At 45.6% G+C, this 71,822-nt stretch overlaps 3 protein-coding genes, 2 long non-coding RNA genes and 1 pseudogene across 21 annotated transcripts; 2 read left to right on the top strand and 4 right to left on the bottom strand.

The window, feature by feature from the left end:
- Positions 1-34,846: 34,846 nt before the first annotated feature.
- On the top strand, positions 34,847-37,683 carry LOC125543070 (UDP-glycosyltransferase 73D1-like). Its single transcript, XM_048706320.1, has 2 exons — positions 34,847-35,630; positions 35,784-37,683. Exons 1-2 carry the CDS (start codon positions 35,152-35,154, stop codon positions 36,778-36,780), a joined length of 1,476 nt encoding a protein of 491 aa, XP_048562277.1. The 5' UTR covers positions 34,847-35,151; the 3' UTR covers positions 36,781-37,683.
- Positions 35,495-40,289, bottom strand: LOC125543067 (putative pentatricopeptide repeat-containing protein At3g15930). 2 transcript variants are annotated; one of them, XM_048706317.1, is made up of 3 exons: positions 37,977-40,289; positions 37,678-37,750; positions 35,495-35,622 (listed from the first exon to the last, which is right to left on the bottom strand). In XM_048706317.1, exon 1 carries the CDS (start codon positions 40,148-40,150, stop codon positions 38,261-38,263), a length of 1,890 nt encoding a protein of 629 aa, XP_048562274.1. In that variant the 5' UTR covers positions 40,151-40,289; the 3' UTR covers positions 35,495-35,622; positions 37,678-37,750; positions 37,977-38,260. The 2 variants fall into 2 exon arrangements, with proteins under 2 accessions (XP_048562274.1, XP_048562273.1); XM_048706316.1 differs by having other exon boundaries at positions 35,579-35,622; positions 37,678-37,771.
- Positions 40,290-44,223: 3,934 nt separating this feature from the next.
- LOC125543069 (UDP-glycosyltransferase 73D1-like) lies at positions 44,224-47,020 on the top strand. Its single transcript, XM_048706318.1, has 2 exons — positions 44,224-44,977; positions 45,138-47,020. The coding sequence occupies exons 1-2, from the start codon at positions 44,496-44,498 to the stop codon at positions 46,132-46,134; spliced, it is 1,479 nt and encodes a 492-aa protein (XP_048562275.1). The 5' UTR covers positions 44,224-44,495; the 3' UTR covers positions 46,135-47,020.
- A 3-nt stretch (positions 47,021-47,023) lies between these two features.
- On the bottom strand, positions 47,024-49,967 carry LOC125543068 (annotated as a pseudogene).
- Positions 49,968-51,122: 1,155 nt separating this feature from the next.
- On the bottom strand, positions 51,123-56,935 carry LOC125543066. 16 transcript variants are annotated; one of them, XR_007298268.1, is made up of 9 exons: positions 56,889-56,935; positions 56,217-56,326; positions 54,689-54,809; positions 54,386-54,595; positions 53,651-53,862; positions 53,105-53,548; positions 52,131-52,198; positions 51,309-51,626; positions 51,123-51,217 (listed from the first exon to the last, which is right to left on the bottom strand). It is a non-coding gene; the product is annotated as an uncharacterized LOC125543066 (long non-coding RNA). The 16 variants fall into 16 exon arrangements; XR_007298272.1 differs by lacking the exons at positions 56,217-56,326; positions 56,889-56,935 and adding an exon at positions 52,386-52,493 and having other exon boundaries at positions 54,689-55,047; XR_007298271.1 differs by lacking the exons at positions 56,217-56,326; positions 56,889-56,935 and adding an exon at positions 52,386-52,405 and having other exon boundaries at positions 54,689-55,047.
- A 135-nt stretch (positions 56,936-57,070) lies between these two features.
- Positions 57,071-58,576, bottom strand: LOC125548057. The gene is made up of 3 exons (XR_007300885.1): positions 58,430-58,576; positions 57,993-58,061; positions 57,071-57,122 (listed from the first exon to the last, which is right to left on the bottom strand). It is a non-coding gene; the product is annotated as an uncharacterized LOC125548057 (long non-coding RNA).
- Between the last annotated feature and the right edge of the window lie 13,246 nt (positions 58,577-71,822).

Raw genomic sequence — 71,822 nt, 5'->3', positions numbered from 1 at the left:
GTGTTCTTGCGGTGTTCATCACTTGTTCATACTCATGTACTAGCTCCTGGATGCACCTGTGAACCCTAGCTTTGTGTAGAGGTAACTTTCAGTATCCGCCGCTATTTTCCTGCCCAAAACCATAGATCTCACATATACTTCTACCCATTGATTCAATACTGTTCTGCTTTGATCTTTGACTATTTTTTCTTATTTTTTGAACTTGCTTCAGATCCAACGTCGTAACTGAAACCTGTTTCTGCATACTTAACCATCCGCAATCTCAATTGCTTCAATGTTTAGATCAGGCGGTTTAACCTTATAGAAAATTTTCCAAACCGGTATATGCCATTAGTCCCCTTGTTGAACCGCCAGACGTTGGTTGCTTCATGAAAACTCCGGTTTAGATGAAGCTGTCTCCGGTTTAACATTGTACATACCAGTGCACTTTAATCAATGTAATTTTGAACCGGGATCTTTTACCTTGTAGATTCCATCATGGCCAAGCAAGTATATGAGTGCAATTGGGTTCCTTCTCGCGTCACCGAGGCTGAACTGGACGATTTAGTCCTGATTGGTGCTTTAGGCAGCAAAGATATCATCCATTGGAGGGCTCCTGGCAAAGAATGCCCTCCCACACCTCGAGAAGGAGAGGTTGTTGTTTTCGTAGATCACTTAGTCTAGGGATTTAAACTGCACGGTTCTAAATTTTATCGGGACGTTTTAGCCGATTTCCAGCTCCATCCACAAGATACTGGCCCCAACTCTGTTACAAATATGTGTCACTTCCAAGTGCTCTGTGAAGCGTTCTTTCAAGAGGAGCCCACAGTGGAACTGTTCAGAGACCTATTCCATCTAAACCGTCGTACTGAATTTACTGACGGCTCCAATACGGAGTTGGGTGGCGTGGCGATTCAGAAAAGGAAAGAGGTCACATACCCTCACGCCAAACTGCATAGCCACCCCAAAGAATGGAATCAAACATGGTTCTACTGCAAAGACACCTCCCCTGCTGGTGAGAATCCCTTGCCTGGCTTTCGACCGGAGCGGCTCAGCAATACACACCCTTCTCCACAAAGATTGACTGCACAGGAGAGAAGTAAATATGCTCCTCAGCTATCAAAGCTCGGAGCTTTTATGGCCAATGGTTTAACAGGGGTTGACCTTGCTCGCTGTTGGATATCATGGAGCATACTGCCTCTTAGTCAGCGCTCCGGTTTGATGTGCGAGTATACTGGCCGTGTTGATGACCCACTGCGACACTCAAAACTCCAGCTCTCCGGTGAAGAAATCACAGAGGCTGTGCACAATATACTGAATGAACCGGAGCACGTCTGCGCTAGAACCGGCCTGCTTCCCTTCTGTGCTACCAACAAACCGCCAACTGTAAGACTTTTCATTTTTCTCTTTCCTGAATCTGTTATTGATATGTCTGGTCATTGCTTTTTAACATCAGTGTCTGCATAATCAGGGCAATGATCCATTTTGGAGCAAAAAACTGCCGCAGGAGAAACCAGAAAAACCAGACAAACCGGAACGAGCAACCCGGCAAAAGATTAAAGCTGTAAAGAAGACTGTCCATAGGAAAAGAACCACTGCATCTTCTAATCCGGCCCCTGACAATGAGGTGGATAATCCGGACTTTGAGGTAGATCTTGACTCACTTGGTTTATTTTTCATGCGTCTTATTGATGATGATATTTGTCAGGATGATGCCGAAGCCAGCCACGGGGATGTCGCAGAGGTAATTATTCTCTCTTCCGATTCAGAAACTTTGCCTTCACAAAAAATCCATCAGGCAAACCGGAAAGTTAAATTTTCTCATCCTCTTGCTTATTTGGATCCTAAACTTCTTATGAAGACCCAACAACATGAAGCTCGCCGCACCACCCAGCACAGCGGCCAGGTAGTTACCTCCGCCGGTTTACCGAATAGTCCGGTTCGGAAACGCCATTCCGAGGTCTCTAATTTGCTTGTCAGTGCTTGTCCTAAAGTGGGCTGCTTTCGTCAACCTCTTAATCCGTCTGACTCCGATTATCAGGTTACTTCCCACTCATCTTCTGGCGAGTCATCGGCTACTCAGCTCCCACCGCTCAAAACGGTGCTTGGGTAAGCTATACTTATTGTGATGTTTGCAGTACATTGCCTTAGAACATATTCTGTATTTGATTTTGTTATTCTTCTCAGGGCCAAACCTAGGCCAAGCAAGAAGGCCTGCCTGGACAAAGCGGCCGAAGAAGATGTCGTTCTTGAAGCGGACAAGACACCCAATGCTGAAGCGGCTATTCCTGAGGATATTCCCAACGATCCACCGCAGCAAGATGATGATCTTATTGCAGAAGAGAGACCTACTGACACCTCAGGTCCTACTGACAAGCCAACAGCTCCAGTGCAAACCGGCGGTACCAAAGATGATGAGGTTGTCATTACTGGTACTGGCCATACTGAGCCAAACAATCCTGTCGCTTTATCTAAACATTCTGCCAAGGAAGAACTTGCTGCCTTTGGTAAAGGCAAGTGGAACGCTGATCTGACGACTTACGCTGCTCTGAACGCCCAAGATATCCATTCCGGCTATCTGAACCGGCTGTATACCAGCCGTGACTATGAAGCCGGTCTGGTTAATATGATGAAAGACAAATATGAGGTAATTTCCATATGCTCCTTCCTACTTGTATGCTTCCATTCCTGACTCTCCTAGCCCCCAAGGGCCGGTTTGGAATATTCTTTCAAACCAGGACTTAAATAATATAAATCTTGTTGCTTTGAAATTTGCTGATGTAGCCCCCAAGGGTCGGTTCAACTTTAGCGTAGTTAAACCGGTACTTTAAGTAATTGAAACTGCTAAGCGCATAACTTGTATTGATCAAATAGCCATTAGCCCCCAAGTGCCAACTTGAATACTTGTATTGATCTTGGGACTTTGTAAACAATTGAAAGATGAAGATCAAATATGCATTAGCCCCCAAGTGTTAAGCGCATAACTTGTTATGTGGTTGGTACTTGAATCCTTCTACCGATTTGTTGAAACATATATCTGTATGCATGCAGGCGGAGCTGAAGACGAAAGAAAACCAAGTCATCGATCTTCAAGAAAACCTGAAAACCCAACAGGCTAAAACCTCCAAAGCAAAAGAGGAATTGGCCAGTGCTTTAAGCGCCATGGAACAACTTAAGGAGAACTTCAAGAAGAAACGGGCGGACTGGGCCACTGAAAAATCCGCTTTGATCAAACGAGCAGAGGATGCTGAGGCTGCACTAAAACCAGTGGCAGATGAACTGACCAGCATAAAGCGGCACGTGCATGCCATGACTGTTGCTATCTTTGGTAAGCCGGTTTGCCTTCTGAATTGGCTCTGCCTTCTGACAGAGCCGTCGGTTTATTAACCCTTTATGGTATTTCAGGGACACGCATTGGTCACTTGGGGTCAGATGTGCGGAAGAAACTAAAAGCCGCCTATACATTGGTTGAACAATTGTATACTGGTGCCCAACGGATCATCTGTACCACATCTCATAACAAACCGGCGCCCACTTTGATTCAAGATACTCTGATGAAACTGTCGGTGCTTCCTGCCCGGGTTGAGGAGCTGAAGAAATCTGCTGCTCGAACCGGCGCAATCAATGCTTTAATCCGAGCGAAAGCCTGGGTGCCGGATTTTGATCCTATTGAAGCGGCTCAGGGCTATCCCAGCTTGAAGGAAGACGGATCAGAATTCGGTGAAGCAGATCTGTGAGCGATAAACCGGGAGGTGCGTCCACTAGCTTGTCAGTTGGCTGAGGAAGCAGACTTGTCTTGTTATCAAGCGCAATATGACAGTCAGAACAAGCGAATAGCTGCGCCAATCCGTGAATTGGAAAATCTAATTCCTCCAATCCGTAAGCATACTTACGCTCCCGATATTGACCCGCCCTTGCTGATCCACGATGAAGCTGTTTTTCAAGCATTAATGGGAATCGACTGGACAACTGTGGATTTCCAGCCACTGGGTAGGGACACGGAGGCTGAAGCGGCGCAGGATGACCCGCAACCATCAGGCCAGGCTGGTGACCAAGCTTGAACCGGAAGCCGATTTTAAAACTGCCTCTTCTTCGCGAAAAACAATTATATTATTTATGGGCACCATGTTGCCTTGTAATAGGCTAGCTGATACCTTTGATGTTGATATGCCTTCGTGCATAATTTGCTCTTCCTGTGGTCATGAACTTTCCAAAATACTTTCTGAAATGAAAAATTCGTCAAGTGCCACCACGGTTGTACCGTCAGGCGGAATATGATGTCTGCATATATGAAATCAAAACAAAATTTTAAGTATATGACCAAATTTTTGAGATACATAATACCTGCCGTCATTGAGCGTGAAGTTGGCTTAGCCAATCTTGAAGCGGAGTTTTGCAAACCCACACTGTTTGGAGGAGATGACAGCTCCTGTATATATATATATATATATATATATATATATATATATATATATATATATATATATATATATATGACGCCGATTTACCATTGTAAACCGTGCCGGGTTATAATAAACACCGTGTTACTCCATAAGAGGATGTTAACAACATGGATCAAACCGGTCAAATAGTCTCCGGATTGACGTGAACTGTGTTCCGTCAATTGAAAAAAAATTGTCGGTTTAAGAAACACAATGAAAAGCAAAAAAACCCCTTCAAAGAAAAGTGTGAAGCAAAAGAAAAGTTTTATTTAAGTTGATCAAATGGCGTTACCATGGCTAAACACGACCAAGTTCCCGTTAGGTGTAACTATGGTTCTAGTCAGCCAGGTCCCCAGATGAAACCGTGGCATTTATGTCGACCAAATGGCGTGGTCATGGTTCGGGTTCGACCAAGCCCCCAAGTGATTCTGTGGCCTTAGGCCGACCAAGAGGCATGACTGGTTCAGACATGACCAAGTCCCCAAGTGATCTGGTGGCTCTCGCCTATCAAGAGGCATGGTATTGGTTCGGACACGACCAATCCTCCAAGTGATATAACACGATGCTTTTAGCAAAGCGAACTCAAGGGGTAAACCGGAGGCCGCTTTAGAGCAACTCCGTGTAACCTCACATGATGTAAAAGAACAGATACCCCGCTTTAGCTGAGGTTCCGTTTTATTATATTTAATCATAATATATACATTGTCGTAATATGTACATAAGTATAGCCAATGGCTCAGGTGTAGTAAGGCCGAAGATGAGCTATATTCCACGGCCTGTTAGTGTCCTCCTCTGATGTACGTGAGTCCTTATGCTCTTGAATATCGATCAGATAGTACGACCCGTTGTGCAGATTCTTGCTGACCATGAAAGGCCCCTCCCAAGGTGGGGATAGCTTATGCATATTAGTCTGATCTTGGATGAGCCGAAGCACCAAATCTCCTTCCTGAAAGGTTCTGGTTCTGACCCGGCGACTATGATAACGACGAAGATCCTGCTGGTAAATCGCTGATCGGGCGGCTGCGATGTCACGCTCTTCATCCAACAGGTCCAAAGCATCTTGCCGTGTTGTCTCATTGTCCGCTTCAATATAAGCCGTGACACGAGGTGAATCATGGCGGATATCACTGGGAAGAACCGCCTCCGCTCCATAAACCATGAAGAACGGTGTGTATCCTGTTGATCTGTTGGGTGTTGTATTGATGCTCCATAGCACAGAAGGTAATTCTTCTACCCAACAACCCGGCGTTCTCTGCAAAGGAACCATGAGCCGGGGCTTGATGCCTCTCAAGATCTCTTGATTAGCTCTTTCTGCTTGACCGTTGGACTGTGGATGTGCCACTGATGAGACGTCGAGCCGGATGTGCTCCCGTTCGCAGAGCTCCTTCATAGCACCTTTGGATAAATTGGTACCATTATCTGTGATAATACTATGCGGAAAACCAAACCGGAAAATCACCTTTTTGATGAACTGAACCGTCGTGGCCGCATCACACTTGCTAACAGGTTCTGCCTCCACCCACTTTGTAAACTTGTCAACCGCCACCAGGAGGTGGGTCTTCTTATCTTTGGACCTTTTGAAATGCCCAACCATATCCAGCCCCCAAGTCACAAACGGCCAAGTAATTGGAATCATTCTCAATTCTTGGGCCGGTACATGAGCACGCCTTGAAAACCTTTGGCAACCATCACATCGTCTGCATCAGCATGAGCAGTTAACCAATAAAACCCATGGCGAAACGCTTTAGCCACCAGAGACTTTGAACCGGCGTGGTGGCCACAATCTCCTTCGTGGATCTCACGCAAGATTTCACGGCCTTCTTCAGGAGACACGCAGCGTTGAAAAGCTCCTGATATACTGCAATGATGCAACTCGCCGTTGATGATAGCCATGGACTTGGATCGCCGGATTATCTGCCGGGCTAGAATTTCATCCTCTGGCAACTCACCCCGGTTCTTGTACGCCAGGTAAGGAAGCGTCCAATCCGGAATAATATGAAGAGTCGCCACCAATCGAGCCTCTGGATCAGGAATAGCCAAATCCTCTTCACCAGGGATCTTGACCGACGGGTTGTGCAGCACATCCAGAAAAACATTGGGTGGGACCGGTTTGCGCTGAGAGCCCAGTCGGCTTAAAGCGTCTGCTGCTTCATTTTTCCGCCGGTCCACGTGATCCACCTGATAGCCTTTGAAATAACCTGCGACAGTGTCCACCTCACGACGATATGCTGCCATGAGTGGGTCCTTGGAGTCCCAAGTGCCAGACACTTGCTGGGCCACAAGGTCCGAGTCACCGAAGCACTTAACTCGACTTAGATTCATCTCCTTAGCCATCCGGAGACCATGGAGCAAGGCTTCATACTCAGCTGCATTGTTAGTACAAGGGAACATTAAACGGAGAACATAACAAAACTTATCACCTCGTGGGGAAGTTAATATGACTCCAGCCCCCGAGCCTTCCAACTGCCTGGATCCGTCAAAATGGATGGTCCAATACGTATGATCCGGTTTTTCTTCAGGTTCTTGCATTTCCGTCCAATCATTGATGAAATCAACAAGTGCTTGAGACTTAACCGCTGTCCAAGGCACATACTTCAAACCGTACGGCCCCAGCTCTATGGCCCACTTTGCAATCCGGCCAGTTGCTTCCCGGTTCTGGATCATATCTCCCAAAGGAGCAGAACTGACCACCGTAATTGAGTGCCCGTGGAAATATTGTTTAAGCTTCCGGCTTGCCATAAAAACTCCATACGCCAGCTTCTGCCAATGCGGATACCTTTGCTTGGACTCAATGAGCACCTCGTTGATGTAATAGACTGGACGTTGAACCGGATGCTCCTTACCTGCCTCCTTTCGCTCCACCACAATAGCTACACTGACCGCCCGAACATTAGCAGCAACATATAGCAGTAACGGCTCCTTGTCAACGGGAGCGGCGAGCACAGGCGGATTGGCCAATTGCCGCTTTAAGTCCTCAAATGCTTCATCAGCAGCAGAACTCCAGACAAACTGATCCATCTTTTTCAACATCTGATACAAAGGGATTGCCTTCTCACCCAGGCGACTGATAAACTAGCTTAGCGCAGCAATCCTGCCTGCCAGGCGTTGAACATCGTTGATACACTTCGGTTTAGCCAGGGAGGTGATAGCCGTGATCTTCTCCGGATTAGCCTCAATTCCCCTGTTGGACACTAGAAAACCCAATAGCTTGCCCGCCGGTACACCAAAGACACACTTGTCCGGATTAAGCATCATCTTATATGTTCTCAGATTATCAAAGGTTTCTTTCAAATCATCAATCAGAGTCTCCTTCTCCCTGGATTTAACCACGATATCATCCACGTAAGCATGTACATTACGGCCAATCTGCTTGTGAAGACAATTTTGTACACACCGTTGGTAAGTTGCCTGGGCACTCTTGAGCCCGAAGGGCATAGACACATAGCAGAAGGCTCCAAAGGGAGTTATAAATGTTGTCTTCTCCTGGTCCTTAACTGCCATTTTGATCTGATGATAGCCAGAATACGCATCCAAAAAACTTAAACGCTCACAACCCGCCGTAGCATCAATAATTTGATCAATACGGGGGAGGGCAAAAGGATCTGCTGGACAAGCCTTATTAAGATTTGTGTAATCCACACACATGCGCCAGGTGCCGTTTTTCTTGAGGACCAGCACCGGATTGGCAAGCCACTCAGGGTGAAAAACTTCAATAATAAAGCCAGCTGCTAAGAGCCTGGCTACCTCTTCTCCAATTGCCTTGCGCCTTTCTTCGTTAAACCGGCGGAGGAACTGTTTCACCGGTTTATATTTAGGATCCACATTAAGTGTGTGCTCAGCGAGTTGCCTCGGTACACCTGGCATGTCAGAGGGTTTCCATGCGAAAATGTCCCGATTCTCATGGATGAACTCGATGAGCGTGCTTTCCTATTTCGGATCCAAGTTGGCATTGATGCTGAACTGCTTGGACGAATCGCCAGGTATGAAGTCAACAAGCTTAGTCTCTGCTGCCGATTTGAACTTCAGGGCCGGATCATGCTCCGTAGTTGGCTTCTTCAACGGAGTCATGTCCGCCGGATCAACATTGTCTTTATAGTATTTCAACTCCTCGGTGGCACAAACCGACTCTGCATAAGCCGCATCTCCTTCCTCGCATTCCAAAGCGATTTTGCGGCTTCCGTGAACCGTTATTGTCCCCTTATGACCCGGCATCTTGAGCTGCAAGTACACATAACAGGGCCAGGCCATAAACTTGGCGTATGCCGGTCGCCCAAACAGGGCATGATATGGACTTTGGATTTTCACCACCTCAAACGTCAATGTCTCTGACCTGGAATCATGATCATCCCCAAAGGCCACTTCCAGAGCTATCTTACCAACGGGATATGCTGATCTGCCAGGCACTACACCGTGGAATACTGTATTAGACGGTTTGAGATTCTTATCTGTTAGTCCCATACGACGGAAGGTCTCATAGTACAGGATGTTAATACTGCTCCCTCCATCCATGAGCACCTTGGTGAACTTATAACCTCCCACCTGAGGCGCCACCACTAGAGCCAACTGACCCGGATTATCGACCTGGGGCGGGTGATCCTCTCTGCTCCATATGATCGGCTGTTCAGACCAACGTAGATAACGAGGTATGGCCGGTTCAACTGAGTTGACCGCCCGCCTCTGAACCTTCCGGTCTCGCTTGTCCAAGCTAGTGGTAAAGACATGGTACTGCCCACTACTCAACTGCTTTGGGTTGCTCTGGTAACCTGACTGTTGCTGCTGTTGGTTGTAACCACTCTGGTTGTTCCGATTATTTTGACCATTATTTCCGCCTGGATTACCATTAAATCCTGAACCAGAACTTCCTCCACCGTAACCCGGCCCGGACCCTGAGCCATCGCCAGATTCGTGATCATACCGGAAATTATTAGAATTCTTGAACTCCTGCATAATAAAGCAATCCTTCCAAAGGTGGTTTGCTGGTTCCTCCTTCGTCCCATGCCTTGGACAGGGCTGGCTTAGCAGATAGTTTAGGCGGTTTGGGTTAGGGTTGGGTGCCCCGCTACGATTTTTTGGCCTACCCTTGCGTCGTTGGCCATTGTTCTGTGCGTTGGTATTAGCCACAAAGTCCATGTTACCATCCGCTTTACGCTTGCCTCCTCCACCATTGCCTACCCAGTGATGCTGCTGACCTTTGGAGCTGCTGTTCTTCTTTCCTTTCCCTGTCTTGTCCTCATCAGATTCGGGATCATTGGTACTATCAGAATCAGCATATTTCACCAAAGCGGCCATGAGAGTCCCCATGTCAGTGCAATGACGCTTCATCCGTCCCAACTTCAGCTTCAGGGGTCCAAACCGAAAGTTGCCCTCTAGGGTTAATACTACGGTGTCAGCGTTGATGCGGTCTGAGGAGTGCAACACTTGTGAAACCCGGCGCACCCAATGAGTCGTTGATTCTCCTTCCTCCTGGACGCATGCAGCTAAGTCCACTATCGACATAGGCTGTTTACAGGTATCTTTGAAATTGCTGATAAACCGGGCGCGTAATTGGGCCCATGAGCTGATAGAATTAGCCGGCAAGCTTTTTAACCAAGTACGGGTCATTCCTTCGAGCATCATGGTGAAGTATTTTGCACATGCCGCGTCATCCACATCAAGCATCTCCATGGCCATCTCATAGCTCTCCACCCATGTCTCTGGAGGTTGATCCGCCGTGTAATTTGGTACCTTGCGCGGGCCTTTGAAATCCTTGGGCAGGCGCACGTTGCATAAAGCGGGGATAAGGCAAGGCACCCCCAACGAACTGGAAGTAACACCAGGTTCAGTCAAGGTGGTTGGACGAACCGGCGTGAGCTGCCGAGCCTGGTGCTGTGCGGCTAACTCAGCCTCCCTGCGCGCGCGGGCCCGGTCCACCACTCCCTGAGCGTCATCAGCGCCACCCGCCGGGTTGTTGTCTCAGGGTGCCCCACGTCGATCGTTACTCGACACTGCCGGTTCATCCATATGTCTGCTATAACTCCGGCTTGGACGAGGGGTCGAGTGGATCCGGTCGCGGCTGTACGAGTACGCTTCCTGTTGGGCCAAAGCTGTCCTCAGAAGTTCCTTGACCCGCCGTGTCTCTACTGCCTGCGGCGAGTCACCTTCAATTGGAATGGCCTCCAGCCGTGCAGCAGCGGCAACAAGATTGTCCATTGGGTTGGAGTAGTGACCCGGGGGTGTTAAAGCAGCCTAAGGTACAACGGTGTTTTGACGAGGCGGGTCGATCTGATGAGGCTGAACCGGTGCACCGGTCCCAGGGGCTTCTGCCCGGTTCCCCTCCAGCGGATTGCCGGCTCTTGGCCCTGGAGTGTTGAAAAGATCTCTGGCCTCGAAAACTGGAGGTAAGCGGGATCGGTGCTTCCTCCTCATGACTTCATGCGATGCGCTCTGGTCTAACATAAGCCTGTAGGCCTGTGCGTCTAAAGCAGCCCGCTCTGCGGCCATCCTGGTGTCCTCAGCCGCCAGATCCGCCTTAGCCTGGGTGATCTGTTCCTTTACCTTTGCAATCTCCATATTGTGAACGTCCTGATCTGGCGGATTAACTTCCGCCATAAGCACAGCCAACGCATCAAATAGTTCTGATAGAACCTGAGCCGGCGGGCGCACAGGGCCTCCTGCCCCGGCAGCCGTCGCTGCTGCTGACCCGGAAATCGTTGCCGCAGCTGTTGAAGAATGAAGCGTTGCTTGTGTTCCGGCCATGAATATTCCAACCCGGTTGGGCAGATCAGAGGGGTCCGGAATACTATCGCCATCGGAACAGCTCCCAATCCGGCCATCTTGTAGCTGATAAAGAGATTCGGTTTCTCCGGTCGAAGATTCGTCACCGGAGCAAATGACAGTCGCCCCGTGAAATCCCGATCTGTCCTCATAACTTCCTCCATGGATGACTCCCACGAAGGCACGCTTCATGGCCGGTTTAACCCGGGTGGATTGCGCACGCTGAGCCGTCTCGACGAGGTCGGTGCAGATGTCCGGCTCAGGGCCCAGTTCACCGATCTTGCCAATGAAGATATGAATGCTACCAAAGGGGACCCGGTACCCGTACTCAATTGAGCCGGCCTCGGGGCCCCAGCCTGCGTCGTCGATGTAGAGCCTGCCGCGACGACTCTTAGTCATCCGGCCTACAGCATAGCCCTCGAGTCCTTCAAAGCGGCCCTCTAAGAACCGGAAACCATTGTGCGATAGCCCCACGGTGGGCGCCAACTGTCGTGGTTTTGACACGGCAGATGTCCTAGAGAAAGGACTTAGTCGTGGAGCCATCGCAACGGATTAGCTTGAAGGGGTTAAAGCGGACACAAGGACGCAAGAGAGTTTATACTAGTTCGGCCCCTTCGAGGAAGGTAAAAGCCTACGTCTAGTTGTGATGGAATTTATGGGGTTTCGATGACTAGGGAGCAAGCAAGCTTCGCCTATGTCTCGAGTTGTTGTCTGTCTCCCTGAACCGCCGCCGGGTCGTCCCCTTATATACACGGGTGACGCCTGCCGGTTCAGAGAGTCCCAACACCAGTTCATACTTGTATCCGGGTTGGTCTCTCCTTGTTCCTAACTTATAGTACAAGTATATGCACAAAGTCGGTGTGCGGCTACAGGTTGTAAACCGACTACGGGCCCTGGGCCTTTATCTGCCTCTTTGGGCTTTAACACCTTTGAACTACTGATGAATTTAATCCGGCCCAGGTAGGCCGGTTTATGCCCAGTAGTAATATCCCCAACAGGCGTCCCATTCGAAAATATCAAACGCATGTCTTGCTAAAATCAATGAGCAAAATTTGACAAGGTTGTCCCATTCCAAAATATCAAATGCCTACGATTGTGGAATGGGCAGGGTTTGCCATCAGTTCGGACATTGACATGGCACCTCGTGCTAAATAAACCAGTTGTTCTTTTTGTGCAGTTCCACCAAAATCAACCAAATTCGCGCGTAGCTTGTATGATTTCGCCCTTATATGTTGCAACGCCTTGAACTTATCGGCACCTCCTTTCTTGTGGTGGAAATGAATGATTCGATGTATTCATGAACATTTTGTGCAGTTCCCATTGAAATCAAGCTGAGCACCCCTGTTTGCACAAATACAAAAAAGTGATTAGTATAGAGCAAACTGTACTATGAATTGATAGTTTCAACAGGCACATACATGGTCCATGTACAGCACACTTTTAGAAAAATGGAACTCACCAGAAAGAATCCTAGAACAACATTGTACTCGCGCATCACAGCAAAAAATGGAGATTTTGTCAGTCCTTCTGAGCTGAAGTTAGTTTGGTCTTGTGGGGAGTAATGTAACCATCCTTCAACTGCTCCTTCTGATGATAAGATAGACAGGGCTTCTTCATCCTGGCATAATCGGAACTAGTCACTTCACGTACTCCATATTCTTCTTCAGAGGAAGATGATCTTGTTATGCAAAGACAAGAGGACTACTAAATGCTAGCATCACTGTTTGCTCGAAAAAAAGGAAAGGAAATATTTAAAACAGCACAGATGAGGCACTTGTCAAGGACAATACCACTTTTTCATGACAGTATCTAAACAGTAGGACAACACCAATAGAGATGACAAAGCTCAATCATATGGATGAAATCAGTGGGCGAGTACCAACCTTTGTCAGGAGGATTATTGTGTAGAGCATACAGATGAAGCAATTCTCCGGAATCATCTGTTGCAATCTACGATGGTGGCCATGCTTACTATATACTCCTCGATTAGTTTAATGTTTCCAACATCTTCTTGTGCAGTTCCACTAAAATATATGGTATCTTCAAAGAAGATCCCTGCTTGCACAAGTAGAGATAATTACATATTACATTAAGAGTGGCATCAAATTAGTGGCAAAACAATTGCTCGTTCCAGCCATAACAATAAATTAAGATGCAAAACTATATCATTACTTGTGTCATCACAGTTCCAGTGCTTCATTACAGCACCGAGAGTTGATTTTTGTTTTTCTTCCCCTTGTTCTTCCCCTTCATCACTTGGTTCAATAACAAACAAGCTTCGCCTTCAATGTAAGATTTGGCATGTCAATTAGGGAGCACAAGTATAGTACTAAACTTAATTTTCTGATGAAAGTGGCAAAATACAGGCCAGCAATTGTGAAATATCCTTATCTTACCTCAATGGGATATTACGGTGCACATACAGATTGGAAGTCTTGTCTCCATTTGTGCAGTTCACTAAAATCAAGCAACATTATCGTACAAGTAGCACAACATATGAATGCACACTGCAGAATCATGTGAAAGAAGGCTAGTACTGACCTCTCATGATGCGGAATTCAAACAACTCACAAGAAGAAGATCTGAACCAAATTCGCCTTAACGGATAGGAAGTAAGATCTCCTCTTGTGCAATTCCACTAAGATCAAGCAATCAAGCAACGTTGTCGGTGTGACATTTTGGTTGAACTGCACAAAACACTCTTAAAACAAAAGTGTTTTGTGCAGTGCAACAAAAGGTCACAATGGCAACGAGGTGAAGCAGATAACCCTGTTTACACAGAGGTGCAAAGGAAACAATTAGTGGTCAATAACGGTGGATGACATAGAAGCCAACAAAAAGAAGCATCTACCTTATCTAAATGGGAAAGAAAGCAAGACAGTGGCATTTCTCAAACGGTGGCATTGATTAATATTAACATAGAGATTATATTAACAATAAAATTCGTTAAACATGTAATTTGCTTTTAACTGTGGCATTGCATCAATTTTCTAGCGGCATTATTAGAGGGTGTTTGTTTACAGGGACATTTTGGTGTAGGGACTAAAAAAACTGCGTGTCAGTCCCATCTAAACCAAAGAGGAGGGACTTTTAGGGACTAAAAGTGGGCATTTGGGACTAAAGAAATAAGGCCCCGAGGGAGTCTTTTTGGGACTTTTTCCAACAGTTGCCCCTGCCACGCATCGCACCTTGTCTCTATTAGTTCATTACTAGGGGTAACATGGTCTTTTAGCATGTCATTTAATAACCTCTAGTCCATGTTTAGTCCCTGGAACCCAGCAGGTAGGGACTAGGGAGTTTTTAACCAAACAGGGCCTTAGATTAACAACGGCTAATGAGTTGCACGGGACGGTGGACGCACCAGCACCATGTGCATCTACAGATGTACTGTGGTCATGCACAGTCTGTTGCAACAAAGAACAAGCAACCAAGGAGCATATTTATGTTGGTCCCAGTTTTGTTATCTTTAGACGCCTTTCCCTATGTGAGCGTAGCAAATCTAGTCCTGCTCAAACTCTACAGCCTTGTCCCTTCCTTTCCTTTTTGAACTAGTACTTTCGCCCCTTCCTTTCCTCTTTGAACCACGTCCTAGATTTATGCGATACAACTTTCCCCACTACTTTCCCCCATTCCTTTCCTCTTTCAACCACGTCCTAGATTAATGCTATACAACTTTCCCCCTTCATTTCCTCTTTGAACCACGTCCTAGATTCATGCTATATACAACTTTTCCCACTACTTTCCCCCACTCCTTTCCTCTTTGAACCACGTCCTAGATTCATGCTATATACAACTTTTCCCACTACTTTCCCCCACTCCTTTCCTCTTTGAACCACGTCCTAGATTCATGGTATACATGCAGCTAGAGCAATGCATGTGGAGTAAGTAAATTATACCTTAAGGTTCTTGGGGCGTGGTTCGGTGGGCGACGGGACGGCGGCGAAGAAGAAGGGGTCGGAGGCCCTCCCGCGCCGCCGCTGGGTGGAAAGTGAACAGCTGCGCCGATAGTCCCTCGCCGACGGCGGCAGCGTTAAGCCTCCTTCCCTTCCCGGCGGACGGATCCTGCCGGCTCTTTGAGCAGCAGTGAGGGGAGAGAGAGGCCAATGAAGTCTTGTTTAGATCTGGAGAGGGCGAGAGAGTGTGAAGAGAGCAACTACAAGCGATGAGGCTCCAGCGGGAGAGGGCGAGAGAGTGAGCGAACAGGCTAACCAGCTACACAACCCTCCCATTATGTTCAACGAGAGGGAAATAACCTTTTATACATTCTTGCATTCGTGTGACAAGCATGCCGTGTTTTTTGTGTGTGTGTGTGGGAGTCATTGGGATTTCAATCATAATCGTGTCATGTGGCTTTGGTGGTAAGACTATCCACAGTGGTGTAGAAATAATGCAGCCTTAGTCACCTTACCTCTCTCCACGTAGTACGTTGGGTCCCACCAGTCAGAGGGTGAAACAAACAAATTAATAAGAAAAATTAAAAGCACCGGCGGTGTATCTTACCTCACACATCTCGCTACTGCTTGGGAACACTGTCCAATTGATCCCTTTGTTCGCTCACGTACTATTTTAAGTGAATCCTTATTATAACATGCACACAAATTTTGGCCACTTGTGTTCGACTTAAGTCAGTGTGCCACCGTATCTCGTATACTTACTACTCCCTCCGTCTAGGTGTAATAAGTCACGTTAGAAGGTGCAACGGGACCAAGGTGCGTGCGTGTGCGTGTGTGTGTGTGTGTCTTTAACACCATGTGTGTGTTAGAGAGAGCGACAGATCGACCTACTCCTACAGAGAGATGTTGTGTAGTGTACGATTTTAGCCGCGAGAGTCGGTGCATCCTCTCGTTTCCGGGCGTGTCCGGTAGGGACATGCGGACAGCTGCCACGCCCGCTCCTAACCAGCCTGGCCCACCCAAAGCCCCTCCATCGCCCACGCACGCTTCCCGCCCGAAACGGTCAGCGCCACTCCAAAGAATCGGTGCCGCATTCATGCCCGGGCAGAGCGAACGCGACCTATCACTGGCGCAAGAGTGATGGTTGCTTCGTCCGTCCAACTTACTGCTGGGTCTATGTGATTTGACGGCTCATTGGTCTTTATTACTGAGGTGGTAGGACTGCTGGATGTCCCATGCTTTCGGCGAAAGGAGGTATACTACTACTACTAGATTACAATTTTCTCCATTCTTACAGCGGAGGCGTGCAAGAGCAGTGAAAACACGCAGGCTCAGTGATTACATGGCCCACCTCACACTACTATCACCGTGCGACACCTAACTCTTTACATAGTACTCCCTTCGTTCCTAAATATTACTAGATGAGTCCCCGTGTGTTGGCGTGGAACAGCGGTATATCTCTCTGCGCAAAATTATCGATTTCATAGAACAAAAAAAAACTCTATAACCGCATGACAAATGTGGTAGCCAAACTAAATAAACTCCCATCATCATTTAGATCATCCCACGTAAGGAAAAAAGATTAGCCAACTCCTGAACTCCTACTGCATAATGGGATTATATTTTTCTTTTTGACATGTTAATGGGACTTAAAAGCTCACTTACATGCATGCTACCGGTGCATGCTTGCATGCAGACATGTTGATGTGATTTAAAACCAACTCACATGCATGTGGCACGGTATTTCTGCATGCTTGCATGTGGCTTTGTGTGGAGCCTCTCAACGTCAAGATCAGACGGCTATTATGGACTGATTTACTTCATCTAACGGCTACATCAATTTTGATGGCGTGGCTCAAGGAGAGGATAGAGAATTCCTAGTAGTGGGGGCTAGCTATTACTAGTAGATATAAGTATTTGTAGAGATTCCACTACATACGGAACAAAATGAATGAATCTACACTTAAAATGCATCTATATACATCCGCATGTGGTTCATGGTGAAATCTCTACAAAGACTTATATTTAGGAACGGATGAAGTACTAGTATAGTATGTACTGTAATTTATCAGCGAGATAAATTTGTACAATGCTATGAAGCTTACAGCTTCTGTTACATGTATCTTGCGTCCAAGGTTGCCTGTTGCAACATTTCATCAAATACAAAGGAGACTAACATGCATGCTATTGCATCTCAATGATTGACAGATCATAGCAAATATGTACTCCCTCCGTTCCAAAATAAGTTTCTCAACTTTGTGCAAACTTTAGTACAAAGTTGTACTACTACTAAAGTTGACACATATTTTGGAACAGAGGCGGCTAAAGAAAAAAACGATCCATGCAGTCCCTAGCCCTTGAACCGTGAACCTTGACCAGGCTTCAATTTGCTGGCAACGTTTGAGCTTCCTAATAAATGAAGTTTGCAACCTTTTGACCATCGGATCATTTTGTGCAGTTTCACCAAAATCGAGATGAGCATCCCTGTGGCAAAGAAATTGAACAAGCGTGATTAGAATAAGATTACTGGGACTAGTTGATGAGACATAAACCCATCACAAATACACTACGTAGAAGCCAGTAGACGTATGTGCGGGGCAAAGAAGTAGAGAAATATCCACAGGGAGTGATGTGGGCAGCTGGAGCAGTGGTGCAAGCTGGCTGTAAAGGGAGTTGTACCTGAGGGACGTAGCTCAACCTTGAGGAGGGCGGCGGGAGGTGGCAACTGCCCACGTCGCGGCAGTGAGCAAGGGACGAAGGCAACCTCACCGGCTTTGTGAGAGAGAACGGCAGGGACCCCTGATCGGGACGTGCCGACAGTGGGTTTTCGCCGTCGGCGACGGCCACCGCATCTACACTAAGCATCCACCCCTTCCCCAAGCGGACGTGATCCGCCGGGATGTTAGAGATGTGGCCACAGTCGTTTTGTGCGTGAGAGTGTGAAGAGAGCAACCCCAGCAAGCAACCGTGTAGGCTGGCCCGTCCTGACTATGTACTCCTTTTCTCTCCATATGAACCTATCATATTGTGTACGTGCCACTGAAGAAAAAAAACTTTATTTATAAATGACGCGGCACCTACTACTCGTTCTCCTATAACCTTGCGCTTGGCATCTCCAAAATATTGACCTTGCGATTGGCTCTTCGCCTCTTCGGGAAGTCGAGCAATAATGGTAGTGCAGTATATATCGTTCTGGCTATATGAGACCGAATGAATTGCTGCACGTCCACCACGTGGGCGAGGGTCGAGGGGCGAGGGAGAGTGCTACATATGGAGCAAAATGAGTGAATCTACACTCTAAAATACGTCTATATACATCAGTGTTTGGAGTATGTACTAGTAGTTCATATTGAAATCTACTAAAGGACATATATATTCCAAACAATATGATATAATCTCTATAACCAAGGTAGTAGGGACGAGGAGTAAACGGAGGGAGTAGGAAATTTTTCTCCTCGTCCTGCGAGCCACCGCGCGCATGGGCGAGGGAGCGGGCGTAAGGCGTAGTAAGCAAGCTTCACCTCATCCTGCGAGCCACCGCGCCCGTGTGCGGGGGAGACGGCGTACTAAGCAAGCTTCTCCTCGTTCTGCGAGTTGACGGGACACATCAAAAGTACTCTAGTGTATAGAGCCTTGCCTCTAAGGTAGGCCCCACATGGTTTGCCTCTTTTTTTAACATAACACGTCAAGTCGCAATTTGTTTGTTCACCCGTGGTAGACGATCCTCCCTCCACCAAGTCGACAACCAGTACACGTGCCAAATTACCATGTGGGTTGCCTTTTTCATACAGAAATGAGCTCCACCGTGTACCCGCACGGGTGTGGTTGGGAAAGAGACGGGAGTACGTGCGCCGTGCATGCACCTCTTCTCTTCGTGCATGTTCCCCACCTACGTGGGTGTGTGTGAGAGATACAAACCGCGTTCGTGAGTGTTTTTTGTTTTTGGGTGGGGGTGGGGTGGGGGTTGATTTCGTGAATTATTGGTGGGAATATGTGTCCATGACATCTCAAACAAAATTTTGCATGCAATGTGTGTGAAATGGAGGCCTATCCATATCATACATAGAAGGTCGGGCAATCCACGAGAAGAGAGGGAGGGGTCATAGCTATCGATAGAGTCGAAGAGAGGATCAAGTGGGTGGGTGTGAGATCGATGAAGAGAGCCATCGAAATTGTGTGTGTGTACAAGTCAAAGATATAGGGCGACTGGCCTACCGGAACGTTAGAGGGCACACGTCAAGTTTGTGTGTGGCAGGGAGACATGACTAGAGCGCTCGATGTATCGGGGGGGGGGGGGGGGGGGGGGGGGGGGGGGTAGGCAGAGGCCTAACTATAGAGGTAGAACGACTCGTATATGTATTGAGAAGGAGAGACCCAGCTATGTCTTGAGGGAGATCGGTCGACATCCATACATAACTAAAGGACGGGAAATATGATGGGAGAGAGATAGAGGAGAGAGAGAGGGGGGAGAGGGAGGGCGAGGGGTAGAGTGTTGGATGGGTGATGGAGTTGCTTCTCGAAGATGGTGGGAGAGGCCTACTAGACAAACTGAGGGTGGAACTGCAATGTTATCAATAAGAGTGGGGATGTGTTTCTGTGTGTGCCTGTGCGTGATAGATCTGTCGGGACGCATCCATGGATGATGAAGGGGAACCATGTGTTTGGTAAGCAAACCTAACTAGATCGGTAGATCAATTGTTGTTTGTCGGAGGAAGGGAGAGACACAACTAATGAGGTAGATTGATTGACGTGTGGGTAAAAACGAGTTATAAGGACCTAGCTAGCTATATGCATAGCGAGAGATCGGTCGGTGTACGTCCATTTGTTAGAGGCTAATAAGGCCTAGCGAGACGGATAGACAAAGAGAATGGAGCTAGGAGGTGGTGCGAGAGGCCCAACTACTAGCTAGATAGGGGGAGGAGTGTGCGGTTGTGAGAGAGCGATGAAAAGAGGGGCGAGAGTTTACACGTGTGTCTGACCGTATGAGAGACACGAGGCAAGGACGCATAAAGGAGGAGATTGAAGGTGTGTTTGTATGTTGTAGGCAGGCATCGCTGGAGAGGTTTATCGATCGGTGTGTGTCGGAAAGGAGTTGTGGAGACTCTGGGAGAACGACCTAAAGAAAAAAAATGAATGTGTTTCCGGTGGATAGAATGCTGAGGGAGGGGGAGGGGGAGGGCGAGGAGGGCGTGTGCATGCACGAGAGAAAGTTAGTGGTAGCTACAAAGGTTAGAGGATTGTGTGGGTGTAAGAGACTAACAGAGATCATAATTTGATATGAAAGCGGATTCATATATTTGAATAGGAGATCATAGTGTTTTAAACATTGCATGCATGAATATAGCGGTGATACACGTGTTGTGCACATGTTATACCATAATGTGATAATGCATGGTGTTTGCAACTCACAGCTAAATGCCGAACAATCTAAACCATACTATACATCAAACAATCTCACATTTTATTTGAATTTGTGATAATGTGTGGCGTTTGCAGCTTACAACTAAATATAGAACAATCTAAACAATACTATATATCGAACATTCTCACATTTTATTTGAATTTGTGGTAATGTGTGGTGTTTGCAACTCACATCTAAATACTTGTAGGCGTAGGGGGTGGGGCACCATACATAATGTGATAAACACATTATACATATGAGACATGGTTTAGATTATGAAGATCTAGCTAGAGCTAGAAATGTAATGTGATTTGAAATCAAAATAAAGTGGATTCAAAAAATCTAGTTCGAGTTCATATAGTACACATAGTTCATATGTAACTCGAGACTAATCATGTGGTGTGCTGTGAAGATAATACACAAACGATGGTTTAACTTGACAATAATGATGATTGTAGATCTTATTAAAACAGAGAAACGAATTCAAATGCTTTGACTTCACAACAATCATTACTGTAGATCTTATTCAAATAGAGAAACGAATTCAAATTTAGTTCATATTGAAGCGGTAGTATATACGTTTGGAATGCACTAAAACGTTCATTTGAGTAGTAGGTTGCATGCATTATACACATAGCAAAATATTTTAATTGAACATAACATGAATTCAAAGTTTTGAATGACATTTGTAGGGCGCATTGATTTGGTACAGTACACGTTAGGCTTCTCCGGAAATTTCAACCCGCGCCTTGTTAGCCCGAAATATTTAAGATATATCTTTGTCTCGTTGTGCTCCGACAACTCCTCCATCTCAACCCGCGCTTTGCTATTCTGAAATTACAACGCGCGCGAAAACTCCCACCTCCTATGAAAGCCCAACACGCGAAATGCCCGTGGTACCCCTGAACCGAAAGAACCGCCTCAAATCGGTGGGGGTACTTTCATAACTTACCCCACATTTCAGACAAGCGCGTCTCTAAGACATGGTTCCCCACTGCCATCCCATCCGCCCACCCATTCGTACACCGAGGCCGCGAAAACCCGTGACGAAACCCCACACCCTGCTCCGTCCGCCACCCACCCGGAGCCTCTTCCCCGACGACGACGTCCACAGCAACACCTCGACGTCCCTCATCCACCGTACTGGATGAGGATCCGTCATCGATCTCATTGTCCCGCCGGTTCAGCCACCCCGTCCTCCACCTCCAAGGAGCTGCCCCGACGTTCCCCTCGTCTTTTGCGCCAGCTCCATTCCCACACCGCCATCTTCACCTGCACCACTGGAAGAGCATCATCATCACCATTTCCTCGGATGAAGCTGCGGCTTAATCGGCGCCACCAAAGAGGTTGTACACTAATCGCCGCATTTTCTTCTTGATTCAATCTCACGGTGCTGCCGGCGCTCGGTCCCGAGCCGACACGGCACGGCTCCATCCACGGTGGCGTCGCCGGCCACTTCCTCCATGACGTCGCCCCCTCAGCAGCGACGTCCACATCAGTAGGACCTGCTGCTGCTTTAGCTCTCGCTCGCGCTGCTGCTCTACTCTTGCTCTCGGTCCCCTGCCTGGTCTGCTCTTGCTATTGCTCTTGCTCGCGCTGCTGCTCTCGCTCTTGCTCTTGCTTGCGATGCTGCTCCGATTTAGCTACACTTCACTCCGATGCCGCCGGGGTGAAGGAAGAACCAGCCGCAGTGGGGAGGGGGCTCGCTGGAGAGGTACCCCACTATCTATCTTAGGGTTCAGGATGGGGGCGGTGGTCGCCAGCAATGGCGGGGCATTGGCCGGGCGGTGGCGTGGGGATCGCCAGAGAAAAAGCTCGGCACAGGGGGCCTAGAGGGATGGCCGGGGCGGCGGCGGCCGGGGGGGGGGGAGTGTTTTCGGGGCGGGGTGGTGCACCACAGGGGGCGGGGGGCTGTTGTTTGGCCGGCTCAAGGGGGTGGAGGTTGAAGATGAACCGCGGGCCCTTGATTTCGTATCCAACGGCTGCTAAATCGACTGACCAGAGATGAAAAAGTCAGTCGACCGACGTGTAGCCTCACCTTTCTAGTGCGTCCAGTTTCGACAGCAAAATTCAGTTTCGGCAGCAAAATTCAGTTTCGATAGTTAAGTTCAGTTTCGACAGTTAAGTTCAGTTTCAACGGTTAAATTCAGTTTTGACAGTTAAGTTCAGAGATGAGCGGCTGATGTATTTTACATCTAGCACTTTGTGGTTATGTATTTTACGTCATGTATTGGATATGCTATAAGAATTCCACTCAGGTTAACGTTGTTCGTTGTCTCTCTTGTCCTGCTTCAGCCTCGGCGTCGTACAACTCACCGGAGCTGCTCCAATGACGAAACCCTCCATCACAGCGGAGCAGTACCTCGGGCTCCATCTCCAGACGCCTAAGATCTTCTTCCCCTCCTCCGACAGCCAAGTCAGCCGGAGCATCCTCACCGGCCAACCCAATCACGCTAAGATCGACATGGCTTCGCCAAAGAGGTTGTACACTTGTTGCATCTCTTTTTTACTCTACATGTTATATATATTGTCCACTGAGCACACGGATTTGTTCCTTTAGTGTCTCCTTGAAAGAAAAAACGTAGGAATTTTAATTTTCACTTGTCCTCCTTTTCAAATTCCTATTCATGAAGCACAAGACTAAGAGATAGTAGCATAATAGCATTATAACCGTACATTTTCTTGTGGTTTGACTTAATCTCACCATGCTTCTTTGCATCCTGTGATCTTCCAATTGTTGTGAATCAAACACCCAGATTGGCAGAAATCCTGTGTTTTTAAATTCTCTGTTTTGCACGTGCTTTCCTATCCTATTCCTGTCTATTTCCTATCCCTGCATTGTTGGAATCCTCCAATTCAAACAAGCCCTTACAGAATTATTTCTCTTACAGATAGTTGTCAAAGAAAACCTTGTGTGGTTTGTCCCGCTCCTGCTGCGCCGTCGTCCACCCCAGCTCAGCTGCTCCAACCACAGAAGGGTCCAGCACAGCAGGGATCCGGCCTCCAGACTGTCTTTCGCCGCCTCAGATCTTCTTCCCCGCCGCTGGCAGGCATGAAAACTGCACTACCATCATCAACCGAGCAGATGACCTCGAGGACTACACGGGTCTGCAAGAGAGGTCGCACTCTTTCATGTCTGCTTATGTTATGCATCGCTTAATATTACATGCTACTTTATCATCCTGTTCACCGATTAGACTCTGAGTCAGCTCCAAACTAATGGTCAAACTTGAGTTTTTAAATGGTTGTGGGGTACATATCGGGGCCGCTATCAATAGTATCTATCTACTATCTGGTTAATCTCCGGTGTCTACTATGAGTTTCATGTTGGGTGGGAAACAAACAGTAAAGAAGCCATTATCTGTATTTTTTAATAGAAGCCATTATCTGCCTGCTATTATTGGTTTTGGGTCTATCCACAGGTTGCTACCATCACTCTGGATTTCTGCATGCACTCCTTACATAATCTCACTATGTTTTATTCCTATGCATGACAGTTATTGTAAACAATGGAACTGAACATGTAGAGCAAAAGAGACGAGCCTTGTGTGGCAATAAAATTTCATGCAGACGTCGCTCCATGGTAGGCACAAAGGCAGCCCCCTCCACGCATTTCGGATTGTAATCGAGAGGAAGATATCTGTTCTAAGGGGGATTCAGAAGGAGAAGACAACTCCTATTTACCCCCTGAGGTCTTCGCTCTAACTTGGCATGCTGATGTTGGTTATATCATGCATATGGTGTCTTGCATTGCTTACTTTATACATCAAATATGTCATCTGCTTAGTTTAGACATCCTTTGTGCGAATGCCATCTGTTTAGTTTATTCATCGTTTATGTGAATTATGCAACGCCATCTTGTTTAGCCAGGCATCATATATGTGAATTTTGCAATGCCATCTTGCTTAGCCAGTCATCTTATATGTAAATTATATCAGGCCATCCTTTTTTCGTTACATATTACATTTGTCAACAATGTTATTACATTCAACTGCTCTTCGTGTGCATCAGCCATTTGACACGGTGATGGCAAATTCTAGAGTGAAAACAAGGTCTTCAGAGCAGACTATGCTATCTGACGAAGCGCATATCTCGCTGGTTACGGATAGCTCCTCGGAGGAGAATTCAGAGACAGATGACCAGTCCTATCCCCCCCCCCCCCGAGGTGTATGCTCTAACTTGGCAGGGTTATGTTGCTCATATCATGCGTATGGTGTCTCGCATTGCTATGTCATTTGATTAGTTTAGACATGCTTTGTGTGAATGCCACCTGTTCAGTGTCTAATTACCATATATGTGAATTATGCATTGCCATCTTGTTGCAAGACATTATATATGTGAATTATACAATGCTATCTTGTTGCAAAGGCATTATATATGTGAATTATGCAATGCCATGTTGTTTAGCCAATCATCATGTATGTGAATTATATCATGCTATCATTTTTTTGTATTACGTGTTCCATTTGGCGACAACGTTTGTATATTCAACTACTCTTCCTGTGCATCAGCCATTTGAAGCGGTGATGGAAGTATCTGGAGTGAAAACAAGGTATTCAGAGCAGACAATTCTACCTGCTGAAGCAGACATCTTGCTGGTTACAGAGAGCTCCTCAGAGGAGGATTCAGAGACTGATGACCAGTCCTATTTTCCCCCTGAGGTCTATGCTCAAACTTGGCAGGGTTATATTACCCATGTCATGCATGTTGTCTTGCATTGCTTAGTTTTTACATCATATATGGATTGCCATCTGCTTACTTGCTTACTATATAAATCATATATTTGAATTATATCATGCCATCATGTTTACATAGTACATACACATCATCTATCTGAATTATGGCATGGCAACCCATTTAATAAAGACATCATATAGTTATATCATCTCATCATGTTTAGTGTTTACAGTCATCATATTTTAAATTATGGCATTCTATCCCTGAATGTATGTGAATTATGGCATGCCAACCTATTTAATAAACACATTATATAGTTATGTCATGTCATCCTGTTTACATAGTCTCATATTTTGAACTATGTCTTTCCATCTTTTTTAGTTAGCCATCATAATGTGAAATTGTGTCATGCTATCCTGTTTAGTTAGTCATCATATATGTGAAATTGTGTCATGCTATCCTGTTTGGTTAGACAACATAAATATGAATTATTTCATGCCCTCTTTTATTCCCCACTATCCATTGCACCTGTCTATCATACAATGTCTATACTTTCAATTACTTTTCTTGTTTATCAGCCATTTGAATTGGAGAGCGTGATGGCAGTATCTAAGGGAGTAACAACACGGTCTTCAGAAAAGATAGTGCTACCAGTTGATGCAGATAGAACCACGGTTGTACTTGCCCAAGGACCAGATCCACCACACATAACCCAGACTCTCGCAGATTGTATCCCTACCCAGTTGGACAGAGAACCAGCTACACCCCTTCTAACCCCCAACCTCGGCAGATAGTAACCCAGTTCCAGTTGACACAGCACCGTCTCCACCACAGAGCACCCAAACACGAGCAGTTAGTAAGGGAACTGCAGTGCCCAAAGCACGAGGACCACCATTCTGAATCCCAACTCAACGCTTAAAGGAGAAGAAGAATTGTTCTCAGGTCAGGTTCTGTAGCTATGGTTCATACTCCTTTACTCTTGCATGACTGTATTTACTCATACCAACTATTTTCAAATTTGAAGGATGGAATTGAAACTCCAATGGCGCAACAGGTATGTTTTAAACGTGTTTCTTTAACTGGTTTGCTGTTGTAACCTGCTCTATGTTAATTTCAGTTTCAATTAAATAAACAGTTATGTTCTCATGTCATGCACATTACAAGTGTTGTTATTGCTCTATAGTTACCCACACTTATATTCTGTCTATTCTGCTTTGTCTTGAACAAATATTATTTGAACTGTGTCTCTATCTTGATTTAGCAACAAAAACTAGAATGGTATAGACCATAAAGTGACCATGGTACATAGATATATGTTTGTTTCATGCTGTTATCCTGTCCACTTTACTACTGAACTCATTTACCAAAATGAGTTTCATATACAACATGGTAAACATGTGATGTGTCTACTTGTTTCTCTTTTGGAATGCGAACAAAATATTGGAGAACAGTATCGCGTTATCCAATGGTAAAGGAAGTAATGAAGATAAGGTTCAAGATAGTGAGACATCCCTGTTGGTCTCCAAGAAAGCTGATAAAAACTATCTTGGCGACAGTGAGGGAACCCAAAAGTCCTGTCTTGATGTAGTGTTCGAGTTACTGGCCACTACTGCTGGCACAAGCTCTTCGAACTCCCTGCCTGAATCAGTTCGTCTTCTTGAGTCTCAACTTCAAGTTGAAAGACATCGATCAGATGTGCTGTGATGGGAAGCTGAAGGACTGAGGAAGTCCCTGCAGAATTCAGATGCATATTTTCTGGTGCAACAGCAAGTGCTGGAGGATTTAAGCGCCAAACAAGAGAAAGTTAATAAGCTTGCTAAGCATCTTGCCAGCATTATGGGTACCCAGGATATTGTTTCTTGAGATCTTCTGAAGTGGTTTCAGTTCTGGATTTGTTTTGCTGCGGCGTTTATTTGCGCTGCTCGCCAACTTTGACAACCAGTGTATATGATATGCTGCTTTGTTCCCTATATTTGCACTGGTGGCGAACTTTGATGCCCAATGGATGTAATATGTGTAATAGCCGTGATAGCCTAGCGTTAGTTGCTTGCTTATTTATTTCCTTGTTGTCTTGTTTATTTGTTTGCTTGTAGTCATTGCAGTTCTTTTTCCGCGGTTAGCTAGTGGCTGCAATAACCTATTTTTTAAAACTAGGCCACAATAACCATGGGCTAATATTTACTGTAGTGACACTGGGCCTCCTACTGGCCGTAGAAACAGTGGGCCTTCTACGGGTCGTAGAAACAATGGGCCTTCTACGGGCCGTAGAAACAATGGGCCTTCTGCGGGCCGTATTATCAATGGGCCTTATACGGGCCGTATAATCGATTGGCCAAACATGGGCCAAACAGACCGCATTATGGCCATAAACGGGCTAGAGTTGGAATCGTTCATTCATGGGCCGACCATAACGGGCCATCGTTAATAGGCCGTATTTGATGACGCTATGAAATTGGCCCAACGTATTAGCGGACCACAAACGGGCCGACTGTAACCACGGGCTGAATTTGGCCCACAAGCAGAAAATGACAGTAACGGGCCGTAAGTAAACGAATGCTGGAAATGAGCCCAAGAATAAATGGGCTCTGAGAAGGCCGAAAGATAACATGGGCTGGAAACGGCCCAACGGAATAACGGGCCGTTAACGGGTATAAAGTGATATGCTGTTCATTACGGGCCGGTTTCACCATGGGCCATTAATGGGTGTAAAGTGATACACTGTTCATTACGGTCCAGTTTCACCACGGGCCGTTAGTAGGCCAAGAGTTACATAGGGCCTCATATGGGCCGAAAGACGTCATGGGCCATACATGGGCCAGAAGTGAAAATGGGCTGGAATCATATTGGATGGCCCAGATGACGCTACTGGGCCTAATTCGGATAGGGTGTAACGGGCCTTGGGTTAGCAGGATGTAAATGGGCTATATTCGAACAGGCCGTTAACAGGCTTTCCATGGGCCGGCCCGCCAGCTTTTGACCAAGTCAAACGGGCTGGCCTTTTCACAGGAATGGGCCTCTGTTGGGCCATGCCACATGTCGACGTATCATAGGCGCCTTCCGTCCAATGAGTGGTTGACATCTGTCCCAACGATGAGCCGACACGTGTTTCCTCCAGCCAATGATGATTTTACACGTGGAAAATCCCCATTGGTCGGGGCTGTTAACGGGTTATCGGATCCAAAACCCGACCCGATAGCTTAACGGCGTTCCGTTACGGTGGATGCCACATGTCGGTCACCCTTGACGAAAGCACTTCTGTGACGCGTGATTTATCGTCATGGAAGTGGACACTTCCGTGATGATAATTTTGGTAATGTTATGGAACACTTCTACAACAGCACAGGTATGACTATCTTGATTCTGTCATAAATTTGTCATGGATGTACATGCATGACAAAAAAAGCGACCTACTGTGACAAACACGTATCATCACGGAAGTGTATTTTTTTTGTAGTGTGCTTTGATGTATATTTGAGTGTTCTTGTGTTCCTGAACTAGCTGTGATGTCTCTCTAGTCCAAAAGATCTGAATCCCTCTCCAGTATGTCTCGGGCCTCCTTTTATAGACAAAAAGGGGTCGCCACAGTGGCACACAGGAGGTGGAAAGGTGTACAGGGGTTGAGTCTATCCCCTGGCATCGTCGGACAAACGCATTTAATGCGCTGCCGACGTGCCCCTCTTGCTTTATTGGGGTCGGCAAAGAAGCTCGTCCCAGCTGTCGTTGCCTCGCCTGGCTCCGATGCGCGTCCAAGCTGATGAGGCGTTGTAGCGCCACGTTGGCTGGCTGCTGGGCTAGCGCGGTGGTGGAGCCTTCACGAAGATCTGCATGCCACCACGCAGGTGCTTGCTGAGTTGGTGTGGAGGTCGCGCGCTGCCACGCAGATGCCTGCCCAGCTGGTCGAGCTGGCAGCTGCATGGGAGTGGCGGTGGAGTCTTGGCAGACGCGGGCCTGGCCGCGGCCCCGCAGGCGTCCTCGGCAAGGGTCTCGCTGCGGCACCGCGGTCGTCCCCAGCAAGGATCTTGCCGGGGTCTCGTGGATCTCCTTGGCAAGGATCTCGCCAAGGATCGTCGTCTTCTGGTTCTCATCTGATCTTGTGTATTTATGATCTCTACAAAGATCTGCATGCCACCACGGAGGTGCCTCCCGAGCCTTGGTTCCAACGTGGTTGGTGGCGTCAGAAACCCTTGGGCTCAAGGGTGGTGCGCTCCGCTGGCGTCAGGCAAGTTGCCCCGGCAAGGATCTTGCCGGGGCTGCGGAAGCCACCCCGGCAAGGGTCTTGCCGGGGGAGTCCACCTCGCCCTCTTTCTCTCTTTGAGTCCCTAGTCTTGGCGTTGCTTTGGCTGTCTTGTGCTCCGGCATCCCTCTTCTGCCCTGCTCAGTGTGGCCGTGGGCGCGGCTCTGACTGCCCGTACACAAGTAAAGGGGTGCAAAAGGAGAGCCCCTACTTTTGTACACCAACATTTGTGAGTAGTTACGTTTGTTCCCGAGGACATGGGAGAAGTCTTGTTATAAGTAATCATGTGAATTTGGTATTCGTTCGATATTTTGATGAGATGTATGTTGTCTTTCCTCTAGTGGTGTTATGTGAATGTCGACTACATGACACTTCACCATGATTTGGACCTAGGGGAAGGCATTGGTAAGTAATAAGTAGATGATGGGTTGCTAGAGTGCCAGAAGCTTAAACCCTAGTTTATGCGTTGCTTCGTAAAGGGCTGATTTGGACCCACGTGTCTCATGCTATGGTTAGATTTATTTTAATTCTTCTTTCGTAGTTGCCGATGCTTGTGAGAGGGGTTAATCATAAGTGGGAGGCTTGTCCAAGTAAGGACAACATCCAAGCACCGGTCCACCCACATATCAAATTATCAAAATAACGAACGTGAATCATATGAGCATGATGAAAACTAACTTGACAGTAATTCCCATGTGTCCTCGGGAGCATTTTGCTTTATATAAGAGTTTGTCCAGGCTTGTCCTTTGCTACAAAAAGGATTGGGCCACCTTGCTGCACTTTAGTTACACTTGTTACTTGTTACCCGTTACGAATTATCGTATCACAAAACTATCTGTTACCAATAATTTCAGTGTTTGTAGAAAATACCTTGCTGAAAACCGCTTGTCATTTCCTTCTACTCCTTGTTGGGTTCGACACTCTTACTTATCGAAAGGATTGCGATAGATCCCCTATACTTGTGGATCATCAACTGCACAACCCATAACTAATGGGCAAGAACGCTTCACTCGGAAGTGGTGACCACTGAGGCACTGACCAAGTTGATGACCTTGGTTCTTCTTCCAACACAGATCGTGTCATCTTGTGTGTGTTCAGCTTGATTGAATACGATCCACGATTCCCTGCCGAAGCCATGACCTCAGTATTCAAGTAGTGCATTCAACTAGTATTTATATTTTATATCACCAGCAAAAGAGCCCGTGTGTTGCAATGAAAAAATAATAATACCACATGCCTCTACTCAATAGTTATGGTTGAAGACCACAATAGGTTCATATCCTTCATTTCAACATGAAATCCCATCTGTTTTGCTGCTTATCCTCCTTCTCACCATCGCCGACGGTGTCCTTCGTGCTCACACAATCGCAACGCGTTTGAATATGATTAATCTTAAGGTGTCTCTTGAAGGAAATATGCCCTAGAGGCGATAATAAAGTTGTTATTTATATTTCCTTATATCATGATAAATGTTTATTATTCATACTAGAATTGTATTAACCGGAAACTTAGTACATGTGTGAATACATAGACAAACAGAGTGTCACTAATTTGCCTCTACTTGACTAGCTCGTTGAATCAATGATGGTTATGTTTCCTAACTATAGACATGAGTTGTCATTTTATTAAACAGGATCACATCATTAGAGAATGATGTGATTGGCTTGACCCATCTGTTAGCTTAGCACGATGACCGTTTAGTCTGTTGCTATTGCTTTCTCCATAACTTATACATATTCCTATGACTATGAGATCCTGCAACTCCCGAATACCAGAGGAACACTTTGTGTGCTACCAAACGTCACAACGTAACTAGGTGATTATAAAGGTGCTCTACAGGTGTCTCCGATGGTGTTTGTTGAGTTGGCATAGATCGAGATTAGGATTTATCACTCCGATTGTCGGAGAGGTATCTTTGGGCCCTCTCGGTAATGTACATCACTATAAGCCTTGCAAGCAATGTAAGCTAATGAGTTAGTTACGGGATGTAGCATTATGGAACGAGTAAAGAGACTTGCCGGTAACGAGATTGAACTAGGTATTGAGATACCGACGATCAAATCTCGGGCAAGTAACATACCGATGACAAAGGGAACAACGTATATCGTTATGCGGTTTGACCGATAAAGATCTTCGTAGAATATGTAGGAACCAATATGAGAATCCAGGTTCCGCTATTGGTTATTGACCGGAGATGTGTCTCGGTCATGTCTACATAGTTCTCGAACCCGTAGGGTCCGCACGCTTAACGTTCGGTGACGACCGTATTATGTGTTTATGTGTTTTGATGTACCGAAGGTAGTTCAGAGTCCCGGATATGATCACGGACATGACGAGGAGTCTTGAAATGGTCGAGACATAAAGATCAATATATTGGATGACTATATTTGGACATCGGAATGGTTCCGGGTGAGAACGGGCATTTACCGATGTACCGAGAGGTTACCGGAACCCCCCGGGAGGTATATGGGCCTTATTGGGCCATAGTGGGAGAGAGGAGAAGGGAGCAAAGGAGGCCCCCCAAGCCCAATCTGAATTGGTAGGGGGGCCGCCCCCCCCCCCCCCCCCCTTCCTTCCTCCTTCCTTCCCCTTCCTTCTCTCCTAATCCAACTAGGGAAAGGGGGGAATCCTACTCCCGGTGGGAGTAGGACTCCCCTTGGGGCATGCCTAGGAGGCCGGCCCCCTCCCCCTCCTTCACTCCTTTATATATGGGGGAGGGGGGCACCCCATAGACACACAACTTGATCATTGATCTCTTAGCCATGTGCGGTGCCCCCCTCCACCATAATCCACCTCGGTCATAGCGTAGCGGTGCTTAGGCGAAGCCCTGTTCCGGTAGAATCATCATCACCGTCATTACGCTGTCGTGCTGACGAAGCTCTCCCTCGACACTCTACTAGATTGTGAGTTCGTGGGACGTCACCGAGCCAAACGTGTGCAGATCGCGGAGGTGTCGTACCTTCGGTGCTAGCATCGGTCGATCGTGAAGACGTACGACTACATCAACCGCGTTGTCATAACGCGTTCGCTTACGGTCTACGAGGGTACGTGGACAACACTTTTCCCTCTTGTTTCTATGCATCATCATGATCTTGCGTGTGCGTAGGAAATTTTTTGAAATTACTGCGTTCCCCAACATCTCTTTCGCGGTATTAGATGAGAAATTGGTTTTCTTTTTCCCCTTTGAGATTTTGACGAGGCATGCGTGTGTGGTTCTGTTTTCTTTTTCCCTGTGAGATTTTGATGAGGCATGCATGCGTGATTATAGATGGTTTTTTCCGTCTCCAATCTGTTTTGTTGAGGTGTTTATTTCCACAGTCTGAATCGACGCCGGCACGAAAGGAAGACAGGTTGTGCTAATTAAGTTGCATCATAAATAGTTAGTAGAATTTTTAAAAATGGCTAACGGATAAAAATAACATCTTATTCACATTCTACACATTTTTTGAATCAAAATTCATATATAACATGTTAAATTTGGACTTAAGATTTAAAGATGTGACTTTTTTGGGAAAAAAACACTTGATATGAATTGTGGGTTGATTAACTCAAATGTCAGGGGTGATTTTGCACCAAAAATCAAAAGGTTTTTCTCGATGACTTAAACCCGTACCACCGATTGATTTCTAGTAACCACACAGGTTTCTACAAAAAGCAAAATGTTTTTCTCGATGACTTAAACATGGACCGTGGATTAATTTCAAGAATAGCAGAGGCTTTTCTGAAAAAGAGTGTGACGGAAGCCAAAATACTAATTTCTTTATTAGTAGGTATAGATATAGACTAGAACAAATGCTCGTGCGTGGTAACGGGAGAAACAAACTCTCGCACACCCATACCATCACATCTGTGTTGTTACTTCTCCTCTTCGTCATCATCTTCCGTGATGGTCACTTGCCCACCTATTTCATCCGATGTGATCAGTCCAAAGGCGATGATCTTGGTCATCACACTCATCATGCATATTTCTCGAGTCCCTACCTGCACCAGCTTGTAATTCCTTGTGTGCTGCAACTGCATATACATGTTCATGTGGTTGAACACCAATCATGTCTTAATATACCAGGCGATGCATTTCTTTATTGAGCACTCACAATAATAATTATTAATGCAAAAATAAATTAAGGTGTGTGGTCATCAACTTGTTGACTCAACTTAAACCGCATACACTTCACTATCACCACCGTCCACCTTCTTCATCTCTAACATGAACTTGGGCATGTTTTTGGCAGTGAACCATGTTGTGTTGTTCTGCCATGCCATCGAACCATGCATTTGGATGTTTGTATACAAGCTCCAAACCATGATTTGGTATTTGAGCAGGTCCGATTTAACTATTTGGATTTGTTCTGCCTTAACTCCCAAAAATAAATCGAATATGGCTCAACCCTTGCCAATGCGTGCGTGACCTTCCGCAATATAGAGCACCGGTGCAACGATTTGGGGTGACTTCATTCTTTTGCCTCCACTGCCGCAAAACTTGCAAATAAATTCATAGTTGGGAAGTGACCGGATCACCTATAATAGTAGAAGGTAGATTGACTTTGACATATACCTATTGTCAGCTCTCACGTACATCATATGAGATTCAGCAAAAACAACATCATCAGGAGATTCAAAAGTAACATGGCCACTTTTGACAAGCTCCTCCAGGAGTCTCTTTTCGATGTAATTAGTGTGATCCCATATACTCGTAGGTAGAGTCACAATGGGACTTCTTTTATGCATGCACAGCCGATGATATATATAATCGGTCCACAACGGAATTTATTTTGTTCTGTTAATTTCTTAACAGTGAAATTTTTATTTCTTATTTTAGTTCCTAGCGAATTTCATTTCATCTTTAATTCCTTCCCTTCATGCCTCATGTAATTATACCAAAATTTATTCTGTCTTTTATTCTTTCCTTATGAAATTTCTTTCTTCTTTAATTCCTTTCTTCATGCTTCGTATATGATAGGGAAATTTATTTATTCCTTCTTTCATTCTTTCCTTTAATTCCTTCCTTCCTGCCTTATCATAAAGGATGAAATTTATTTCATCTTTTATTCTTTCCTTTAATTCCTTCCATTTCCGCCTCATCATAAGGATGAAATTTATTCCTTATTTTTTCTTCTTTCCTTCCATGCTCATAACGGCGGAACTTACTCCTCCATTTAATTCATTTCCTTCATTGAATATTTTTTTAACAAAATTCGTTTAACCCGTATAAAAGGATATCTTCTTCTTCATTCTCAAATAACATGATAGGTAGGTTGGCGGGGAGCGTACAGAGAGGGAAAAAACAGGACGATGTGTGGGCGGGCTGGGCACGTACGAAGGAAAAATAAATAAGGCGACGTACAAAACAATTGATTGGACCAAAAAAGGTGGAGAAACAATCCTCCCTTTAATATTAGATTAGAAATTAGAAATTAGAATTAGAATTATAGAATTAGAAATAGAGATGGAGATAGAGATATGAAGTAGTAGGTATAGATATAGATATAGATTGGTGCTATACGAAAGATTGAACATTTATAATAGAAAATACATGATCAGATCATTGGTGATATACGAAAGATCGAGCATTTATAACAGCAAATATACGAAATAACCGAGAAATACAGCCCAAAGCATTTTCCGCCAGGACCAGATGCTATTTATACACCACAGTTACCATCCCATTGCGTTGCTTCCAACAGATCGTGCCATGCATCTTGCCGGACGGTAGCGTTGCTTCCTCCCAGCTTGATTGACTCCACCAACTTCGCTGACAAAGCCAATTTAGCCATGTCCGGCGATGGCCAGAGCGGCTCCGCAAGGGCGCACTTCGTGCTGGTCCCCATGATGGCGCAGGGTCACATCATTCCCATGACCGACATGGCGCGCCTGCTGGCCGAGAACGGCGTGCAGGTCACCTTCATCACCACGCCAGTGAACGCGTCCAGGCTGGCGAGCTTCGCCGCCCACGTGGAGACAGGCCTGGCGGTCCGGCTCGTGGAGCTCCATTTCCCGGCAGCCGAGTTTGGTCTACCGGACATGTGTGAGAACGTCGACATGATCCAATCCAAGGATCTGGTGTTAAACTTCTTGGAGGCATGCGCCGCGCTTCGGGAGCCGCTCAAGGCGCACCTCCGTGAGCAGCAGCAGTCGCCTCCGAGCTGCATCATATCTGACACGATGCATTGGTGGACCGGTGACGTCGCAAGAGAGCTTGGTATCCCGAGGCTCGCCTTTAGTGGCTTCTGTGGCTTCTCGTCCCTTGTCAGGTACAATCATAAAAGGGAAATCCCATGAGTAGTTAATTTTGTACTGGGCAAATTAACTGCTATTACTATCTTTTGTTTTGCAGATCAATTGCAGTTTGTTGACGTTTAAGCCTGCAGTTTTATGTGATTTTAACAACTATTACCACCTTGCAGTTACATCATTTGCCACGACAACTTATTGAAACACGTCACAGATGAGAATGAGCTCATTACGATCTCAGGGTTCCCTACACCACTGGAGTTGGCAAAGGCTAAATGCCCTGGACGCATTCCCATTCCAGGTATGGAGCAAATTCGTGAGAAGATCTATCAAGAGGAGCTGAGATGCGATGGCGTAGTCCTTAACAGCTTCAAAGAGCTGGAGACATTGTATATCGAATCCTTTGAGCAGGTGACAAGGAAGAAAGTATGGACGGTCGGGCCAATGTGCCTCTGCCACCAAAACAGCAACACAATCGCCGCAAGAGGAAACAAGGCGCCAATAGATGAGGCAGAGTGCTTGCAGTGGCTTGATTCAATGAAGCCAGGCTCAGTGATCTTTGTCAGCTTTGGCAGCCTCGCCTGCACTGCACCTCAGCAACTTATTGAGCTCGGCCTGGGACTTGAAGCCACCAAGAAACCATTCATTTGGGTGATCAAAGCAGGAGATAAGTTTCCAGAAGTTGAGGAATGGCTCTCAGATGGCTTCGAGGAACGCGTCAAAGACAGAGGCATGATCATAAGGGGCTGGGCGCCACAGGTGATGATCCTGTGGCACCAAGCCGTTGGAGGATTTATGACGCACTGTGGGTGGAACTCAACAATAGAGGGCATCTGTGCAGGCGTGCCCATGATCACTTGGCCGCACTTTGCCGAGCAGTTTTCAAATGAGAAGCTGGTGGTGGAGGTGCTGAACATTGGGGTGGAGGTTGGAGTGGAAGGAGTTACACGGTGGGGACATGAACACAAAGAGGCTATGGTTACAAGAAATGATGTGGAGAGAGCAGTGTACGCCCTGATGGATGAGGGGAAAGCTGAAGAGCAGTTCCGGGTGAGAGCAAGAGACTGTGCCATTAAGGCAAGGAGGGCTTTCGATGAGGAAGGTTCTTCATATAACAACATAAAGCTACTGATTCAAGAAATGGGAAACAAGACAAATGCATGTGGTTGATGCACATGGTGTAAACTTAATAAAAAGATTTATTTTCCAAATAACCAGTAGCTTGTATCAGGGTCACTGGTGGTGGCCTAATTGTTTAGAGATTAGGCATGGTCCAAATGAGTTGACAGCAATATCGATTATCCATACTGTTATACAGGTTCCATGGCAGTCAACATAATGTTACACACAGTCTGATTTTCCAGATGTTATGTTCTCCCTTCCCTTTGTCTCCCGCTAGCTCATCAGAGTTAATAAGAGTTGGAAAAGGGCAAAATATAAAATAAAATGTATCCACACAATCAAAAACTGACACTGAAAGAACGAGGTAATTCGAGGTGAATAATCGAAAGAAAAGAAGGAATTAGAAGCAGCATAAAGTGCACAAGAAATTAGAAGCTTATGTTTGACTGAGTAGTGTGACGAACATTAAGTTTCAAGGATCTCTTCAATCCTAATCCTAAAAAATGGTTTGAGGAGGGCCAACTCAAGATTAATGAAGAAAACATTTACTTCAGGTGCCACATTCCTGCTAAATATGCACTTTAACCTTCTAAATATATTTTTTTGGATAAAAGTATGTATTTTCTCCCTCCATACCAAAAAATAATACGTTTTTGCACTTCAATTTGAACTACAAAAACGTCTTATATTTTGATATAGAGGTATCTAATAACTGTGGGCACAGAGATGTGTGAATAACTTATACTATGGTATAAATAAATGCATCTAAATAGAGTGGCTATTCCACAAAATGTTTCAAGATTTACTGAGCAACTATGAACAAGCATGGTGAAATATTCTACAATCAAAGCAGGTCAATGTTTTGAGTTCATTACAAATTCAACTACCAACTAGGCAACGGGATTGAACATATGAAAGCTGCAGATTGGTGGAAATAGAACGAACCTGGTTTCACTAAGCACCAAACAGTAAAGCTTCAGCAGACACCCAGATTTGCTACCAAGTGAATGGCAGAACGCTGTTGCACCATGATCATCAGCTTCAGGCCAGAAGTTCATGTATCACATGTTGGTGAAAGAAAATTAAGAAGACCAGACAAATTCCTTTGGACTAATAAATATAAGAATTGCATTGGAACCTCTCTCAAATACAGTCTAAGAACAAATTACCGAGAGGAGCAGAGCAAAACTTACTAGTATCTAACCAGCAAAAGAATACAGATTGCATGGCATGCAATAACTCACCTTTCTTTTAATAGAAGTTGCGCCAAACTGTCAATATAACAATCATCATTCAGCAACAGAGAAGATTAGGCCAAGATGTTTGGGGATGATCCCAAATGATAACTTAACATGTATGGCTTCCATTGGTGTGAGAATATTGTCTTAATTATCACTTCGTCTTCTGAAGTACAGATTTGCAACCAGTGCATCATTTGAAACAAAAAATGCTTGTTAATCACTGAGTGATCACTCAGACTTTAGGACAACTGATATTAACTTGTTTTACATCATCGATGCATGATGAGTTACCAATAGTCCTTACAAGAACAGAGTCCATGTCTAAAATGATGGAAGCGTGTCCTGTCCCTCACAACAATCTCTCTCATATATAACTTGGTGATCAATTTAATTGCATTGTGGCAGTCTAAACACATCCTCAAGTTTTTCACGATCCTTATTGTCACACTGGATTCTGATACGAGTAATGCAAAAGCGACAGCCAACTTTTCGCTGTGCCAATAAAGAACTTTTTGTTTTTCTTCTTCTGTGACTTGAACAAAGACCTCGGTTACATCAGGTACATATCCATCATTCTTCAAATCCGTGAGTACCTTGTCCAATTTAGAATAGATTTCTTCGCTCATAGGATGAGATCTATCGCCAGCTACAAATTCGTGAATTGTGCCATTCATTTCAATAAGGCTGCAACCAGGCTCTTTCTTGATTCCTTTCTCCATCATTACCTGCCTAAGCCACCGGACATCTCCCCATCTATTAGATTTTGCATACAGATTGGACAAAAGGACGTAAGCCATGCTGTTCTCTGGATCCAACTCAAGGAGACGTTCTGCTGCCAATTCACCTATCTCTGAGTTACCATGGACCCTACAAGCTGCCAGCAGGGTCCCCCAGATTGCAGAGCTGGGTTTCATGGGCATTTTACCTATTGTCTCCAATGCTTCTCTTAGTTTCCCAGCTCGCCCAAGGAGGTCGATCATGCATCCATAATGCATCACATTAGGAGCAATCCTGTAGGTCACAGTCATGCTGAGAAAGAAGTCTCGTCCTTTGTCAACCAAGCCAGCATGAGTACAGGCAGTGAGAACGCCAATGAAGGTCACCTCGTCTGGAGCTTCAAACGCCCTAAGCATCCTGTCAAACATATTGATAGCCTCCTCACCATGGCCATTCACTGCAAGACCAAGTATAATAGCGGTCCAAGTAAACTTATCTCTACTGTGCATCTCATTGAACACGTCCATTGCCCTCTCGATGCTCCCACACTTTGAATACATGTCTATGAGCGCATTCCCAACAAAAGTATCCATCTTGATCCCATGTCTGTTCATGTAAATTCTAGCCCACTCCCCTGTCTCTAAAGCACCAAGCTGCGCGCATGCCGTGACTATGCTGACCATGGTGAACTCATCTGCCCTCACCTTGCTAAGTTGCATCTCACGAAACATCTCCAATGCCTCTCGGAACTGGCCAGCTTGTACATAACCATCAATCATCGCAGTCCATGAGACGGTGTCCCTCTCAGGCATACGATCAAAGAGTACCCTGGCTCGATCAACCTGGCCTAGTCTTACACACCCAGAGATTACCGACGTCCAGGACACAATGTTCCTCACCTGCATGACCTCAAACAAATCCCAAGCTGCTTCCATCTCGCCACACTCGGCATACATACCAACAAGCGCATTCTCCACCTTGAGGTCAGGCAACACCCCGCTCTCAATGACGCGCTTGTGCAGCTGCATTCCGAGCAGGACGTCGTTGCCTTTGCCACATGCCGACAGCACTGTGATGTAGGTGACCGGCGTGGGCACAACGCCAGCCCTCACCATATCCAGGAATGAGCAGCATGACAGCCTGAACTGCCTGCTTCTCTTGTGGCCGGACATAAGTGCATTCCACACAACGGGCGTGCCGCCACCTCCGGCAGGCTGCACGTCCAGCAGCGCACGCGCCATCACGCCGTCGCCCCTGGTAGCGTACATGAGCACCAGCGAGCTCGCCACGTGGGCGTTGAGCTCCAGCCCAAACTTAACCACATGCGCGTGGACAGAGTCTCCGACGGACGGCGCCACAGCACCCCGCTCCGCCGCCACCGCCTTGAGCAACGGCGGGAACGTGTATGCGTCAGGCCTGGCTCCGCGTGCCAGCATGCCCACGTACGCCCGCAAGGGCATCCTCGGCCCTGGCAGCCAAACCAGCACCGTGGGCTGGGAATTCCGTCGAACAGGCCGCGGGCGCAGAGCAATGCGGGTGCCAGCCTTCCCCGCGCACCCCTCACCGCACCGTCGTCGCGTTAAACGCGGGTAGATTGATTTACCGCGGCATCGTCGCGTTAACCGCGGGTAGATTGATTTACCGCAGCAGGGAAAGGAAGGATGAGCCGACGAGATGGACTGCACTGGGGGGTGGCGCACCGAGCACGTCTGGTCTACGAACGACAGCGGCAGCAGATTAGAAAACACGGGCGAGCGAGGAGGTCCCGGCGCATCACGACGGCGGGACCTATCGCTGGACGTGCTCACGTGGAGCTGCGCTCCGGCGAGCAGGGTCGGCAACCAACAGCAGCGGTGGCCTTCCGGCCGCGGGATAGCGGTGGCCTTCGAGCGGGGAATGAAGACTTCGCTCGCCTTCCGCTCTGTTTTTCTTTTTCTTTTCTCTCTATATAAGAGGCTGTTTGGAATCGGTGTAAAATTTGTGTGGCCACCAATATTTAGCTCAAACTTTAATTAAATATCAGTGTGCACAAAACAACACATCCACATTTCAAACGGGGTCTCAGGTTTCAATTCTACATATGTGTGTATGATTTTGTAGATCTCCAACCCGCATGGATAGAATATGTGTACTAGGAATCCATCTGATTTTCTTTTACAAAGTAGTATATTTTACAAATGTACTAGATCACTGATTGCGTGCATTGTCGCACCCATCTATTTTCAGAAAAAGATAGTAAAAATATTATAAAAACTGCATGCGCCATAAATTTGTTATTTTTTTCAAAAATTCACTTTATGGTCCCTTGATATAGACAAGCAATATTGCCAAACAAGCTCAAGGTAATCGGAGATTTTAAAAAATCATTAACATCAAATGGCTTTGGTTTTTTCCAATGTTCAAGAAAGCGTTTTTAAGCGCCGCTGAGCGACAGCTAAACGCTTCGCTTTTGGCTTAGGCGCAACTTTTAGCGTTGAGCAGAAAAAGCGTGACTTAGCGATCGGTTAAGCGCTAAGCGCTGGCTGAGCGTTCGCTGCGCGTTCTTAAGCGGCAGAAAAGCGAAGAAGGCATGCCCAAAAGTCAGACCGGAGTTGAAATAGCCCACAGGCGGGAGGGGAAAGGGGGGGGGGGTATAAGGCCTGGCCCAAAAGAGGCCCGTTCGGCTAGGGTTACTGGGTTTACAGGAGGGGAAAGAAGAGAGCATTGTGGCTCCTCTGGCGTTCTTCCTCCTTCTCAGCAGCTACTGGATCTGGACACCGGCATCTCCTCCTCCTCTTCCTGGTCATCCACTACTACCAGTTCAGCTCCTCCTCCTCCTGGCTGCTGCTGCAGCTGCCTGAGCTGCTGCCATTTATCTTATATGCTCATTATAAGACAATATTATGCATTTTTGCTTGCTGCGTGAACCACTGAACCTCAACATTATATTCTATTTCAGATTTGTAGTTACTTATGTGCTATGTTACCTGTTTTCTTCTGCATATTATTGAAAACAACCAAATTCTGGCCTATTTAAAAAAGTGTTTAATCCCGGTTAAGCTATGCTTAAGCGGCCATTGCTCTAAGCTGTGGCCTTCCGCTCCGCTTACGCTTACCGCTTTCTTGAACATTGGTTTTTTCATCCAGAAGTTAATAAGATGGGTACTAAGAAAACAGATTGGCACGTAAACATGTTTAAAGTATATACTGGATATGCCAATTAGAGCATTTCTAGCAAACCCTGTAAAACGCCGATCCACAAAACTCGTTTACAGTTAGCGAAAACCCCAGATTAGCCAATTTGACAGCGATTCCGACGATTGAGTTCAAATTCGAAGAATAAAACATAATTCGCGCGTAAATAAAAGCATAGTTTTCTACGACAAATGCAAAAGGACTTCATGCAAAAGCAACGGCCACATCCATCATCACCTTGGTCGCTTTTCACCCATCGTCATGATCTTCACTCCGCACCACCACCATTGATGCCATCGCCGCTTTCGAGTCCATCACCGGCACTTGTTCCAACTCCGGTACTGAAAGCATCGACATGCACACTGAAAGCATCAACGGCACTGGTTCCAACTCCTGATGGGAAAACATCACCGGCACCAAAACACTCACCGGCCGCCGCTAGCATCCTCCTCTTCAAGATGTCTCTTCTTGCCATATCATGCATTCTTTGGCGATGTCGTCCATGTCACCAAATTATTTATTTTTGGAACTTTTAAAAGTCCCAAATTATTTAAAGTACAAAAAACGAAACAAAAAGAAAAAATAAAAAATAAAAATAAAAACAGGCGGCATGGACATGGGCCAGCCCAAACGGGCGCACTGCATCTTCTCCCAGTGTGCAGGGTGCAGTATATGAGGTTCCTACTTCATGAGCCGGCCCAGGTGGGGGATTCTTCTGTGTGAAACGTCTTTTTATCACTTATAGATGATGTTGGTGGTAATATTTTGCAACATTGAGGGCAATTTTCGTGATGTACCGCAATTTCCTATTTATTATTACTAGCAAACATGCCGGGCATTGCAATGGGAGAAAAAATCACCCCCTTGTACACACAAGAAAAAATGGGGTATAAAACATATGTAAATAGGATCTTCCAAAATACCTCATATAGAGAGGGTATTAATTAAGGTTTCACCATCAACTTAATTCTACAGATGATTAACATGCAAGATAATAGCATATTTGAAATCTACACATTTTTTTGAGGGATTTTCATATATAACATGTTAGTTTTGGAGTTAGGATTTGAAAGATATGAATATTTTAAAAAGCATTTGAATTTGCACCGAAAAGAGAAGTGAAAAAAGAAAAAGAAAGGTCTCCTGGTTTGTTGAGTGAGGTGTTAGCCACTGAGCTAGCTATGTGGATGTGAGAAGTTAGGGATCACACTATATATAACCCAAAGAAAACGGTCTATCCCAAAGAAAACGGTCTATCTAGTGAAATGAATCGTTTCCAGTGGGTAACTATTGGCAACTTTAAGGGTGAATCCGCCAGAAACAATAGCACTTTTAGTATTAGGTATAGACTAGCAAAATGGCCTGTGCGTTATAATGAGAGAAAAAAATTCATAATCTCTACTAACCATGATCAAATTTTGCTGCATCACCGAAATACACTATCACTCTCAATTTCGTGAAATCATGAATACTTTTTCTAAACTCATGAATATATTTGAAATTGTGAATATTTTTCAAATTCATGAACAACTTTACATTTTTTTCAACATTTTCTAACCAAGAACATTTATTGAATTCATGTATATTTTATACTATTTGCAACCACTTCTTAAATTGTGAACATTTAAAAACAATCTTGAAACGGCAAACATTTCTAGAATGGGGGAACATTGTTTTGGAAATTGGTGGAATAATTTTTGAATTTCATGAATATTTTTTTGATTTAACGAACATTTTTTTGAATTAGCAAACATTTTATGATTGAATAAGCTATTTTGTAAGTCACGACAATTTTTGAATTTTTAGGATATTTTTTCATTCATAAACATTTTTTGAATTGACGATTTTTTTTCAATTTCATTAACATTTTTAAATACACAAACTTTTAAAAATCATGAACATTTTTTGATTTCCCAAACATTTGAATAAGCAAATAATTTTTTTATAAAATCGCGAACATTTTCAGGAACTTTTTTTAAGTCTCATTATTTAAAGTAGAAAAAACAATAAATAAATACTAGTAAGCGAAATTCGAAAAACAGGCAGCCCAGACATGGGTCGGCCCAATCGGGCGCGCCGTGTCTTCTCCCAGCATGCAGAGCATAATATAGGAGGTCCCTACTGCATGGGCCGGTCCAAACGGGAGAATTCCCCTATGTGAAACTTTTTTATCACTTAGGTAGCATTAGTGGGTAATATTTTGCAATTTTGGGGTAATTTTCGTGACGCACAGGAAGAAGCGATAGCCCTTTTATAGCCCCTTTATTTATTTATTTATAGAGATAGGTATAGATTAGGTATATAGATACAGTAATAGATATGAATTAGTAGGTGTAGATATAGTTATAGATTGGTGCGATACGAAAGATTGAACATTTATAACAGCAAATATATGATCAAATCATCGGTGTTATACGACAGATTGAGCATTTATAACAGCAAATATACGAAATAACCGAGAAATACAGCCCAAAGCATTTTCCGCCAGTACCAGATGCTATTTATACGCCACGGTTACCATCCCATTGCGTTGCTTCCAACAGATCGTGGCATGCATCTTGCCGGGCGATAGTGTTGCTTCCTCCCAGCTTGACTGACTCCACCAACTTCGCTGACAAAGCCGATTCAGCCATGTCCGGCGATGGCCAGAGCGGCTCCGCAAGGGTGCACTTCGTGCTGGTCCCGATGATGGCGCAGGGTCACATCATCCCCATGACCGACATGGCGAGCCTGCTGGCCGAGCACGGCGCGCAGGTCACCTTCATCACCACGCCAGTGAACGCGTCCAGGTTGGCGAGCTTTGCCGCCCACATGGAGGAGACAGGCCTGGCGGTCCGGCTCGTGGAGCTCCATTTCCCGGCAGCCAAGTTTGGCCTACCGGACGGGTGCGAGAACATAGACATGATCCAATCCAAGGATCTGCTGTCGAACTTCTTGGAGGCATGCGCCGCGCTTCGGGAGCCGCTCAAGGCACACCTCAGTGAGCAGCAGCTGCCGCCTCCGAGCTGCATCATATCTGACACGATGCATTGGTGGACCGGTGATGTCGCAAGAGAGCTTGGTATCCCGAGGCTCACCTTTAGAGGCTTCTGTGGCTTCTCGTCCCTTGTCAGGTACAATCATAACTCATAAGAGGGAAATCCCGCGAATAGTTAATTTTGTACCGGGCAAATTAGCTGCTATTACCATCTTTAGTTTTGCAGATCAATTGCAGTTTGTTGACGTTTAAGCCTGCATTTTTATGCAATTTTAACAACTATTGCCATCTTGCAGTTACATCATTTGCCGCGACAACTTATTGAAACACGTCACAGATGAGAATGAGCTCATTACGATCCCAGGGTTCCCTACACCACTGGAGTTGGCAAAGGCTAAATGCCCTGGAGGCATTCCCATTCCAGGTATGGAGCAAATTCGTGAGAAGATCTATCAAGAGGAGCTGAGATGCGATGGCGTGGTCCTTAACAGCTTCAAAGAGCTGGAGACATTGCATATCGAATCCTTTGAGCAGGTGACAAGGAAGAAAGTATGGACGGTCGGGCCAATGTGCCTCTGCCACCAAAACAGCAGCACAATCGCCGCAAGAGGAAACAAGGCGCCAATAGATGAGGCAGAGTGCTTGCAGTGGCTTGATTCAATGAAGCCAGGCTCAGTGATCTTTGTCAGCTTTGGCAGCCTCACCTGCACTGCACCTCAGCAACTTATTGAGCTCGGCCTGGGACTTGAAGCCACCAAGAAACCATTCATTTGGGTGATCAAAGCGGGAGATAAGTTTCCAGAAGTTGAGGAATGGCTCTCAGATGGCTTCGAGGAACGCGTCAAAGAGAGAGGCATGATCATAAGGGGCTGGGCACCACAGGTGATGATCCTGTGGCACCAAGCCATTGGAGGATTCATGACACACTGTGGGTGGAACTCAACAATAGAGAGCATCTGTGCTGGTGTGCCCATGATCACATGGCCACACTTCGCGGAGCAGTTTTCAAACGAGAAGTTGGTGGTGGATGTGCTGAACATTGGGGTGGAGGTTGGAGTGGAAGGAGTTACACGGTGGGGACATGAACACAAAGAGGCTATGGTTACAAGAAATGATGTGGAGAGAGCAGTGTACGCCCTGATGGATGAGGGGAAAGCTCAAGAGCAGTTCCGGGTGAGAGCAAAAGACTGTGCCATCAAGGCAAGGAGGGCTTTCGATGAGGAAGGTTCTTCATATAACAACATAAAGCTACTGATTCAAGAAATGGGAAACAAGACGAATGCATGTGGTTGATGCACATGGTGTAAACTTAATAAAGAAATTTATTTTCCAAATAACCAGTAGCTTGTATCAGGGTCACTGGTGGTGGCCTAATTGTTTAGAGATTAGGCATGGTCCAAATGAGTTGACAGCAATATCGATTATCCATACTGTTACACAGGTTCCCTGGCAGTCAATATAATGTTACACACAGTCTGATTTTCCAGATGTTATGTTCTCCCTTCCCTTTGTTTCCCACTAGCTCATCAGAGTTAATAAGAGTTGGAAAAGGGCAAAAAATAAAATAAAATGTATGCACACAGTCAAAACTGACACTGAAAACAAGAGGTAATTCAAGGTGAATAATCGAAAGAAAAGAAGGAATTAGAACCAGCATAAAGTGCACAAGAAATTAGAAGCTTATGTTTGACTTAGTGTGGCGAACATTAAGTTTCAAGGATCTCTCCCATCCTAATCCTAAAAAAAGGTTTGGGGAGGGCCAAACTCAAGATTAATGAGGAAAGCAATTACTTCAGGTGCCACATTCCTGCTAAATATGCACTTTAACCTTCTAAATGTTTTTTTCGGATAAAAGTATGTATTTACTCCCTCCGTACCAAAATATAAGACGTTTTTGCACTTCAATGTGAACTGCAAAAACGTCCTATACTTTGATACGGCGGTATCTAACAGCTGTGGGCACAAAGATGTGTGAATAACTTATACTGAGCGTCTAAATAGAGAGGCTGTTCCACAAAATGTTTCAAGATTTACTGAGCAACTATGAACAAGAATGGTGAAATATTCTACAATCAAAGCAGGTCAATGTTTTGAGTTCATTACAAATTCAACTACCAACTAGGCAACGGGATTGAACATATGAAAGCTGCAGATTGGTGGAAATAGAACGAACCTGGTTTCACTAAGCACCAAACAGTAAAGCTTCAGCAAACACCCAGATTTGCTACCAAGTGAATGGCAGAACGCTGTTGCACAATGATCATCAGCTTCAGGCCAGAAGTTAAATAATGTTACTCAAAGAATTTCCCCACTGAAACTTTCTGCAGAGCCAGTGAGTCATGTATAACATGTTGGTGAAAGAAAATTGAGAAGACCAGACAAATTCCTTTGGACTAATAAAATATAAGAATTGAATTGGAACCCCTCTCAAATAACAGTCTAAGAACAACAAATTACTCAGAGGAGCAGAGCAAAACTTACTAGTATCTAACCAACAAAAAGAATACAGATTGCATGACATGCAATAACTCACCTTTCTTTTAATAGAAGTTGTGCCAAACTGTCAATATAACAATCATCATTCAGCAACAGAGAAGATTAGACCAAGATGTTTGGGGATGATCCCAAATGAGAACTTCACATGTATGGCCTCCATTGGTGTGAGAATACTGTCATAATTATCACTTCGTCCTCAGAAGTACAGATTTGCAGCCAGTGCATCATTTGAAATGAAAAATGCTTGTTAATCATTGAGTGACTTTAGGACAACTGATATTGCCTTGTTTTACATCATCGATGCATGATGAGTTACCAATAGTCCTTACAAGAGCAGAGTCCATGTCTAAAATGTTGGAAGCGTGTCCTGTCTCTCACAACAATCTCTCTCATATATAACTTGGTGATCAACTTAATTGCATTGTGGCAATCCAAACACATCCTCAAGTTTTTCACGATCCTTATTGTCACGCTGGATTTTGATACGAGTAATGCAAAAGCGACAGCCAACTTTTCGCTGTGCCAATAAAGAACTTTTTGTTTTTCTTCTTCTGTGACTTGAACAAAGACCTCGGTTACATCAGGTACATACCCATCATTCTTCAAATCCGTGAGTACCTTGTCCAATTTAGAATAGATTTCTTCACTCATAGGATGAGATCTATCGCCAGCTACAAATTCGTGAATTGTGCCGTTCATTTCAACAAGACTGCAACCAGGCTCTTTCTTGATTCCTTTCTCCATCATTAATTGCCTAAGCCACCGAACATCTCCCCATCTATTTGATTTTGCATACAGATTGGACAAAAGGACGTAAGACATGCTGTTCTCAGGATCCAACTCAAGGAGACGTTCTGCTGCCAATTCACCCATCTCTGAGTTACCATGGACCCTACAAGCTGCCAGCAGGGCCCCCCAAATTGCAGAGTTGGGTTTCATGGGCATTTTACCTATTGTCTCCAATGCTTCTCTTGGTTTTCCAGCTCGCCCAAGGAGGTCGATTATGCATCCATAGTGCATCACATTAGGAGCAATCCTGTAGGTCCCAGTCATGCTGAGAAAGAAGTCTCGTCCTTTGTCAATCAAACCAGAATGAGTACACGCAGTGAGAATGCCAATGAAGGTCACCTCGTCTGGAACTTCAAACACCCTAAGCATCCTGTCAAACATATCGATAGCCTCCTCACCATGGCCATTCACTGCAAGACCAAGTATAACAGCGGTCCAAGTAAATTTATCTCTACTGTGCATCTCATTGAACACGTCCATTGCCCTCCCGATGCTCCCACACTTTGAATACATGTCTATGAGCGCATTCCCAACAAAAGTATCCATCTTGATCCCATGTCTGTTCATGTAAAGTCTAGCCCACTCCCCTGTCTCTAAAGCACCAAGCTGCGCGCATGCCGTGACTATGCTGACCATGGTGAACTCATCTGCCCTCACCTTGCTAAGTTGCATCTCACGAAACATCTCCAATGCCTCTCGGAACTGCCAGCTTGTACATAACCATCAATCATTGCAGTCCATGAGACGGTGTCCCTCTCAGGCATACGATCAAACAGTACTCTGGCTCGATCAACCTGGCCTAGTCTTACACACCCAGAGATCACCGATGTCCACGACACAATGTTCCTCACCTGCATGCTGTCAAACAAATCCCAAGCTGCTTCCATCTCTCCACACTCGGCATACATATCAACGAGCGCATTCTCCACCTTGAGGTCAGGCAACACCCCACTCTCAATGACGCGCTTGTGCAGCTGCATTCCGAGCAGGACGTCGTTGCCTTTGCCGCATGCTGACAGCACCGTGATGTAGGTGACCAGCGTGGCCACAACGCCAGCCTTCACCATATCCAGGAAAGAGCAGCATGACAGCCTGAACTGCCTGCTTCTCTTGTGACCGGACATAAGCGCATTCCACATGACGGGCGTGCCGCCACCTCTGGCGGGCTGCACATCCAGCAGTGCGCGCGCCGTCACGCCGTCGCCCCTGGCCGCGTACATGAGGACCAGCGAGCTCGCCACGTGGGCGTTGAGCTGCAGCCCAAACTTAACCACATGCGCGTGGACAGAGTCTCCGGCGGCCGACGCCACGGCGCCCCGCTCTGCCACCACCGCCTTGAGCAACGGCGGAAACGTGTACGCGCCAGGCCTGGCTCCGCGTGCCAGCATGCCCACGTACGCCCGCAAGGGCATCCTCGGCCCTGGCAGCCGAACCAGCACCGCGAGGCGCCCCGGCTGGGAATTCCGTCGAACAAGCCGTGGGCGCAGAGCAATGCGGGTGCCAGCCTTCCCCGGGCGCTCCTCACCGCGGCATCGTCGCGTTAACCGCGGGTAGATTGATTTACCACTGCAGGGAAAGAAAGGATGAGCCGACGAGATGGACTGCACTGGGGGGTGGCGCACCGCGCACGTCTGGTCTACGAACGACAGCGGCAGCGGACTAGAAGACACGGGCGAGCGAGGAGGTCCCGGCGCGTCACGACGGCGGGAGCGGTGGAGGAAGAGTGGAGCCTATCGCTGGACGTGCTCACGTGGAGCTGCGCTCCGGCGAGCAGGGTCGGCAACCGACAGCGGCGGTGGCCTTCGAGCGGGGAATGAAGACTTCGCTCGCCTTCCGCTCTGTTTTTCTTTTTCTTTATATAAGAGGCTGTTTGGAATCGGTGTAAAATTTGTGTGGCCACAGATATTTAGCTCAAGCTTGAATTAAATATCAGTGTGCACAAAACAACACATCCATTCTCAAAAAAAAAAAAAGCACATCCATTTCAAACGGGATCTCAGGATTCAGTGAGATGTCAATTTTACATATGTGTGTGATTTTGGAGATATCCGACCCGCATGAATAGAAACTAGATAGGAAGTGCGGCCTGCCGCACCCACCTGGTTTCATTTTAACTAACCCGGCAGAAAAATTAAAGACAGTATGACGATGCAAAGGAAAACATATACTTCGCAAAATCTGAACTTGATTGAATCATATTCAGCCAGGTAAATCAGAATATATGTTACACATGATACAAAGGTACAAAGTGGATACAACAATTTATATATGCATATGAAGCCATGACATGTACGCACAGCGACTCGACATCATCGATACAACAGTTCATACACCCAAATACATACTGGAATATGTTCTCTGTACACCAGTAAAAGGATAGCACATATAACTTGGTCCACTAATTTTGATTTGTTCTCATTCACTATGCCAGGCGAAAGAGAGTACTCAGCGTACATAAAGTTCCTGTCGCTTTTGACCTAATCAAATACCTGCAAAGAAACACACCTCAGGGCGCAGCTGGTAGCAGGAGGCATCCATTTCCCATGGTCGTACACACTTTCACCAATTTTCCACCCAGGATCCTGTCTTCCTCCTAGGGATACTTCTTCCCGTCTTTGACAAATCCGCACCACAATCAAAGATCTTGTGTTTTATGGCAGCTCACGTTACGACAACTATTAAACATTCAATACAACTTAGTCTTATATGCTAACCACAATATTTGCTTGTCCTTGGACAGTACAACAGAATAAAATAGGAGGTACAAATCCAGAACAATGTATGTTGGGTGACAGGGCATAATAATAACAAATCCATTGAGAACAAAGGACCAACTCAAGCTAGCATATGTTGATATGCCCCTACAGCCGAGCCATCATTTCTTTGCACGGTCATGACCAAAATGATAAGGTCATGCATAGCCAATCCTCAAATGCATGTAAGAGGAATGTATAGCATATGGGTTAACTAACTAACGAATATGAGGATCACACGAAACGCACCAAAAGTATGATTACTTTAAGAGATACCCAGTCTAGAGCCTAGGCTTCATGTTCGGAGGGCAAAGCTTCTTTTCCCGTCAGTGTCTCATCTTGTCCATTTTAAGAGAAAAGCAATGAAATAAGCAGACACGACAAAGATAGACACTGTTATAAACTTATGGGGCAAGCGAAAGTACATACCTTGAAATACAATCGATCTCATCTGCTAAGGTAGAAGAATATCCACCCAGCGTTGTACTCTTCTAGAAGAACAAAGCATAAAAGGCACATTAAATCAGCATTCAAATAATGGTCTTTTCTCAAATGAGATATGCAAAAGACCTCAACATTATTAACCCATGGCGGACTCCACATGGCCCCGTTTTAACTAACCCCGGCAATAGACAATATATCTATATTACTCAATATATCTCATAATGGAAATGTCGAGAGGCGGCAGAGAGATGAAATAATATAACACTTTTTCATAGCTTGCATAATTCCAAGAGCACGTATAGCCTTCTCAAAGAAGAAAACAAAATGGGTAAGAAAACATCCAGCCAATAAGTAGATACAGATGTATAGTAAAAGGAAAAACATTCAGCATCTCAATAGAGGAAACAATAGCACAGGTGCATCAGAAAAGCCACAGTTCAAATAAATATATATGTATAAAAGCAAAATCATGCAAGACGACCCAAGAACTGTTAGCAAACCTACAACTGCAAGAAAATTCAGAAGGGTATGTTAATAATAAAGGGCATAGTTTAGGATCTAAATAGCGACATTAGTGTTGTACCCGACGATAGCTAGTTGTGTGCAAATGAAACAATATCGACAGACGCGGCATTTAACAAAAAAATGTAGGTAGAGCAATACAAAATAAACATTAATACAAATTGACAGGCACAAGCATAATTAGAAAATATCTACCAAGAGCATAACGAATGCATGCCTGTTATTGTTTCATTCACAGGTCCATCCATGACTATTTCAAGTTCTCTATGAGCAACACAAACTCACCAGGAAATGATCATCATCAGGCATCTATGGGCAAACATCACCCTTTTTGCTTTGTGCTCAACTACATTCTGAAATAGAAATATAGAAGTTTCAGCAGCAAGCAGCCAAGTAAAGTGACACATCAGTAAGGCTGCTATTTATATCCCATCATAGCAAATCAATCTAAGATACAATTCCAACTTCCAAATGCAATAGTGAGCCATGGGGAGCAGGATTTAACAACCATGACACCGCATAGGTTATATGAGCGCACACCTTAATCTTGATTCTGAGCTCTGGTTAACCAAAAAGCAAAAGAATTAAAATCAGACATGAGAAGTTGAGAACAGAAAACCCATGTGTCTCAGATCGTGCTGGACCTCTCTGCACATGACGCACGAAATTAAATTGTTAAATTGCATAGCAGAAAAAAATTCAGAACCAAATGACACAGGCTAGGAAGGCAAATTAAAGAGGCTGCACATGATTAATAAGAGGAAGGGTTGATTCTATTTTTTCCATGGTGGAGACAGAAAGAGATCCTTTATTCCAACTGTTCATCCAAGTCTTGGAACGTTTGAGCAAACATGTATCACATCCTATCCTCTTATGAGCATGTCCTGAGACATCTTGTGGGCTACTAAAAGGATCACATATATGAAGTACCAGAGAGCTCTGTTCCTTGATAATCTCTCATTATTATCCCATTAAAACTTTGTGGGCATTAATTAGTCATATATATTAGTAGTGACAAAATAGCTATGCACCTTTATGTCCTCTGCTCCTCTACCTATAGAGTTCACGGTCACCAAACAAAAAACAATGAAATAAAGAATAATAAAGTACACCAGCAGACATTTGATCAATATGTTCAGCTAGCCTTCTACCTCAATCATCACATCAAATCTCTTTATTTGGGTCAAGAGGAGAAAAACTATCAAACAAGGATAATAAAAATGGATTCACCATGAAAGAGTAAAGAAAAGAGTTGGTACCTCCAGTTCATTATTGATCAAGATGAGGGCGGGGATGCATTGGTGAGGGAGATGGAACTGCTCCTGCTCTACCTAGTCCAAGGCCTGGCCTCTCGTGTGTGCTTGTGGGGGAAGAGGCAGACATCGAGCGCGTTGCAGAATCAGAGGCGACTCGCCTCGGCTCGAGCTCCTCCTGCCAAGCGGTTCTCCTCACCTCGAGTTGTCCTCTTCACGGAAGTGCACAAACGCGACGAAGACAGTCCTTCTCCTCCCGTCGATGGCGATGTCTCCAGGCTTTGCATATGCGCCAGCGGCAACCGCCGCTCCTCCCAGTGGTGGACATGAAATGGTGGATAAGGGGGAGGCGAGGGGGAGGGGGATCCTGCCGGTGGGTGCTAACGGAGGTGACCATAGTTGACCGGGGGCGGCGACCACTCCCGTGAGGGCCGTCTCAAGATCCTATCACTTGGCAACAAATAAAGAATTTAGTAAACAACACAACACTCACAGAGTATCAAAATAATGCTAAATTTGTAGAGTAAGGTTATTATTACTTGAAATGAATACCTGATATTCAAGAATAATTCTAGTAAAATCAACATTGATAAATCATTTAACTCTCCACTTGACATTCATATAGTTTCCACATCCATTATTTGCATCACCAGTCATACGTATGGATACTACTTCAGTGATTAAAAGCCCTTGATCTACCATTTATCCATATGAGATCATCCCAACATACGTCAATCCAAGCCTTGCAGCAGATACCTAGAAACCTGGAAGACAAAATATCATACATTACCAACGCAAATATGATTGGTGATGCAGACAAAACCGGTAAATGAACACACGTTTTTTATTTCTCATCAACATTACCAACTTTTAGTCTTGGACCCAAGAAAGAACATGATCCTCTGTTTCTCTCTTTCTTTCAGAACCAAAATATTGACCCTAATCCACTGCACATAATACATATTTGCTTAAGGGGACACCCGACTTTCACATTATAGTCTGCACAACAATCCTATCACTCAAATATTTGCTACAGGGCTACGACACAACTATGAAACAAATAAATAATTCTAATAGGCATGTCGTTGATGATTCTACTCCCAAATCAAACCAGATAAATAAGAGACAAAGGGGCAGCAAGGCTTGACTATAGATTTTCCAAACTCATTATCCCGGGCTCCGTTGACTAATTTTCTTGCTACAAATCCACGTCTGATGGGGGTATATCCTTGATGTAAAAGCATGAACATGTAATGCCAAATAGTAGAAGCTGGAAAATATAAATACCTGCACAGAGCTACAGCCAAAGCAGTAGCAACGACCCAACCTAGAGGAGCAGCAACTACATATAGTGTTTGTTCCAAGTAGAAGAGCGCCACTGGCCATCAATCAGCAACAAAGAACCTAGCTAAAATTAACAAACCCTAACCACATCCCTGATTGCATTGCCTAGGCTTCGTCGTCAAATATTTGAAGGACATCCGGTGGCCCACCATTCTGTAACAATAATCTCCAATTCATTAATGCTGAAACCAAATCATCCTACAGGGAAAACAACTGTTCATGCTTTGTTTGCTTCAGACTACTCACAGCTCTCTCAAACAGCTCCGCCCTTTCCTTAGCTTCCCAAATTCGCTCTCATTGGCGCAATAAGTGCTTGTCGAGGGTTTCCTTCAATGAATCAACCTCCTCAGATAGCTGCTCCACTTTCCTGCCAGGATGTAACATAAAAGAACATTAAACACTTAGAAGATTGGCCCACATAACTCATATTGAGCTCCATTTCAAGTCGAAATTTTGAATGCAACAGGACAATTTTTTCACAAAAGGAAAATGCATACCCTACAACAATTCTCGAGAGTTGCTATAGCAGCCACAAATATCTATACACAATTTCATTTTTACAAAACAGATGAAACTTAGCATCCTCAGCCAATAGGATGAACCAAGCATGAGCGTCTATCTATCTCAGGATGACGCATGTGGTGTCCTATCTTGAGTGTATTTTATCAGTAGGCTTGCAAAGATAAGATGACTTGCATGAGAACATCAATGCCAAAATCGTCTGCAGCTCACAAAAATGACAGGTCATAGCAAAAGTAAAGTGTCCTGGTGCAAAGCTATATACATTCATGCATTTTTTTCTTCTTATAATTATAGGCAGATTATTAACAAAAGTTCATAGAAAGGTGTAGCGGGCAATAGGTAACTTCCGGTGCAGAGTATATGTCCAGGAAAGAAGAGAAAAGGAGGTGCAGCACCACAATACATAATGCTAAAGAGCGCTACAATATCACAATAATTTGAAGGAGCAATTGTATGCCTAATCATGATCTAAACAGATGTGACTTTGGTACATGTATTTCTTTGATCATTTTTCATCTGAATAATCACGATCTTAAAATTATGACGGTCCAATTTGATTATAATCAAATAAATCAACCAGCTACGCAAGCATGATAGTTATTAACATAGAGACACATCACGCCAGTTCTAAATTTCATGACAGGTGCTTACTGTATTTTCAAAGATTGACTGCATCTTATTAGAATCAAGAAATACATGTATACACGAGCAACTAGTGCTCCCAGGGAACTTAATTAAGCTTATGCAGCGCCATGAATATCTAAATATACATTATACTGAATATATACGATGGATTTACTTTGGTTTTTCAGCTGTCGTGGTCAAAAGTTCTAAACCTGACTTATATTCTACAAAAATATTTACCTGGCATGATCCATTGTGTTGTTGCAAATATAAATATATATTTTTAATCAATCATTTGTACATCTCTAACCTCTACGATCTAGCCATGATTACTATGTAATTACAAAGTTCTTAACTTTCTCTTCATTTATAATTAGAACATGACACACTACTTTATAATGCTCTAGTTATCTATGTATAGAAAGCTTATATGCGTGTAGTAAATTTATAATTGTCCACCTCAATCAGTGTTATACAGAAGCATATATGATCCAAGCAGGATAAAGCATCAACAAAAAGAGATGGAATTACCTACATGATTATGCATAGCAATCAAGGTGCATATTTGTATGTAACTAAAAAATGGGCAATCTTGAATAGACTTGAGGGATTAGAAACCAAACTCAACTCATTCTTGCAAGGAAGTAATTAACAAATTTACTGGGCAGATCCACTTGTGGCATCACTCTTGCTAGCTAATAACCATGATAGATAGTACAGGACGATCCTTCCCAATTGCTGCAACAAACCAAGAGGAAAATAGCTCAATTAGCCAATTCGCTCACCAAAAAGAAGAAACAAGAAATAAAAATCCAAGAACTTGAATTTACATTGCAATGGGTGAATGGATAAAAAAACACAAATGTGTAGCCGCACAATATGCCTCTAAAGTACAGAAGGCGGCTCAATGGTGACCTTAATGAACCATTACAAATGCAGGCCCCATAAAAACAGAACCATCTTCTGATAATTAAATGTGTGCCTTGGCGTGTCCGTCAGGCCAGTGGATTGTTGGGACGATAAAAATGCACGTATGAAGAAACAAAAAATACTAAAGACGACAAAACAGGGAAAGACAAAACAGGGAAAGAAACAAAAAATACTGAAGATACCTTAATGAACCATTACAAATGCAGGCCCCATAACAAACCACAAGTTTTAGTTAAATTATGTGCTTGATGAAGTGCATAGAAAGAAATTATACAATCGTTCCTGTATCAAGTGGGGAGAAAAGCGCCACGATGTACAAACACCAACCTAGGGAAAAAGAGGAGTAAGGAGGAGGAGAAGAGTGGTCGACCTGAAGATCCGTTCACGAAGCCGCGACATGGAGATGATATCCAGGCACAGATCGAGCAAGCGATCAACCGGAAGAACGTGAAACAAGAGGCAACAAACAAATCTGCAGCAAATCAAAGGTAAAATCAAATATATGCGGTAGACGGCGGCCTAGAAAGGGAGCAGAATGGATGCATACCTATATATTGGCGAAAACAGCATCAGATCCGACGTAGCAGCTAAACTAACGACAGACCTGCAAACAAACAAGATCCAAATCAAGGAAGAACAGACAAACGTACAGGAAGAAAGAACAGGCGACAAGGCAAATCAGCTTAACCTACTGAGAGAATGAAACTATATAAATCCTAGAGGAGCCTATCTCCTAAAGTTTCATGTAAAGGCAACGTGCAAAAATATCAAGGCATGTATGACGTGTTTATCCATAAGTCATAACAACCTCATGCGCACTTCTTTAAACCATCGAAATTTAATTCAAAACCAACACTCAATTCCATATTGTGCTAATACTAATCATGAACTTATGCATTTCACTTCAGTAGAAGAGCTTTATTATACCGCAGCAACTGTAAATGCCTGAAATAATAGGATATCTAAATGTAAAAATGTGGTTACACCAAAAGTAACTCACAATCCTGCACATTTAACATGGCAAAGAAGAAGAACCTCATTGCCTGCACCAACAGTCTTGATACTAACAGTTTGGATTTCGTTATGTTTTGCCCATAGGATTTTTTCACTGTTGTTGTCCATGCTAGCAACTGGAACTTCACGGCCAATTTTTATCATAATTTTCCCTAAATCATATCCAATCACAATCCTATAAAAATTAAAATATCATATATCACTACCTTAACTTGAAAGGAAAGAACAATAAATAAAAGCATGAACTATGCATTTTTAGTGAAGATTTTTTTGGGAGAAACAGTTTAGCAGATACACAATGTTGTCACAATATAGGAAATTGTGTCATAGAAAAAGAAAATGGATTGTTAGTGCGTGTGGAGCTTCAGTAGCAGATGAGAAGACATATTCGTGTATTGGCCCTTCACATTGACCATATTACCATAGAACTGAAATAGAGGAAGAGCAAAATATTCATTACCTTCTTGACCCCTTCATGTATCCTAAAGCCCAAACTCGCTCAAGACCATAATGAAGAGTGTTCTCAAGCCTGTAAGTGCATCAAGCAAAGTGTTATTCACTTGTTCTACAAGAAAAGAAATAATTAAATGCTTGGGAGAAATGGAAGAATTAAGAATAGACCACATTCTTGCTCATGATTCATGAACAAGGCACTATCTACACTACCAATTTAAAGAAATAAACTGGCATGAGTTGGGAAATAACGAATGTGTATAGTCCAGTGCAGAAGATATTACTATTATTGCAAACAAAAACATGTAGAAGAAAAAAACTTCGGCCAGTAACTGTATTTGCGTGTAACTAAATAGATTTTAGTAAAACAAAGCTGGTTTTCGGAGAGCGCACTGTTAGTATCATCTCCAAGCAATATCATAGTATGAGAGAGAGAGAGAGTACCTGTAGGTTGTAGAGTGCCACAAGCGAACTGTGCCATCCTCTGAGCCAGTAATTATAATAGGTAGTTCTAGATGGAAACAGACAGCAGACACATTGTGTGCATGTCCTTCAAGTGTTTGAACACATCTCTTGGTTTGGTAATCTCAAACCTGATCCAACAAATTGAGTAATAAGTTAGATCAATCCCAATATACCCTCACAATAGCACAATATAGTAGGTTTAACACTAATATAAATAAATAATGAGTTCATTACAGTACCTTGAAGTGGTCTTTTGTTTTCTTTCGCTAACGGAGCTCACGAGATTTTCTACTTTAAGTTTTGTGTTGTGAAGTTTTCAAGTTTTGGGTAAAGATTTGATGGATTATGGAACAAGGAGTGGCAAGAGCCTAAGCTTGGGGATGCCCATGGCACCCCCAAGATAATCTAAGGACACCTAAAGTCCAAAGCTTGGGGATGCTCCGGAAGGCATCCCCTCTTTTCGTCTACTTCTATCGATAACTTTACTTGGAGCTATATTTTTATTCACCACATGATATGTGTTTTGCTTGGAGCGTCTTGTATGATTTGAGTCTTTGCTTTTTAGTTTACCACAATCATCCTTGCTGTACACACCTTTTGAGAGAGCCATACATGATTTGGAATTTGTTAGAATACTCTATGTGCTTTGCTTATATCATTTGAGTTATATAGTTTTGCTCTAGTACTTCACTTATATCTTTTAGAGCATGGTGGTGGATTTTTTTTATAGAAACTATTGATCTCTCATGCTTCACTTAGATTATTTTGAGAGTCTTAAATAGCATGGTAATTTGCTTAAATAATCCTAATATGCTAGGTGTTCAAGATTAATAATTTTTTTTCTTATGAGTGTTTTGAATACTAAGAGAAGCTTTATGATTCACTACTAGGAAAAGGCATGCTAGTGGCGCACCGAATTTGCCTTCTAATGGCGCACTACCGGTGCGCCACTGGCATCACGCCATTAGAATTAAATTCTAATGGCGCACCACCGGTGCGCCATTAGTATCTGGTGTTCTAATGGCGCACCATGTAGTGCGCCATTAGTATAGCCTGCAGTGCGCCATTAGAATGCCTCCCATGGGGCCATATGTACCCATGTGCTTTGGCATTCTAATGGCGCACTAGCAGTTAATGCGCCATTAGTGTGATGATCACAGTGCGCCATTAGTGTCTTGTGTGGTGCGCCATTAGTATGAATATTAGGTTTTATTTTTATTTTTTGCTTTTCTGATTTTTGCACAGGTTATAAAATATATTATTGGACAGAATATAGACAGCAGCACACAGCAACATCAGATTCATCGAATACAATATAAGATTAGTCTCCGAATACAATTCATCATATTAGTCTCCGAATTCAAAAGACCGAACAAAGATAAAACATTACAAGTCTCAAGACCGCGAGTATCGAGTTTGCCTTCACATTACAAGTCGATATCGATCATCTAAACTACCATCACATAGAAAGAGAGCTGTGGTCATCACGATGATCATCATCGCGATCAAACTGGTCTTCATCCGGTTCCTCCAACGCTCCCTCCTCTCTCCCTCTAGATAGCGGGCGTATCTACATTCGGCCTCCGCCCTAGTGGTGTACCCTTTGTAACTGTTACCGCTGAAACGGTGAACCTATCTCCGACACTCCTCCCAGTCGTCGTAGACTCCGGGAACCTTACCCTTGTACACGACATACGACGGCATCTCTATGCACAAGCCAAACAACAGACAATACATAAGCAATATGTAAGTATGCAACAAAAGGATCGGAAGAGAAAAGCAATACATTAATAGCACGATTCATGGTCCTACTAATAAATAGCATCGATTACATCTAAGTTGAACGACTATCCAAACCAAAGAGACATACGAATTCATTAAAGTATAATTACAACATGAGCCAATCAATGTTTCAGAACTACACATCACTACTTTCGACTCGACTCATCGGACAGGAACGTGGATGAAGCCGCCGTCTGTCGTGATGGTCATGAAATCACGGTCGTTGTCACCCTGCATTTGTAGCATTTCATCTATCTCACTGTTGGACGGTTGATATCTGAGGAAGAACTGCCCCAAGGTATGAAGGACATCTTGATGGATGATGTCCGCAAACTCCGACTGGATGCGAAAGAATTCTTGTCTGAGGTCCGCGTCCTGGACTGCCGACAAGCTCGCGGCCCAATCTTTGAGATTATCTGGTAGCAGAAGTTGATGATGGTCCCTTACGATCGCCCGCATGTGATGAAGGGCGTAGTAGGCATCCTTCTGACCGCCAGGCGGCTGCTTGACGCAGCAGAACTTCGTATTGTGTGAGAACATGTGCTTGCCGTACTTACAAACTGCCCTGGTGAAGGTGCCTCCAGATTTGGCGTAGGCGGGGAGAACATCATCAAGAACTTTCTTGACATTTGTGTAGTCTATCTTGGAGTTACGGTTCGGGTCTAAATACGTGGCCATGGAATATTTTAGGCTTAAGAGGATGAGTGTGCAATGTGTGTCACTGCACAGAACACGGAATGCTAGAAAAAAAAGAACGATCGAAATCTAAGAAATCATATGTTACGGGGCGGTTAAGGGATGAATTACTCGGGAAAGTAAGCCACAAGGAAGTTATCCTTATCTGGGTTTGCCAGAATGACGCCTTCGAGGTGTGAACTCGCAACTTGGCGGTCCCCAGCGCTACTCAAGTGCTTGGCACGCATGTAGAAGGGGTCGACTATCACGATGTCCGGGGTCTTGTCTCTAATGATCCGCATCTCCATACTCAGCGAAAATAGCCGAACGAAGGTGTAGTGCAGCGGATGAAGGTTAAACATAGCAAAGATGTCATCAAACCGCAGGACGATCGTACCCCCGATGTCGCCATCCATAAAGCCCTTGCCCTCTGGCACCTTGGCCATGAAAACCGGGTATGCCACATCCTTCTCTTTGAGACGCCGCTTCTCCAAAGAAAGAACACTGTCGTGCAGACTCCGCATAGCACCGGTTGCAGCATTCAGCATATTTGGCGGTAGCATCGCCCTACCCGCCACATGCACCCTCCTCGAGATATCCTTAGGTGAAGGTGGCCCGTCTTGAGCACGGATCGAACTCGGTGCCGGCTGGCTCGCACCGGCGCCCTTGCTAGTCTTTCGTTTCCATCCCTTCTTCTTGATCTCCTGTAATGGGACCGAGTTCTGCTCACAGACCGCCTTCTTGAGCGTGTTGGGGCTGATAATATTTCGCACCTCAGCTATTTGAGGCTCGGTGAAGGCGGGAGCTGGAGGCGTGTCCTGAGAACTGAACGCCAGACGACGCCTGTTGCAATTGGATTTCTCCGCCATACCAGCTAGATCGCGGTCGTCTTGGTTGGGTTCTTGAGAAAGAGGCCCGTAGAACTCGTCAGCGTACCCATGTTCAGCAAAGTACTTATCAACTTTGGTAAATGTACCGTCGTCGTTGTCATCGCCGTCCGGATCCTGTGCCATAGGGCTGTCCAGATCCTGTGCCATAGGGATGTCCGACAGGTCCGGTAGCGTTGCGGTGTTCTTGCCATGGCTTGGCGCCGGCACGACTGGCGGTCTTGTCTGTGGGGTGGTGTCCCCCGCCCCCAAACGAATCTGGCTCTTTGGCCAAAGCAGGGGCCAGTTTACGCAGGTGCTGAGGGTCATCTCATCTTCTTCGTCGGCCCCAGCGGGTTGAATCGGAGGCAACAGCTCGTCGCAGCCTGGCAGCACCCGAACCACTTCAACCCTATACATTGTGGGTGGCATCGGATTACCGTGGAACATGGGGTTGCCCAGTTGAACGATTCCGCCCTTGGCGACATCGACCAACTCGGCGCCCACGAAGTGCAGAAGAGTGCAAGGAACGTCGGCGGTGCCCTGCGAAAACATGTACAGGTCGTCAGGGATGCCCAGTCAAAGGCAAGGAGATGAAGTCATCGACCGAGAGGCTTAGTTACCGTGATGCCGTCGAGCTCGGCTAATGTTGAGGCACCGCCAACGGCGGGCGTGCAACTGACGGAGGGGGCGCTTGCTGGCGAGGTGCCGGCCGGCGTACACCCGGGTGCATTAAGCTCCAATGCCCGTGCCGGCGCCGGAGACACGAATACCGCCTCCGCCGGAGACACCAATGGCGCCGCCGGAGACACCAATGGAGCCGCCTGCGCGCTGTGCGAGTTGCTGGCCGTGAAGCTGGGAACCGGGGGAGGCCCCTGTTGGCCGCCCGCAATCCACGTCGTCAGCCCATGAATCAACGTAGGCACCATGGCATTGAGCGTCGTTCCAAGTTGTTGTTGCACTTGCTCTTGGACAAGCTCCAGAATCCGCGCCACTTGTGCCTTGAGTTCTTCAACCTCGCGCGTCTGGCTTTCCGAGCTGGTCTTTTTCTCCTTCCACACACCAGCGGTATAGTATGACCCCCATTTTGTGGACAAGCCTTTGCCAGCCACACGACCAGCTGACGTCGACTTAGTGAGCTTATCCTTGTTTTTCATTACGTTCAACGCCCTATTTAAAGGGGTGTCGAAAGGGGAGCTCTTAGATGACCCGGCGCTACTGCTTTTAGTGTCCTGCGAAAGGAACGTGAACCATTTAGAAATATTGGGGATTAATTAGAGTGTAACCATATGGAGCTAATTACGCGGGGGTGTATTCCTTACCAGAAGAAGCTCAAGCGCCCTGGTCTTCGGATCCATGGTAAGCTCCTTTGTTATCGGGTCCTCCTTGTACCGGGCCCTAACATAGTTCCTGGTCTGCTTATCACCGCTGTATTTCTCGAAGCGGGGCGGTAGGCCTTGCTCGGCATGCTCCGCGTCCTCCTTGTCCCATATAGGCTCCGCCACTCTGTAACCGCCAGGACCGAGTTTGTGTTCCCCTAAGTTCAACTCCCGCATTTCTTTCCCCCACTGACTTGATTCGGAGGTTGCACTGCTCTCGCACTTGATCTTGAACTCCTTGTACTCATCTTCGCTCATCAAAGGATATTTCGCCTTGATCTTCTCATAACTATCACCTTTATCAATCATTCTCTTCACCGTGCTTTTCCAAGTAGACAGGGCCGTGCTCATCTTCGTGAGGGCGACACTGTTCACTTTATTCCCTGAGAGGCGTGTGTTTTCAAATTCGGCGGGGAACTTGTATCGTTCATGCAGCTTCGTGAAGAGGAGGTTGCGCAAATTCCCTCGGTCCTTATGCCTAAGGTTCTCGGTGTTGATCGAGACGGTGCTCCGGAGAGTGCACCCGAGCTGAACCGAGTACCCCTTGACTATATGTTTGGGCTCCGTTGGATTCCCGTCGGAGTCCACTTGAGTGAATTCCTCCTTGACGGTGCGGAGCGCATTCGGGCGCCGGTCCTTCCTTTGCTTCTTCGGTTGGCTGCCATCTGTGTGTGCACCGCCATCATCAGTGGTGGCATCCTCGGCGGCACCATCAGTGGTGTCATCCCCGACGCCACTAGGGGTTGTGTAATCAGGATCGGTGTCTTCCGCGGCGTCCTCATAGTGGTGAGGTTGTTCCTCCATCTCCTGGGATAGCTCCCAGAATTGCTTGCCGCCCGAACCACTGGCCTCATCGTTGTGGGCCATGTTTCGCTCTAAATAGGAAAAAAGTTTGGTCAAAAAGTTGGTTATTGTCAAGGAACAAGATCATGGTCTTATCATTTAGGGTTTGTCGACACCGAGGCACCCTAAAAGCCTAAGCTTTCATCATTTAGGGTTTGTCGACACCGAGGCACCCTAAAAGCCTAAGCGTACATCATTTAGGTTCTCATCGACACCGAGGCATCCGGGGCAGCCAAGTTAAGTTTTCATCATTTAGGGTTTATCGATGCCGAGGCACCCTAGGTTGGGCCTAATCACTTGGCACTAATCACTTGGCTCTATTACCACCTATGGTTTAATACAGCAAGAATAAAGGGGCAGTTGATCCTACTTAATTAAGTACTAAGATACCCCGGCCCATGCATTAGTAGCAAGTACCTCATATGTCCGATTTTTAGCAAAGTCATGCTAAAATTCACGGAAAATTTCAGCATGACCTTTGCTGAAAATAGGACATATGGAGTACCCGAATTTGCTGGAACGGAAGTTAATCGACATTCCGGCAAACTCAAGGGCCTCTCGGGGTACCTGCAAAATCATCACGACACGAAGGGCCTCTCAAGGGCCTCAAGCAGCAGCGGCGTCTCCCAGGACCCCATTTGTTTGCTAAATTTCTTTGAGCAACAATCAGAGCAGAAAATTCAGCATATTTCTATACAACAGCACTGTAAAGATGAAGAACAGTTCTACAGCAGCCCATCTTTGATCATCATCTTTGCATCTCTTTCTCAATGTGATCACAAGTAATTCAGAGGCATCACAAGTAATTCAGAGCATCACAAGGCATTAGTAGTTCAGTACATGAACAAGTTTTACAAAGCACATCAATATGTTACAGCAAACAAAAGTTCTGAAATTTGTGTGCCTAACTGAATTTTTAGTAACCGAATAAACTGAATTTTCAAAACTGCAAGAAGCAATTTAAAAAAAATCCTCTCATCTCATATGAGGAGTGTTAATCCTAAGACTAATAGTTTGTTGTCCCTGTCCATTTGTCCCTCCCCAACTAGATACTAGAGTAGCACTGTTGATGCCCTGTTCTTGCTGAACTTTATGACAGTATATACAACAACTTATCCTAAATGTGGCTAGAACTGCAGATTTACAAATTAAAGGACACAAACTCAAGCAAGCTTCCTGAACAATACCCTGACAGAAAACATAGGACAATCAATGAATTTATATAACCAGTAAGAACAAGGGGATGATTTTAGCAAGTTAAGTGCAACTCTAGCACCTATGCATGAAATGTATCATGTATCAAACCATCAATTAGCTGCTGAAAAACATAAATGTACCATGTGAACATATAATACCTTCACGAGCGAACTCAATGAGTGTGAACCAACAGAGTGTGGGTCACCACAGATTGTGTAGTCAAAAACCTTCAGGACAGAGTGAAAATAGTTACAATATGCTTGCAAGTAATTTGAGGAGGGAACTACACTACACAAGAACTAAACATTGGTTAACTGAATGCATTAGCTACTAAGATGTCCAGATTAACAAACTACAGTGCACAAATCTCCTGTCATCATCAGTAAGTTCACAAATCTGATTAGGTAATGTTCCACTGTGTAGTTCACAAACTATAGTTCACAAATCTGATTAGGTAATTTGATTAGGCCCCCCACGCTTCTGCAAACCAGCCCAGTGTTCCAACCAGTGAGAGACTTGAGTAATAACTTAGTCAATAATATACTATTCTTAAACATCAACCACAAGATAACTGTAATCTTAAGAGGTACTTTAATAAACCATAATTTTCTAAAATGACATCTAACTTGCAAAGCTTTGATCATCAGGTACATTGATCTAATGGTAAATTCACCACATGTAGTTAAAGTGCACGCGCACTTATCTCTCTCCTCACTTTGAACCACGTCCTCACAGAGATATTGCAACTGCTGCTCAGCCAAATCACCCAACCTCCTCCTAATTTTGACATTATCCCAACAACCCCCAATCACCTCTGCTACAGTAATATTAAAACTGGTGTTAGCATTATACAATCTATGGAACTTACTACACAGTGGAACATTACCTAATCCATCATGGAGATTTGTGCACTGTAGTTTGTGCACAAATCTCCTGTCATCATCAGTAAGTTCACAAATCTGTCATCATCAGTAAGTTCACAGTGGAACATCATCTACAGTGCACAAATCTAAACCTAGGAACCTAGGAACACAGGAGAGGGAGGAAGGAGGAAGGAGGAGAGGTACCTGGGCGGGAGGACGGCGGCAGCGGCTGGAGGACGGCGTCGTCGACGAACTTGAGGGCGGGGGCACCGGATGCTCCTCTCGTTGATGGGGGAGGGGAGGGGCTGGAGGCAAACCCTAGCCGCCAAGCGCACGAGTGCTGCAGCTAGGTGGAGTAACCTCTGCCGGAGATGACGGAGCAGGTGGCCGGCGTCGTGGTTGGTGAGGAGCAGGTGGCCGGCGTCGTGGTTGGTGAGGAGAGCGCGAGGAAGAGCGCCCCGTGCGCGATGAGGAGGCGCGGCGTCGGCGTCATGGGTCGGGAGGCGGTGCACATAGGGGGAGGCGGCGCTCGAGGGGGAGGAAGGGGAGAGGGAGACGGCGGGGGCGCGTGGGCGGCTGCGGCACCGTGGGTCGGGGCAGCGGCGGCGGCGCGGTGGAGGGAGGGACGAGGGAGGGAGCGGCGCGGTGGAGGGATAGGAAGGACGAAGTGTCTGGCGAGGGCAGTAGGTGGAGTGGGGGGAGGGTTCTAATGGCGCACCTCCCCTCGGTGCGCCATAAGTATGACTATTCTAATAGCGCACCTCCCCTCGGTGCACCATTAGAATTTTGTTTTAATCTAGCCCACTAACCATATCTACAGCCTAACCCTATCTATAACAGAACCCACCCACTAGCCTGACTGGTTAGCACGCAGCACACACACCAGGAGGTCCTGGGTCCAATTCCCAGGCTCCCCAATATTTTTTATGCATTTTAAATGCTGTTTTTGATATTTATTTGTGTTTAAATATGTTCAAACTTGTTTAAATCATAACAGTAATATTTTTTTATAAAAAGAGTAATAATTTTTTTAAAAAAATATGTTCAAATTTGTTACTTGAAAATATCATCGGCGGCGACGGTGGAGCGCGGGAGGGCGCGGGGGGCCGGGTGCTCGTCAGCGGCGGTGGAGCGGGGGAGGGTTGCGGTGGGTCGTCGGCGGCGGTGGAGCTAGCGTGGGAGGGTGCGGGTGGGATCGAGATGGAGGGGGATCGAGATCGAGATGGAGGGGGAATCGAGATCAAGATGGAGGGGGATCGAGATCAAGTGTCCTCATGAATTCAAAAAGTGCCCATGAAATTTAAAAATATTCATGATATCAAAAAGTGCCCATGAAATACAATCGAGAAATGAAGACTACGATTTAAATACAATCGATCTTAGCTAGCTATCTGTTCACAATCTTCTTGCCCTTCTTTTTCGCAAATGGAGTTCTTCTGTGGAACGGACGTCCTTTAGGTAGGGTGGTCCTGCTTCTTCTTGTGGTGTGTGCTGCTAATTCATCGTCGTCGTCATGTTCGATCTTCGGGTCACCGTACTTGTCGAAGTCTTGCTCATTGGCTACTCCATCCATTCCGATGATCTTCCTTTTGCCTCTCCTCACGACAACACGACTGGGCTTTGACGGGTCGGTAATGAAGAAGCATTGGTCCACTTGGGAAGCCAGTACCCATGGCTCATTTTTTGCGGTGACGTTTGCGCCCGCGGTCTTGGATTTGGCTTCGGGTATAACCATGGTGGTGAAATACCGGTCTTCTTTTAGGACGCTCTTGGCCCATCTGACACGGAACATCGGGACCTTCTCTCCAGCGTAGCTCAGCTCCCAGATCTCCTCGATCCTTCCGTAGTATCTGTCCTTGTCGTTACCGGTGTAGGATTCCATCGTTACCCCGGAGTTCTGATAACCATCGCTCTTCATGTCCTTGTCCTCGGTGTAGAATGTGTAGCCGTTGATATCATACGCCTCATAGGTCATCAGGTTGTGCTCGGCGCCCTGTGACAAGGCGAATATGAGTTGTTCTTCCGCGGAAGAATCTTCATGTAAAGGGTACGACAGAAGCTTCTGCTTGAACCAACGCGTGAAACATGAGTTGTGCTCTTTGAGTATATCTCCGTCCGTCCTCTGTTAGCCTCGGTCATTGTACGTCTTCTCAATAAAGGTTTTGTGCTCTACCACCCAAGGATCGACCACGTCTATGTGTTGTAGCGCGACTAGGTTTGCTCTTTCAAAGTCGGCGAGTCGACCCTCGAAGTCGACATGCATTTCGCGGCGACCCTCACGGTGACCCCATCCAGCGAGCCTGCCGAGGTGCCTGTTGACGAGCAGACCAACGGGGTTCTTGATGCCTATATAATTCATGCAGTAGGAGATGCACTCTTCGGTCAGAAAGCCCCTGGCTATACTTCCCTCTGGACGTGACATGTTGCGAACGTATCCTTTGATGACACCATTCATCCTTTCGAACGGCATCATGTTGTGCAGGAACGTCGGCCCGAGTTGGATGATATCCTCCACGATATGGACCAGCAGATGCACCATAACGTCGAAGAATGCGGGCGGGAAGTACATCTCAAGCTCGCATAGTATCACCACGATCTCTTCCTGTAGCCTTCTGAGTTGCCTCACGCCAATCGACTTCCAAGAGATGACGTCGAAAAAGTTGCATAGGCCAAATAGCGTTTCACGGATGTGCGCGTCCATGATCCCACGGATTGCAACTGGAAGTATCTGCGTCATCAGCATGTGACAGTCGTGAGACTTCATCCCGCTGAACTTCTGCTTCACTGGGTCTAGGTATCTTCTTATCTTCCCCGTGTAACCGTAAGGAAGTTTTACTCCTAGGAGGCAGGTGAAAAACTGCTCGATCTCCTCCTAACTTAGAGTGAAGCATGCGGGAGGGTAGTCATTTCCGGTCTTCTTGGCCTTTTTGCCTTTGCGACGACTTTCTGTGTCCTGCTTCGCCTCATCATCATCATCATCATCATCATTAGCGTGAAGCTCCTACCTGATGCCCATTGATTTCAAGTCTGCCCTTGCTTTTGGCCCATCTTTGGTCCTCTCTGGCATGTTGAGCAGGGTACCAAGCAGACTCTCACACACGTTCTTCGTGATATGCATGACATCAAGGCTGTGAGGCACACGGTGGATCTTCCAGTACGGCAAGTCCCAGAAAACAGACCTCGTTTTCCATACCTTCAGCAGCGGCTCTGGCGCCTTTCGCTTCTTTCCCGGCTCTGGCGCCTTTTGCTTCTTTCCCGGTAGTGGGCAGTCTTTCCAATTTTTCAACAGCTCGTCTATTTCCTCGCCGCTCCTCGTACACGGGCGTTTTCGGGGTTCGGTTTCACCATCGAACAGATCCTTGCATTTCCTCCATGGGTCATCGTCGCGAAGCCACCTTCGATGTCCCATGAACACGGTTTTCGAAGACCCGGGATCTCTATCTAGCTGGCGATACGTTGTGTCATCCATGCACCTTACGCATCCAGAAAATCCGTGGACTACCTGCCCCGCGAGATATCCGTAACCGAGATAGTCGTGCACCGTCGTGAGCAGTGCGGCTCTCATAGGGAAATATTCTTTCTCTGCGGCGTCCCACATATTGGCTGGCATTTTCCACAGCGTGTCTAGCTCCTCCTTCAGCAGCCCCAGATACAGATTGATGTCGTTCCCTGGTTGTTTCGGCCCTTCAATTAGCATACTCATGTGAATGTACTTCCTCTTCATGCACAACCAGGGGGGAAGGTTGTACATCCACACAAACACATGCCAGGTGCTATGTGTGCTTCTCTGGCTACCAAACGGATTGACTCCATCGGTGCTCGCGCCCAGCACGATGTTCCTTGGATCCTTTCCAAATTCTGGGTATTCAAAGTTCAACGCTTGCCACTGGCTCGCATCCTTAGGGTGACTCAGCATCTTGTCTTTTTTATTTATCTCCGGATCATTTTCGTCATCTTCCCACTTCTTCTCCTCCCTATTCGCGTGCCAACGCAGGAGCTTTGCTACCTTAGGGTCCGCGAAATACCGCTGCGGACAAGGAGTGATCAGAAAGTACCACACCGATTTTCGAGGAGCTTTCTTCCTCTTCTTGTATCGAGTGACGCCGCACACCGGACATATGGTAGACTCCGCATGCTCGTCCCGATAAATGATACAATTGTTCATGCACACATGGTATTTCACGTGTGGTAAATCCAGAGGACACACGATTTTCTTTGCCTCCTCGAAACTGGTCAGGCACTTGTTCCCCTTGGAAAGACGTTCGTGCCAGAATGACATGTTCTCGTCGAAGCATGCGTCGGTCATTTTGTGTTTTACCTTCATCTCTAGAGCCATGAGCGTTACTTTTAGGCGGGTATCCTCGGGCCTGCATCCTTCATACAATGGAGTAACCGCGTCTATCTCCAGTTGATCCAACTTGGCTTTCTCTCGGGCGGCAACTCTTGCGTTATCCGTCTGCTTGAGAAGCAGCTCTTGAATATGAGGGTCCTGCACCCAGCCTCCATCGTCGTCTGCTCCGGCATCTTCATCTTCATGATCATGCCCTTCGTCTTGATCTTCCTCATCATCATGTACGACATCTTCTACATGATGACTGTGTACAGCATCACCGTCGTGATCATGTCCTGGAGATTCTTCATCTTCTCGCCCGCCCTCGCCGCGGTGGTACTTGTCTTGTTGCCCTTCCTCATTTCTTGCCCAGCCCCCATGGACGACTTCATAGTCATCTTCATCACCTTGCCACTGATAGCCATCCATGAAACCACGCAAGAGCAGGTGGTCCCGCACCTGCCCGGAATCCGGGTCTGCAATAAGGCGCTTCAGCTTGCATCTTCGACATGGACATCTTATCTCCGTCTCGTTCTTTTGAAGCATCTCGGCCTTCGCGGAGCTCAAAAACCTATTCACGATGCCTTCAGTCATCGTGCGGACCATGGTCGCCTGCGGGGTAGAGCAAAACGATATTTTAGAACCAAGAAAAAATTTGGCATGACCTTCCCTAAAAATAGGACCAAAAAGAATGCATAGTGCCAAAATTCTCGCCGAAACGGAAATGAATCAAAACATTCCGGCAAAATATTGGCAACTATCGCATTTCAAATACCGGTACCTTCAAACACGAACATATATGCAACACCACAAACATACATATATCTAGCTAGGCCACAAAAAGTGCATGTGAACGTTGTTGGAGCGAGCTAGGGAGAAAAAAGTAGATCTACATCATGAAGATAGCTTTCCCCTTACTTACCTATCAAAAAAGGTAATTTCACCACTTAATTTTGATGAATCTATGGTGGAAATGAGGTGAGGAGGAGGAGATGGCTGAAAGCTTGGAGAAGGAGGTGGAGGGAATTAAGTGGGGAAAGTGAGTGGGTAGGTGTGGGGCTGTCCAAAATATCTTGTTGGGGTCCCAGGTTACTAATGGCGCACCACCAGCAAATGCGCCATTAGTAACCCTGGTTACTAATGGCGCACCTGCAGGTGGTGCATCATTAGTAGTTTTGCAAAAAAGTAAAAAAAAATATACTAATGGCACACCGGGTAATAGTGCGCCATTACTAGTTTAAACTAGTAATGGCGCACTGTGAAACGATGCGCAATTAGTAGTTTTGCAAAAAAAAGAATAAATCATTTTTTACAGTAATGGCGCACTGTCTGCTTGGTGCGCCATTACTACTTAGAACTAGTAATGGCGCACTTCGACCTGATGCGCCATTAGTATGTATGGAAAATGAAAAAATAATAATTTATTACTAGTGGCGC

This window comes from Triticum urartu, chromosome 3, assembly GCF_003073215.2.
Source record: "Triticum urartu cultivar G1812 chromosome 3, Tu2.1, whole genome shotgun sequence".
Lineage (NCBI taxonomy): Eukaryota > Viridiplantae > Streptophyta > Magnoliopsida > Poales > Poaceae > Triticum > Triticum urartu.
The sequence above is the reverse complement of the archived record's forward strand: the minus strand, read 5'-3'. Positions and strand labels throughout refer to the sequence as shown.

What these genes read in the sequence shown, in the direction of transcription:
- LOC125543070 (XM_048706320.1), top strand. Translation starts at nt 35,152, where the DNA reads ATGTCCGGCGATGGCCAGAGCGGCTCCGCAAGGGCGCACTTCGTGCTG. An exon ending in GGCTTCTCGTCCCTTGTCAG is followed by an intron (nt 35,631 to 35,783) that starts GTACAATCATAA and finishes ACCACCTTGCAG; the next exon opens with TTACATCATTTGCCACGACA.
- LOC125543067 (XM_048706317.1), bottom strand. Translation starts at nt 40,150, where the DNA reads ATGCCCTTGCGGGCGTACGTGGGCATGCTGGCACGCGGAGCCAGGCCT.
- LOC125543069 (XM_048706318.1), top strand. Translation starts at nt 44,496, where the DNA reads ATGTCCGGCGATGGCCAGAGCGGCTCCGCAAGGGTGCACTTCGTGCTG. An exon ending in GGCTTCTCGTCCCTTGTCAG is followed by an intron (nt 44,978 to 45,137) that starts GTACAATCATAA and finishes GCCATCTTGCAG; the next exon opens with TTACATCATTTGCCGCGACA.